This window comes from Tasmannia lanceolata, unplaced genomic scaffold (assembly GCF_043159265.1).
Source record: "Tasmannia lanceolata isolate RefF3 unplaced genomic scaffold, GAP_Taslan_0.1 ptg000178l, whole genome shotgun sequence".
NCBI lineage: Eukaryota > Viridiplantae > Streptophyta > Magnoliopsida > Canellales > Winteraceae > Tasmannia > Tasmannia lanceolata.
The window spans coordinates 36,209-108,297 of record NW_027518854.1 but is presented as its reverse complement, the minus strand read 5'-3'; the positions used below and the strand labels follow the sequence as shown (position 1 = coordinate 108,297).

The 72,089-nt window shown below is 37.7% G+C and overlaps 2 protein-coding genes and 1 long non-coding RNA gene across 17 annotated transcripts in view; all 3 read left to right on the top strand.

Annotated features, from left to right (window-relative positions):
- The window catches only part of LOC143866912 (uncharacterized), a 24,622-nt gene extending 17,329 nt beyond the window's left edge, over window positions 1-7,293 (top strand). Inside the window, exon 4 of the mRNA XM_077376048.1 lies at window positions 7,010-7,293. Coding sequence (XP_077232163.1) covers window positions 7,010-7,179 — 170 coding nt within the window. The 3' untranslated portion in view covers window positions 7,180-7,293. The remainder of the gene's footprint in view (window positions 1-7,009) is intronic.
- A 17,599-nt stretch (window positions 7,294-24,892) lies between these two features.
- LOC143866920 (uncharacterized) lies at window positions 24,893-32,595 on the top strand. Of its 15 annotated transcripts, none has more exons than XR_013243082.1 (10): window positions 24,893-24,947; window positions 25,332-25,395; window positions 25,478-25,590; window positions 26,099-26,526; window positions 26,633-26,715; window positions 27,348-27,400; window positions 27,750-27,845; window positions 28,177-28,216; window positions 30,516-30,614; window positions 32,224-32,595. It is a non-coding gene; the product is annotated as an uncharacterized LOC143866920 (long non-coding RNA). The 15 variants fall into 15 exon arrangements; XR_013243076.1 differs by having other exon boundaries at window positions 24,893-24,967; window positions 25,469-25,590; XR_013243083.1 differs by having other exon boundaries at window positions 24,913-25,145; window positions 25,504-25,590.
- Window positions 32,596-37,607: 5,012 nt separating this feature from the next.
- Window positions 37,608-55,803, top strand: LOC143866914 (uncharacterized). Its single transcript, XM_077376049.1, has 8 exons — window positions 37,608-38,193; window positions 39,237-39,377; window positions 46,107-46,259; window positions 48,790-48,942; window positions 49,428-49,583; window positions 50,529-50,681; window positions 53,220-53,375; window positions 53,867-55,803. Exons 1-8 carry the CDS (start codon window positions 37,608-37,610, stop codon window positions 55,720-55,722), a joined length of 3,354 nt encoding a protein of 1,117 aa, XP_077232164.1. The 3' UTR covers window positions 55,723-55,803.
- The last annotated feature ends 16,286 nt before the right edge of the window (window positions 55,804-72,089 follow it).

Here is a 72,089-nt window from a genome sequence, read left to right as displayed (position 1 = left end):
GCCAAATCGTCTCTATGTGGTTCAAGTGCATTGATCTACCATAGGCAATCATCCTCACAGTCAAGGTAGTAGATGTAACCCTTAAAAGGAGGCACGTATGGTGGATCTATTAGCATGATGCTATGCTTTTGGTTCAGCTGAAACACCAAGACAAGTCACTGTGACTTGGTACTGGACTGATCTATGAAATCTGTGACAACGAAATTGCGTTGTCTTTGGGTAGCAATAGTAGCTGAAATGTTCCTCCTGCAGGCTTTAATTCCTGTTAGAGAAAGATTGCTGCAATTTTGGTTGAATTCTAATTGATCGAGTATATCCTCTACAGTGCAAGACTTACGGCAAATCAGGCCCCAAAGATGTTAACCTTCTGTGATCAAGCCTTAGATTGTGAGAATAGTTCGCTTGTAGTTTAAGTCCAAAATGATACTTCCAAACTGTTTGCTGTATGGATTGTCGAAGAGTATGTAAGGTTAGTTTAGGTATTATGTGTATGATGAGGGGTATTGAAGTATTTGTACACATGTTTCCCTAATTGGGCCTATATATACATCATATCCTTGGGAGAGATCCTTAGTGGGACTCTCCATTCCTCATCTTCTTCCTCTCTTAACCCTAGCCTCATTTCTAACATGATATTAGAGCTAAGATCCTAAAGAAGAAGGAAAGAAGAAGTGTTCTGATGTAGGATGGTTTTGCTATTTCTTGAGCTTTCTATTTTGAGTTTTCTTTGGGAAGAAGTTAGAAGTTTCTAGACTAATCTTAATTTCTAGGCTATTCTTTAGTTTCTAGACTATTCCTGTCTTTCTATTTTGTAAGCCGTTAGGGCATATAAATATAGGGTAGGAGTATTAGATAATCTTGAATTGAATAAAATTATTTCAGTTTTCTCTTCCTTGTGGATTCAAAGATTCTTATCTTCTTCCTTGTGGATTCAAGGAATTTTATCTGGGTTTGGGGCCAGAGGATCCCCAAACCCTGTACCTATTCGCTACTGGTTTTGTAAAGGAAAGTACATAAAATTATAATTATAACTAGTATAATGGTTGGTGCCGCTTCGAATCCTTAGAAATTTGGCAAAACTCCGACGTCCAGTGGTATATCCGAGGCAATTTTGGCAGAAATCCGACGCTGGGTGATATATCAGAAGAGATTTCGACCGAAACTGGTTAGGATTAGTTTCTGGAAACCTCCCCAAGCTTCTCTCTCTTTCTCTCTTTTTTCTCTCTATCTCTCTCTACGGTTTTCTAAAAGCAAAATGGAAAAGGGGTGTGAGTATCAAAGAGGAAGGGGTGCTAAAGGCTAAAGGGGTGTGGTTATCAAAGAGGGGGTGCTAATATTCTAAAGGGGTGTGATTATCAAATAGGGGGGGTGACAAACCAGAGCAAAAGTGAAAATGAGGTGATAATGGATGGGAAAGGGATGATAAATGAGGAGGCGTAGATCCCATTTTATAGGTTTTCCAAGTAAAATTGTAGGGGGCCTCCCCCTATGATTTTGGAAGGCACAAAAATCATAGGAGCCTCCCCCAAAATTGCAGGGGAGGTGGGTCCCACCACCCAAAAGTGGTCTTGGGGCTTCGGTTTGGGTTTTGGGGCACCATAAATGGGTTTCGGGTTTCTGGGAGTGGTTTTATGGCTGTGGGATGCTAGCCAGTTCTGAAAAAGTTGTTTTGGTGTCCCAAAATGATCTCCAATTGTCGAAAAATGGTCCTGAGCAAGGAAAAAGTGACTTTTGGCAATTACTTTATGATTTTTGGCGACCGAAACGCTGTCAATTGCTCTGGGTTGCTGGTAAGTGGTTTCTGGTTTCCAGTGAAATGTCTTTGTTAGCCAAATATGATCTTTGGTTCCTAAGGAGTATTTCTTGGTAACCTAGGGTGGTTTCCGGTTTCCAGAAAGCAGTTTTTGGTGAGCGAAAGTGGTTTCTGGGTCCCAGGAATGGGTTTCGGGTCCCTAGAAGCTGGTCCCGAGTTCATGGTTTTTTGTGATGGTTTGAAGGTTGCCTTACAAGTAGTTTTTGATTCTAGGAAGGTTGTTCCTAGTAGCCAAAGTGATTTCTGATTCCCAAAAAGTGGTTTCTGGTGACCGAAAGGTGGTTATGGTTCCCAGAAATGGCTTCTTCTAGAACTTTTACTGAGTTTTGGTGTTTGGATCTTCAGAGTGTTGTGTTTGCTTTAAAAAGCGGGTGCCGAGCTATCGGGCTTTATCCTTGGGACCTTTGCTTGACCAATTCAGGGCTCTTTTGGAAGGTTTTGGTGAACTTGGATGGTTCTGGATGTAGGCTTGGTGGTTGGTTGTCTTGGGTATTGGGTGTCTGGGTTGTTTTGGGGTGTGTGGGTAACTTTGTGTCTTGGAAAAACGAGAGAAATACTGAGAGAGATATCAAAAGAAAGACCAGAGAAGCTTTGTGACTCATCATAGGATTCATCATCGTAACAACCTATCATTAGTTATGTCTTAACAAAATAGGGTGTCTACAATGGTTTACTTTGTTGGTTGTTCTTCCGTGGTTAGTGTGTTGTATCCTTCTTTTGTTTTTGTCTTATCGTTATCTTGTTGTCGTCTCCGCATGATGTAGCTTCGCCTTCCTCGTTGGTGGTTGTTCTTCCCTTTCTGTCTTGTCGTCGTCTCTTGGTTGATGGAGTATGACCCTCTTTGTTGGAGTGGTGTTGCTCCTTGTAGGAGTATTATTGGCGATTCCTTTTATGTTATTCACCCTTCTTCGTTGGTGATTGATTGGTCGGTTGGTCTCTTCTTTGTGTTGTTCGTTGTTTCCTTCCGCATGGTATCGTTAGTCCTTCGCTTAGTTGTCTTGAGTAGTTTCATGCATTCATCGTGGTTTATACTATAATCCACCTCTCAGTATTTTCAAAATTTTGGTGGAAATGTAAAAAAATTGATGAAAATTTCTGCAAATTTGGATGAGTTTTCGACAATTTTTGTGGAAATTTCAGTAGACATCTTTAAAATTTCGATGGGAATATTTAATATTTCGGTGGAAATCTTGTAAATAAGCATGAAAATGAAAGTTCGGAATTTCAGTGAAATCGTGTAAAACAAATGACTCATTGTGAATTTCGTTTCAGTCTTGGCCGAAATCTGAAATTTCAGCTAAAATTTAAAACCATGCCACCGGTCTAATGCCTTGGAAAGCAGCCCTCACTTCTATTTTGTTAGATTCCTTGATACCAAAAGGCCCAGAGAAGGCCCTCTTAGTATCACCAGTCTTGTCTCTAATAAGGCCTCCGATGCCGGTCGGGTCTGGGTTGCCAAATGTAGAACCATTGAAATTTAGCTTCACCCAACCGGGCTATGGGGACCATCTAGGAGCCGTTAACACCTGTCGATCCAAACTCATGAAAATTTCCCCCCAACATCGCCTGATATTTGTGCCTGGGTATAATTTAAAGCAAGGGAGAATTCTAGAACAATAGATCGTAAGCAACATAATCCTCTCAAATGAGTAGGACGCGCTTCTGACCATGATTTTGATTGCGTGAGCATTCCATTCCATCCATAATCCCCAGACTGCGGCTAAGAGAATTAACTTCCATAAAATTAGCCTTTCCTAGGCCAAGGCACAATAAACCAAGAACCGAGGAGATCAACAGTATGACTGGGAACATATAGATTCCAAACCTATCAAGAATTTTAGCCTAGACAAGAATAGAATACTTACAGTGGATGAGAAAGTGATCCACAGTTTTGCCTGCTCTATGCAAAGGGCAAAATGATCTATAATGAGCATATGGAAGCGTCAAAGTTGGTCAATAGTCTAGATTTAGTTCTGGAAGACTGGAAGGCTATCGATCTGAAAGCGCAGACTCTAGGGGATGGAACCCTCCAAAATCTAGATAACTACGATGAGGCCATGAGGCCAACCATGTGGTTCTAGTCCCCAGCCTAATGGACATCTCATCCATCATATTAAGGCCTACAAATTAAATATTAAAGCTTTAGCCTCTCTTAGCAGAACCTTTAACAAGAACTAATAAATCAAGGGCTAGGATCATCTGATCAAGGCTGAACAAACAACAATGGGTCATATTTTTTGTCCTTCGATTGGATCAAACGGAGTAGATCATGTCAACAGGGCATAAAGTAACCATTAAGGGAAAAAAAATTAAGGGTGACATTTTTAGCATTTTTCATAGATGTGATACAGAAATTTGTGTTAATATCTAAGTCAAATAAAAAACTGGAAAATTGATCGTACCTCTTGCCATGGTGATCATATTGACATTGCTTTATGATATGTGCTACCATTGAAAATGGTCTCTCGAAAGGATTTGTCCTAATGACCGGTGTCTGACCAGAAAACAAACAGCTTAGGTTGGTTCGCCTAAGAATGAGTAGTTGCGCGGTACTAATATAAAGGGCGGAGCTCTTCATAGAGCGTTAGAAAGCATCAGTTCAATAGAATCTTTGGCTTTACCTTGTTATATCAAAGAAAAATCAAAAGAAATTCTGAGATATGAATATCTCTTGCTCCCATCAATCAGAAATCCATATTAGTAAAAGAGATTAGGGTTAATCCTCCTAGTGAAACACACCTTCCTTCCTAAAGTTGAACTTCGAATAGATTTAATCTTTAATTTATCTAAAATCCATTTTAGCAAAAATCCTAAACACGAATTATAAAAAATCTAACTGGCAATGTCGGCTACCCTATTAGATCTCATGAGAGATTATTCCAGCATTCTCCCAGTGGTCCATATTGACACTTCTATGTTCTAGGGAAAAAAGACCGAGCTTTGGACACTTTAAATTTATGAAGTATGGGCATACATCATTTCCATTAACAGATAATCTCTTTAGTCTAGTCTTTTAGGGAAAATGTACATTCATGTTAAGAGAACTAAATATATAGATCATGGCAGCAAATACCCAAATAATGAGCATTGCATTCCATATAACACACAAATAATGATTTCCTTTTATGAGTACTTTATGTAGTGCACTCTTTATGATAAGACTAACTAATATGCATTCCATTCCAACTTTATTTTGTGCTTGTGTTTAATCTTCCTTTGACTATATCCAAATGTATATACTTTATATATGATCATGGTTTTAAATTCTGGCCAAACAAAATATTTTGGTTTCGGCACAAACCGAAACGAAATTCCCATGAAGTCGTTTCTTTACAAGATTTCATTTTTGGACTTTTTTACCAACTTTCCACCAAAATTTTAAAAATATACACCGAAATGTTATAATTTCCACCGAAATATATGAAATTTCCACCGAAATAGCCAAAATTTCAACCGCAATCGCTGAAATTGACACCAAAATTTTAGATATTTCGGTCGATATTAAAAAAATAAAAATAAAATCATAATGATATTTTTACAAGATTTCGGTCTGAAATCGAAATGTTTCGCCGAAAACGAAATTTAAAACCTTGCATATGATACGAATCACCAAAATTAGTGTCAACATTAAATTTAAAAGTGTCTCGTAATCGCAATCAAACACTAAGGCCCTGTTTGTTTTAGATTTTGAGAATGGATTGTGAGTTCAAAACTAATTACTGGACTAAAAATTAAGTGTAATTTTGAGTCCAATAATCAGTTCTGGACTCACAAATGATTCTTAAAATCCAAAACAAATAGGGCCTAAATGAACTAATCAATGATATATGCTCTACATGCCCCTAATGTGATATGTATGGAAGCCTTTTTTGTCACTTAGTATGCAACTATCATCACAGTGTATGTGTACTTAACAGCCAACTGATGATCCCTAATGTTCTCTCTAACAAGATGATACTTTATGTAATTATGCTTACTGTCATTGTCACTGTTCTTTCTTCTTAGAGAAGAAACCTACTGGAGAATTATCCCAATAAATAACATATAGCCTAGAGATATGAGTGCACGACTCCAAGCCTTGTGATAAAATCTGCAACCATAGTTCCTATATCGCAGTCTTGTAGACTTCATATAATCGAGGTATTGTATTATAAGAGAAAATTAGCAGGTTAGCCTTTTGAGACTAGTCCTTAAACAGAACATCGCTCAAACAAAACCTCAAACGAGTCTTACGATCAAGCCTAGGGTCAACATCATGTCATACATAGGGACAAGGGTATGGAATCAAGATCATTGATCTGGTGAAACATGATGAGGAAAACCCATATGGTTCTAGTCCTGTACGTAATGGTCATCACATTCACCCTATTAACTACTATAAATATCAAAGCTTTAGCTTATGATAGGTAAAACCTTAATGAAGCCTAATACTCAAGTGCTCGGATCATTCAATCAAGGTTTGGGCAAACAATAATAGGCCAGGTTTGTGTTCGCCAGTTAGTTAACAAAACAGATCACATCCACAGGGCACAAGTGCCGGGCACGGGAAGTGATATGTCTTCATGTAGGATATGAAAATATAATAATACAAAGTTAACTTTTTTTATTTTCAGAAACCTTAAAAACGAGGGCTGGTTAAAGACCCTCGGCAAAAGTAACAAATTTTTCTTCCTTCAATTGTCTATTCGGTTTTAGATAAAACAACATATTTTTGTTGTAAGGTGGGGTCCATTTTTTAATAGATCAATGCTATTAAAAATAATTTTTTTCTTGGACAAATTATGCAGAAAACGAAAAAAAAATAAAAGGGAATAAAAGGGGAAGAAATAGAACGTGGGTCCATTGGCCCACACATAATCAAAAACTACTATTGAGGCAACTTATGCTAAACTTCCCTGCAGGCATCATCGCAGGGAAGTTGGTGGTCATGAGTCCCACCTTTGATTGATCTAATCTGTTTATGTCGTCAGCATTGCTTTAGTTCTCCAAAAACCCAAGTGTCACTCCAAACGGACACTCCTAGCATCTCACAATGTGTCTATCCAAAAGAAAACAAGGCCTGAGAATCACTTTTTTAGCTTTTTTCTTTTAAGTAATATAGAAATCTGATTTTTTTCCTTTGCATCGAAAGGAATTTGTTTTTTGGTAATAAATTAAATGTGCTCATATGTTTTTGTCTTCATCATTTTCTTGTAGGTTTATGCAGCTTGAAGAGACTCAAGACTCTACATCTCTCGGGCAACCAACTTGATGATCGAAGTCTTCCATCATGTCTAGGAAACCTTTCATCCCTGGAAGATTTAGATTTATCAAATAATAATCTTAGAAACCCAATTGGTATCTCAACAGGTACGGAATGGCAATAGTATTTTTCTCATCCGAAATGATGATGCATATAATACGCTTTTGTTATAGGCCTTAGGGTATCTGGGGATCTTCAGCAGCTGCACCCTTTTTCAATTTTTGAAAAGCAAACTGATCACGGCCTATGAAAAATATAATAATAAAAAGTTAACCTGTTTTTTCTTTTTGGAGAAACCACAAAAGTTAACCTGGTTTGTGAGTGTGTGTTGCTGCTTTTACGGGGGCCAAGCATGTTTGGAGGAAGAGAGAAAAGCTCTCTTACAATTGAAAGACTCCATCAACGACTATCCAAATAATGCTACTTATTCTGTCTTCCAAGATTGGGTTGGAGAGGATTGCTGTCAATGGGATAGTGAGATATCATGCTCTACTTCTTCATCTCGCGTGATAGGAATCTACCTTTTCAATGCAAGGAATCCTTCATTAGGAGTGTGGTATCCTAATGCTACTCTGTTTGCCCAATTCAAAGAATTGGAGTCACTAGATTTGAGCATTAATCAGATCGGTGGATGGGTTATGCCAGAAGGTAATACTTGTTTCCTCCAATTTTATAAAATCCTTCCTCAAATTGCATAAAAACCCTCAATCTCTTTTCTTAGGCAATTCAAAGATATTGATGGATGCTTAGCAAATCAGGTTTTTCTTTTAGTTCGACAAAGACCTAAAATGGATTCACCGTCTATATATTTTCTGGAATTCTCCAAAAGGAAAAAAGAACAAAAACAACAATGGACAAATGGTAATTTGAAAGCAGTGGTATCCAACAATCATTCCTGCCATGAGGCCCATATATGTTTTAGTATTATTATAAAAAGGGAGGAAATATAGTCATCAGCACCTCACTCTCTCATCGTCTCTTCCTTTTGCTGGGTTCATTCAAATGAAAAACTTAAAGACGTTGAATCTTGGGGGAAATATGCTAAAACAAAGCAGCCAATCCTTGTCAGGTATAGAGTCTAGATCGAATCTTACAAACAGTCGATAGAATCATATTCTAACGACCTGCTTTGGATGGAAATTGAACTACGTTTATGATTTGTATGAAACATCTTCTACTCTTTTCTTCTTTGTTTTGTCATTTGTAAAATGCTTGTTTTCACTATAATTTGCTCATTTCTTGCATGATTATGTGGTTTGAAAAGCCTACTATATTTGGGTCTTAGCTACAACAATTTTGAAGCACTTCCACCGTGTCTGCTAAGCAAGCTCTCTCCATTGGAAGTGTTGTTCTTATATACGAATAACCTGAAAGGAGACTTACCTGGTATTCTGCATTTTGACATTTCATTTCTGTGTTAGTTGAAGCAGTGTCAAAAATCAAAGAGTAGATTTTTTTCCATTTAGAATTAGTGATGTGGAACAGGTGAGTAGGAAATGGGTCTTAAGTTGAAAAACTTTAATCTCTATAGACTGAGTTGTTTTAGGTCAAAATTCAAGTTTAATTTTTAGAGAAACAACACACTCTATCTTGGAACATTGTTATGAATGAGGATTTATCAATAACAACTCAAAACCGATCGGCCGGAAAGAAACACTTAAAACAGAACGTTAACTCCAACTCATGAAAGAACATGTTTCTATTTTTCTTGGCCCACTGACCGCTTAGAGAAATGATCGGATCTGATCACAATGGATGCAGAACTGATTTAGTAGGTGGAAGTTAAAGGAGATTCCTTAATTTCTCTTCACACTTGTCATCTGAGCATAGAGATGACATGAGATGGGAAAGACCCTTGCAGATTCAAAGTTGACATGAAAGATAAATTTTACAAGCGTGGGACTGATTACATTTAAAGCAATTCAAGATAAAGGAGATGAAATGGAGCACCTTACCTTTGAAAACTGCCAAAAATGAAACTCCTCTCCTTTATTTATAGAGGAAGAGAAGTCTACTAGAAGTTGCTGCCATCTTATGACAGCTCAAGCCAGCAGGCTTGCTGAAGTGGCATGCCACATGGCTTCTTGTAAGGCTCTCAATCATGTGGTCCCTTCTTGCTCAAAGGCCCCCCTTCTCGCCTTCTCTAAGCTCCTAATTGAGTGACACATGGTGTGTTATTGTGCTTTAACGCTTTTTAACAATCAGTCCTCCCAACCGACTATGCCCTACCATCCTTTCTACCCGATATTGCCTCTCATATGACAACATTGACATTACAACATTTAACCCCCTGTACACATAAAGGAAAGTAAAAATACGACTACTCTATGCTAAAAAGAAACCCACGCTCCTCGAACTCTCCCCCTTCAAAAGAACATTCCCTCAAGCTCACGTCTTTCTCCAGGCAGACTCGACACAGGTTCTAGGAGGCCCTTTGCCCGGGGCCGATCCATGTCAACACCTGGCCTCGTTGTCAATGGTGTATCGCACCACCTGCCCACTTCTGATGGTGCCTTGTCTTTATCTCCATCTTGAATTTCAAGTAAGTTTTATGTCCCAAGGCTATCCTCACGAATCAAATGTTTCTGCCATAATGTTCTATCATGATCCAGAAAAGGATCGTGAATGAAAAGCTCTATTAAGTCAAAATGGTCCCTTGTCATCTCAAGATCTAGGCCGTCCACTGCCCACACCCATGGGCACAATATGGTCATCCTCTGCAAATGCCATCCACTCTCCATCATCCTCTATGAAGTGTTCCTTGTATCTACGACGTCAGACTGACAATCCTCCCAAATCTTATTTTGTGTTCAAACTCCCCTTTCTCCACACAAGAATCTATCATCAACCAGCTCATGTACACACATCAATTGATGTAGATCGCCACGTTTAGATCAAATTGTCATGCTAGTTCCCAAAGGTTAGCGGAAAACTCTGAAGATCTGATCTTCAAGACTTGGATCTAAATGCAAAGCTTTCAACAACAGTGATGAAGTTCGATCTACTCACTCTTCAAAAATGAGTTTTAGAATTCTGGTCAGGTTGAGGCTTCGCTATCACTATATTCTTTGTTAAAGTAATGCTCGCGAATGTATACTGCTACTCAGATTGAAGATTCTTCTAACCAAGGACTTTTGATTCTTTGGGATTCAGTTGTGTTTCAGTGATGGAAGCTGCAAAGCAATCTCAGATTTGCAAGCTCCAGGTTGAAACAAACTCCTCCAATGATTGCTCCTTAGTAAACTCAATTTGGCCAGATCCTCTCACTTGTTGTTTGACAATAGCTCGTTGGATTGGAGTTCACCAAGGTTTCCTTCACTCACTGAACTGGTTCGAGTTTATTGTGAAGAGGAGAAGTAGATCCAGAGAAGATATTAAGAAGTATCAAATTGGTAACTGAATACCTTCAGCTCTGAATTCTCCTGTTCTAGTAAACTCAGATCTAGCACTTGAACCCAAGTATTGGAGGGGAAAAATACAAATCAGAGAGAAGGAGCAATAAGACCTAGAGCTTGTAGAATTCTAGAGTGGAGAGCCGGAACTTCTAGATCCGGAATGCCTTTGTATTCAGGTGGACCGAAGCTCAGCTTCAGAAAATTATCGCCTCAAGCCAGGATACGACAAGCAGGTGGCAGCTCAAGCTCCACATAGTTGATTTTCATGATAACATAGCACAATGTCTTTTCTCCTTCCAGCTCAAAATGGATCAAAGGTTCATCAATACCAATTCTCAAATACCTGTTTGGATCGAACAACCAGAAAGCATAGAATTTTCCCAAAAACAGAGTGTCGGTGGTACTCTGTTTCTGTGTTCTTCTAGAATATAAGAAACAAAAGTTGAATCCTTTAAGATCAAGTGGATTTGTTGTTTTGTAGAGATGTAAGAAGATAATAAGTATAGGATCCACAATACTTGTTGTTAACAGTTGACACTCTGTATTCCATTAAGACGAATGATTAGTTTTCCCAAAGACGAATTATCTGCCATGAAGTAGTGTAAAAACACAGTGGTTTTATTGCCTCCTAGATGACTCCTTTCCCAATTTCAATTCTGTTCAAGGAAGGCTTTCGAAATTTCATGAAAAATGTGAATAGATTCATGCATTTTCCATTTTGATCTATTAGATCTTTATGAGGAAAGATCTCAGAGATGAAGTCCAGCAATGAAGGCAGAGAGGACCGAATGGATTGCACGTCCAGAACAAAGCGAAAAAGAACACTCAAGGATATGGAATCGAACAACGAGGCTCTCCTCCAATTGCTAAATCTCTAAAACTCCAAGTCTCATGAAAACAAAGAGAATTCCTCAAGTATCCTAATAAGCTGCAGTTCGTGTGACGGGGATGGTTTTCCTGGTATGATCCAATGAAAAAAAACAATGGAGGCAGAGCAATGTGTGATGCTCTGTTTTTTTATTCTGTGAATAAATTCAATGGAAAACTGTAAAACTCTCAATGGAGGAAATATGAGCTACCAAAGAAGGACTTTGTCACTCCTTGATGTGCTTGTCATGAGGCTTTCCATTTGAGTTGCTTGTGGAGTAATCTCATATTGACCTGAACTTAATCCACAATACTAACAAGCGAATCATTAGATTATAAATTTCAATCAATTTGGGTTTGGGATCAATCAAAACAGGGGTGATCGTTGAACCACTGAGCTTACAAAATTTCCGCAAATTTGGTGTACTTTTCGACAATTTCCATGGAAATTTTGGTGGACATCTTTAAAATTTCGATGGGAATATTTAAAATCTGGGTGGAAATCTTATAAATAAGCATGAAAATGAAATTTTGGAATTTCAATGAAACCGTGTAAAACAAATGACTCATTGTGAATTTTGTTTCGGTCTTGGCCGAATTCTGAAATTTCGGCTGAAATTTAAAACCATGCCACCAGTCTGATGTCTTGGAAAGCAGCCCACACTTCCGCTTTGTTAGATTTCTTGATACCAAAAGGCCCAGGGAAGGCTCGCTTAGTATCACCAATCTTGTCTCTAATAAGGCCTCCGATGCCGGTCAAACCTGGGTTGCCAAAGCTAGAACCATCGAAATTTAGCTTCAAACAACTGGGGTGTGAGTGACATTTTTAGCATTTTTCATAGAAGTGATATAGAAATTTGTGTTAGTATCTAAGTCAAATAAAAAATGTGGAAAATTGATCGTACCTCTTGCCATGATGATCATATTGACATTGCTTTATGATATGTGCTACTATTGAAAATGCTCCTATCTTCGAGTATTGTTGATCACTGGAATGATTTTGCAATATAGCCAAGTTATGATGCTCAGATCAATAGAATCTTTGGCCTTACCTTTGGTATATCAAAGAAAAATCATAATAAAATCCTGAGATCTAAATATCTCTTGCTCCCATCAATCAAAAAGCCATATTAATAAAAGAGATTAGGGTTAACCCTCCTAGTGAAACACACCTTCCTTCTTAAAGTTGAACTTCTAATAGATTTAATCTTTAATTTATCTAAAATCCATTTTAGCAAAAATCCTAAACATGGATTAATAAAAAATCTAAGTGGCAATGTCGGCTACCCTATATCTCACGAGAGATTATTCCAGTATTCTCCCAGCGCTCCATATTGACACTGCTGTGTTCTGGGTAAAAAAAGACCGGGCTTTGGACACTTTAAATTTCTGAAGTATGGGCATACATCATTTCCTTTAACAAATAATCTCTTTAGTCTAGTCTTTCAGGGAAAATATACATTCATGTAAAGAGAACTAAATATATAGATCATGGCAGCAAATACCCAAATAATGAGCATTACATTCCATATATCACAGAAATAATGATTTCCTTTTATGAGTACTTAATGTGGTGCACTCTTTATGATAAGACTAACTAATATCCATTCCATTCCAACTTTATGTTGTGCTCGTGGTTAATCTTCCTTTGACTATATCCAAATGTATAAACTTTACCTATGATACGAATCATCAAATTTTGTTTCAACATTAAAGTTAAAAGTGTCTCGTAATCGCGATCAAACACTAAGGCCCTGTTTGTTTTAGATTTTGAGAAAGGATTGTGAGTTCAAAACTGATTCCTGGACTAAAAATTAAATGTAATTTTGATTCCAATAATCAGTTTGGGACTCACAAACGATTCTTAAAATCCAAAACAAACAGGGCCTAAATGAACTAATCAATCCCATATGCTCTACATGCCCCTTATGTGATATGTATGGAAGCCTTTCTTTGTCACTTGGTATGCGGCTATCATCACATTGTATATGTGCTTCACAGTAGGGGTGGACATGGTTCCGGTTCGAACCGAGGAACAGAACCGAACCAGCACATTTGGTTCTGTTCGGTTCGGTTCGGTTCGGTTCCATTTCTATATGGTTCGGTTCCGGATCAGAAATCTGGGAACCGGTGCAAATTCGGTTCGGTTCTGGGTTTGGGATCCCGGAACCGAGAACCAAACCGAGAACCGAACCGAGAGCCGAATTGGTTTAATGTGATTTTTGCTTTGGATATTAGGGACTGTTTGCTTTGAATATTAGGGCCTTATTATTTCCCAAATTTGTAGTTCGTGGTTTCATGCATTGCCAAAATTTGTGCATGATTATCCCACTTGTTTGTACTTCTTCATACTTCATATAAGTTTTGCATAGCCCAAATTTGTGCCTGTTACTGTTACTGTTAGTGCTTGTAATTCATATATAAACAGGGCCATTGGTGAAGGTTGGGTAAACCCAGAACCGAACCGAACCGAACCGATTATATATGGTTCTGGTTCGGTTCGGTTCCACACATATGGTTCGGTTCTGGTTCCAATTTCAAGGAACCGATTATATATGGTTCGGTCCTGGGTTTAGCCCAAAACCGAACCAAACCGGACCATGTCCACCCCTACTTAATACCCAAATGATGATCCCTAACGTTCTCCCTAACAATATGATACTTTAAGTAATTATGCTTATTGTCGTTGTCACTCTTCTTTCTCCTTAGAGAAGAAACCTACTGTAGCATTATCCCAATAAATAACATATAGGCTAGAGATATGAGTGCACGACTCCAAGCCTTGTGATAAAATTCTGCAACCATAGTGCCTGTATCGCAGTCTTGTAGCATGGAACGAACTCTGCCTCAATACTAGAAGAAAAGATCTGACACTAATGCTTCATGTTTTGTATGAGATGAGATTTCCCTCCTTCCACATAAGTAGGAGGACATCCCTAAGGTAGACTTCATATAATCGAGGTATTGTATTTATAAGAGAAAATTAGCATGTTAGCCTTTTGTGAATGATCCTTAAACAGAACATCGCTCAAACAAAACCTCAAATGAGTCTTACGATCAAGCCTAGCGTCAACATCATGTCATACATAGGGACAAGGGTGTGGAATCAAGATCATTGATATGGTGAAACATGATGAGGAAAACCCATATGGTTCTAGTCCCGTACCTAATGGACATCCCATTCACCCAATTAACTGCTATAAATAATCAAAGCTTTAGCTTCTGATAGAGAAAACCTTAACGAAGCCTAATACTCAAGTGCTAGGATCGTTCAATCAAGGTTGGGCAAACAATAATGTGCCAGGTTTAAGTTCGCCAGTTAGTTAACAAAACAGATCACGTCCACAGGGCACAAGTGGAGGGCCCAGGATGTGAGCCCAGGAAGTTATATGTCTTCAAGGATGCGAAGAATTGATAATGACTATTTATCTCGTAGACTATGAAAATATAATAAAACAAAGTTAACTTTTTTTTTTTTGGAAACCTTAAAACGAGGGTTGGTTAAAGAACCTAGTATCATGTCTCTTGGCAAAAGTAACAAATTTTCCTTCTTGCAATTGACTATTCGGTTTTAGCTAAAACAACATATTTTTGTTGTAAGGTGGGGTCCATTTTTTGGCTATCCATGTCATTCAACTCATGCTCATATGTTGGTAGATCAATGCTATTACAAAGAATTTTATTCTTGGACAAATTATGCAAAAAAAGAAAAAGAAAAAAGGGAATATAAGGGGAAGAAACGGAAATTGGGTCCATTTTATGCAGGCATCATCGCAGGGAAGTTGGTGGTCGATCATGAGAGTCACACCTTTGATTGATTTAATCCAAAAGAAAACAGGGCCTAAGAATCACCGTTTTTTCCATTATTCCTTTGCATTGAAAGGAATTTGTTTTTCGGTAATAAATGAAATGTGCTCATACTTTTTTGTCTTCATCATTTTCTTGTAGGTTTATGCAGCTTGAAGAGACTCAAGGAACTATATCTCTTGGATAACCAACTCGATGATCGAAGTCTTCCATCATGTCTAGGAAACCTTTCGTCCCTAGAAGATTTAGATATATCAAATAATAAGCTTAGAAACCCAATTGGCATGTCAACAGGTACGGAGTGGCAATAGTATTTTTCTCATCCGAAATGATGATGGTTGAAGTAGTTTTTCTCTTCACTTTCACTTATCTCATAATTTCAAAGATAAGATGATGCATATAATACGCTTTTGGTATAGGCCTTAGGGTATCTGGGGATCTTCAGTAGCTGCACCCTTTTTTAATTTTTGAAAGGCAACTGATCAAGGCACAAACTTGTTTTGACAATAGAGCAAATTAACTCATCTTGTCCACATGGATGGGAAGATCAGATAATGACTGTCGTTGGCGAAATTAACAAATAGGCTAGTATCATGTCTCATGGCGAAATTAACCAATAAAAGCTAAAGCTTTGATAGTTGTAGGCCTTAAATCTGACATATGTGATCTCTGATTGTACTATATGGGTTGCCTCATGATAGTCCATTAAATCAATGGTCTTAATTACACCCTTGACCATTAAATCATGATAGTCCATTAAATCCACCTTGTGGTCTACGCCATGAGGAAGAAAAGAAATTTTTTACAAAGTTTTATTTATTAGGACTTTCTTTTTATAATGGTACCCCTCTAAATAAACCGTAACCATATGATTCCCCTCTAAATTGTGAAATTAAAAAAAAATCAAAGAAAATATTTTATGCGAGAAATGTTTTTCTGCAACCCAAACATGAGCTGCCGGATCTATTCATTTTGTATTCAAAACTCAATTCCAAATCCAAATACACAATATCAACTATCCAAAGGGGCCCTAAGATTATTTGTTGAATACAAATATGAAAGCTTTAGCGGCTTTTGGTGTGAGACCTACTAAATCAAGGCTTAGGATCATCTGATCAAGAATGGGAAAATGATAAAGAGCCACTTTTGTGGCTGTCTTCTAAATCAACAGAATTGATCATCTCCACTTTTGTGCCCAGAAAGTGATCAATAAGGAAAAAAATTCTAAGGGTGATTTTTTTTAGCATTTTTCATATAAGTCATATAAAACTTTGAGATTTCTCCCTTGCATTGAGAGCAATTTATTGTTTAGTAATAAATGAAATGGTTTTGGGTTTTTACGTCTTGTTCGTTTTAGTTGGGGCAATAGCTTATCCTCGCCCAAAATGATGGTGTGTGGAGTATTTTTTGACAGGATTTTGTTAATTTTCTGTCATAATACCCCTTTAAGAAAAGTAAACTATAAATTTTATAAAGAAAATGGGAAATGATATTCGCACCCTCTCTTTTAAGATCTTTGGATCTCCACATGTTTACATAATGGAATGTTTTTTCATTTTCGGAACTTCTTTCACGATTTTCTCAAACTTAACGGAATGTTTTATCATTTTCCTAACAAGAGGGATATTTTTGTCTTAAAAAATAATTATGACCGTAACATTACCCACATGACAAAGCATCATAACCTCCCTACATATTTTTGTTATGTTATTCTACGTACTACACTGGCCTTTCTAGGACTTAGAAGTTGTCTTTTTTACCTTTTTTTTTTGTTGAACTAGTGAAAATTCATTACAAGCAGGCACAAAAAGATCTGCCACTAATGCTTCATGTTTTCTATGAGATGAGATATCCCACCTTCCACATAAGTAGGACATACCCTAAAGTAGACTTCATATACTCGAGGTACTGTATTTATAAGAGAAAATTAGCAGGTTAGCCTTTTGAGACTGGTCCTTAAACAGTACATCACTCAAACAAAACCTCAAACAAAACCTCAAATGAGTCTTACGATCAAGCCTAGGGTCAACATCATGTCATACATAGGGACAGGGGTGTGAAACATGATGAGGAAAACCCATATGGTTCTAGTTCTGTACGTAATGGACATCCCATTCACCCTATTAACTACTATAAATATCAAAGCTTTAGCTTCTGATAGGGAAATCCTTAATGAAGCATAATGCTCCACAGGGCAAACAATAATGGGCCGGGTTTGTGTTCGTCAATTAGTTAACAAAACAGATCACATCCACAGGGCACAAGTGGCGGGCACAGGAAGTGATATGCCTTCATGGATGCGAAGATTGGAGAACGACTATTTATCATGTAGGCTATGAAAATATAATAATACAAAGTTAACTTTTTCTTTTTCGGAAACCTTAAAAACGAGGGTTACAAGTCACACCTTTGATTGATCTAATCCGTTTATTTCGTCAGCATTGCTTTAGTTCTCCAAAAACCCAAGTCTCACTCCAAACGGACACTCCTAACATCTCACAATGTGTCTATCCAAAAGACAACAAGGCCTGAGAATCACTTTTTTAGCTTTTTTCTTTTAAGTAATATAGAAATCTGATTTTTTTCCTTTGCATTGAAAGGAATTTGTTTTTTGGTAATAAATTAAATGTGCTCATATGTTTTTGTCTTCATCATTTTCTTGTAGGTTTATGCAGCGTGAAGAGACTCAAGCAACTAGATCTCTCGGATAACCAACTTGATGATCGAAGTCTTCCATCATGTTTAGGAAACCTTTCGTCCCTGGAAGATTTATATTTATCAGATAATAATCTTAGAAACCCAATTGGCATGTCAACAGGTAAGGAGTGGCAATAGTATTTTTCAATGATAAGATGAAGCATAAAATACGCTTTTGGTATAGTCCTTACGGTATCTTGGGATCTTCAGCAGCTGCATCCATTTTCAATTTTCGAAAGGCAAACTGATCACGGCATATAATGACTGTCATAGGCCTATGAAAAATATAATAATAAAAAGTTAATCTGTTTTTTCTTTTTGGAGAAACCATAAAAATGAGGATTGATTGATCAATAGCGTAGTATCATGTCTCTTGGGGAAAGTAACAAATTTTCCTTCCTTCAATTTTTAAAATAACACAAATACCCATTTGATTAATTGCCTATTCGTTTTTTTTAGCAAAAACAACATATTTTTGTTGTAAGGTGGGGTCCATTGTTTGGTTATCCAAGCCATTCAACTCAAGCTCATGTGTTGGTGGATCAATTCCATACAAAAAAGATTTGTTTTTCTTGGACATTTTAGACAAAAAAGAAAAAGAAATGAAAAGGGAATAAAAGGGGAAGAAATGGAAAGTGATTGGTGCGGCGATCAGAGGGTTAGGACAAAACCGAAAGATCTTGGGTTCGATGGAGATCCAAGAACAAGGTGAACAGCAAGGAATCTGAGATCAATCACGGAGACCTCTCAAACGCAATTATATGTCCAAAACGACATTATTCCAAATCAACAGAACTTAAATCTTAGTGTTTTTAAAGATCAAAACCATTTTTTGGATGGATCGTAGCTTGGATCACGATTTCGGCCTCCAAGATGGTCTCTCCACTTTCTCCCACACGAACACGCTCCTTTAGGGCTGTTGCACGATTAGATTAGGTTAAACTCTAGAAAAACCACCCAAAAGTTGTATTTTTAGGTGTTTAATATGAAGCCCTAACCCAGGTTTTGCAAATAGACAAAAACACCCTCTTAAAGCTTTAGCTTCTATTAGAGAAGCGAATGCCGAGTCAAGGGGCGAACTTATCACCTCCCTTTCTAGTGGGATCAGAACCTTATCGGCTACCCCATGAGGGTCAATGCTTATAATCACATTCATGGTCATGGCCATTTTGGATTGCAGGAATTCTCTTAAAAAGTTTGAAAAAGAAAATTTTTACAAAATTTCTTCCTTTTCCATTGATTGATTACAAAGTTTTATTTATTAGGACTTTCATTTTATAATGGTACCCGTCTAAACAAACTGTAACCATATGATTTCAGTCTAAATTGTGAAGTAAACAAAATCAACGAAAATATTTTGTGCGAGAAATGTGTTTCTGCAATACAAAGAAGGCCTAAACAAATCTCATAGGATGAATACTAGGCCAAGATCAGATGCATCACAAATAGGCACAAGGGTGTGTGTAACCAAGGCCCTTGATCTGGCAAAACATCATGAGGCAACGTATATGGCCACCTAACGGCCATCCCATCAGTAAGATTAATTATTGAAACCATCTTGATCATTTTTCTTGTAGGATTATGTGGCTTGAAGAGACTCGAGCATCTAGAACTCAGCCTTAACAATCTTCACGATCAACGTCTTCTATCATGTCTAGGCAACCTCTCCTCCCTGGAAGATTTGGATTTATCAGAGAATAATCTGACATTCACATTTGGCGCCATCTCAACAGGTACGGGGCAATAGCTTTTCCTCGCCCAAAATGATGATGTGTGGAGTATTTTTTGACAGGATTTTGTTATTTTCTGTCATAGTACCCGCTTTAAGAAAAGTAAACTATACATTTAATAAAGAAAATGGGAAATGATATTCCCACCCCCTCTTTTAAGATCTTTGGATCTCACAGTCACAGGTCACAACCCAGAGACAACCAATACAATGATTGGGCCATATCTTATAGTTATATCATCTCCACATGTTTACAGGACTAATTACGTTATTACTTTGAGTGGTCATGGTTGGCTCCAGATTTGTCTGGAGGAACTTCCTCCCGCCCCTCTAATAGCAAGGGGTGTGTAAATATCAAATCCATGAACATGGATTTGATATTTACACAAACTTCCTCCAGCTCCACATATGGTCAGGGGTCTAATTTTGGGAATATCAAATCCATGAACATGGATTTGATATTTACACAAACTTCCTCCAGCTCCACATATGGTCAGGGGTCTAATTTTGGGACCATTTTCTTTGTCTTATTCTTACAGGGATTTGCAAACTAAGGAATTTAAGTTACTTGAATCTCGGGAGCAATTCAATTGAGGGTGGTATTCATCCATGTATGGAAGGCATGCATAACCTGCAAGAGCTTAATCTCTCCGACAATCGCTTTACAGGGAAGATTCCTTCTTTCATTTTCAACAATCTAACGAAGATAGAGTCTATTGGGCTTTCAAATAATCAGTTCATGGGTATGTTCTCATTTTCTATTTTTGCCAACCTCTCATGGCTTTCATTTGTTGACCTTTCAAACAATGTCCAATTAGAGGTTGAAACCCAACACCCACACTGGGTTCCTACTTTTCAACTCTGGTTTTTGTCCTTAGAAAATTGCAACCTCAAGCAACGTAGCACTCGCAGGATTCCCAGCTTTCTTTCTAGTCAGCTTCGTTTAATTGATTTAAATTTGGGTCATAACTCTCTTAGAGGGCACATCCCATCTTGGCTATTGTACAATATGTCAAGTGATTACATGTCGTTGACGGATAACTTCTTCGAAGGCTCAATTCCTCAGTCTACCCACAACACTATATCAACTCTCACTGTTCTAGATATCTCTGAGAATAATCTAAGCGGGTCACTTCCTACAAACATGGGCACTCTCTTCCCTCGGTTGGTTTACTTCAACCTATCCAAAAATATTTTGCAAGGTAGGATCCCCTCATCGATGGGTGAAATAGAACGCTTATATATATTGGACCAATCTTCCAACAACTTTTCAGGAGAAATGCCAAATCAACTCACCAAAAATTGCACTCAGCTGGTTTACCTAAACTTATCAAGTAATAGTTTGCAAGGAGACATTCTCCCAGTTGATGCTAACTTGACACGATTGCAATATTTATTTGCCAGCCACAATAACTTCACTGGAAAAATTCCATCTGGCCTGTTAAATAGCCCTGACTTGATGATTCTTGATATGCAAAAAAATTCCCTATCCGATACTATTCCTAGCTGGTTATTCTTCCTCTCAAAATTGGTATCAATTCTTTTAGGCCATAATTTCTTTCGAGGACACATTCCAATACAATTGTGTCAACTAAGTAACCTCCATACCTTGGATCTCTCTAACAATTCTTTTTCTGGAAATATACCTTCTTGTCTCAACAACATAAGTTCATGGAAGAAAACTGATCAAATCCAAATTTCCGATTTCGTTCTTTATAATAGATTGTTTCATCCTAGGACTTCAATTTCTTTCACCACAAAGAGTGTAACTTACATTTACGACGGCCTTCCTTTTAGCTTGATGATTGGAATTGATTTGTCCACGAATCAATTGGGGGGTGATATTCCATTCCAAATAGGAGACTTGGGAGAGCTTCACTCATTAAATTTTTCCAACAACCTGCTAACTGGCTATCTTCCACAATCCTTTCAGAACCTAAAAAGCTTGGAAAGTTTGGATCTTTCTCACAACAAGTTAGTTGGGAGAATCCCTTATGAATTAACTCAACTGGATTCACTTGGTGCTTTCTCGGTCGCCTACAATAACCTATCAGGTAATATCCCTTTTGAGAAACACCTTACCACATTTCCTGAGGAAAGCTTTGAGGGAAATCCATATCTATGTGGACCACCACTAGAAAAAAATTGTTCCGTGGACATCCCTCCACAACCTGATAGAGATGAGGGGAAAAGTTTTAGGGTTCTTGATAATCCTGTGTTTTTCTACTCATTCGTGGCAATGTCATATGCTTTGGGATTTTGGGGAGTCATCGGCTTTCTCATCCTCAACAAACATTGGAGGCATAAATACTTTAGAGCTATGGATGCATATATTGACTGGTCGACCGAGAAGCTCTTAGAATTCCATAGTTACTTGAAAATTTGTTGTTTCAAGTAATGGTGCAATTTTCCTTTAGTTGTAATGCAAAATGATTGTTGAAACTATAATAAGCTTTATCTTGAGTTTTAAGGCAATATTTTGCTATTTTTGCAATGAATGGCTTATGACCACAAAGATCAAACCAGCTTACCCAAAGCAATGGTGTTGATCACTCCAAATCAACAATTATAAGGTTGGGATGGCACAAAAAAATAACTGCTTGAACTTTTAAAACCGAATTTACTTTTTTCAACCGATTTGGACGGTTACCGAAAATGATGTGATGCAATCAAGGGCCATTTTCCAGCTCTTTATGCAAGAGCGCCCTTGCATCTATTATTCCTCATAAATCTGTAAACAAACTTCGGCTCAACTATTTGTTTTTAAAATAAAAATAAAAATAAATAAGGCACAGCTACTCCTAAGCATTATATAAATACTCATTCCAATCTGATAATGTCCTACTTACATGTGTGCATAATCCACACATAAATATTGTCCATGGGTTATCAATTATGGATTATAAAATTGAGTGTACGATTGGAGGGAAAACCCAATTAATTTGGATCCGCTTTGAAACAGATCCGAGTGGACAGTGGGCTTGTTGACTCCCCAAAAATTAGGTTGCCAGTTTTGAGCCAAGGGCAAATGGAAGAAATTTTGGGTGTGAATTTATCAGGAAGTATCCATGAAAAAAATCCAATCATCATATATATTTTTTTGAGGGTCAATTTGTTTTGCCATAAAATGGGCGTAAAAGTTTACAGCTGTGAATTATTTACTTTAAAATTTTGCACCTTATTTGTTTTTAGCTGTGCATAACTCGTAATCTCCTTTAGAAAAATGACCAAAGCAACTCCCACATAAAAATGACCAGAGTACAGCTTGTTAAAAAAATGTAAAACCAGGTGGGTTTTCCTCATTATCAAAACATTATCGTGGAGATATATATGAGGTGGATGCTCCCTCATGCAACAGACTCTCCGCAAAATGCCTTCTGCGATGAGCGCTGGCAAATCGCTTTTTGGAAATTGTAATAACCATTGACAGCTGGTTAAATAGTACAAGACAAGGCGAGTTAGTGAAATTGTGTACCCCCCCCCCCCCCCCCCCCCCCCCCAATGACTTGCAAAATCTCTTTTATGATGCATGGCTCTACATGTTTGCTTAGCTAGTTTAGTGGCCATGGTCCCCCAATGACCAATGCAGCCAAGTGTAAAGTAGTCCACCCCCCACCCCCTGCGCCCCAAAGTGTAAATTCCTGTCCAAACAGCCCTATCTTATACATTAATGGATCATATGAAAATTAATGTTTTAATTTTCTCCACCCAACTCTCGACATCACCAGGCCCATTTGAGACGACAAGAAGGGGCCCACCCTATTACATGGTTTAGATTAATCAAAAGTGAAACTCACCACCGTACACGTCTCCCAACCAAAATTTTTCTTGCACGCATGTTTTACAAAACTCACCACCTTGTTCATTCTCGACCAAATCAGCATGGTGATAGAACACCGTTCTATCAGAAAAGAAAATAGGGAAGAAGAAGATAGAAAAAAGCGAAATAATGAGTTAATTCGAGAAAACTTAGGCCTCCAATGAGTTAATTCGAGGAAACTCGACCTCCAAGATGCAAACTGCACTTAATTTGATTATTCCATAGCCATACGGCATCTACATTATATAGAAATTAGGGAAAGCAAAATAAAGAAACATAAATCAGCAGAATGTGAAGGAAAATAAGGAAACCCTAAATATGGCAATAACCTAAATAAAGAAGACAATCTAAATTAGCAGAATAGGAAAAAGGAAAACTGATTCTAACATTCCCCTGCACTTAATTTTAACCTTGTCCCCAAGGTTGGAGATTGATCTTGTGTAAGACTTTCCAAAAAAGGAGAAGAGAGAAGAAATTTGGAAAGTCTTGCACAAGATCAATCTTCAACCTTGGGGTCAAGGTTGAAATTAAGGGCGGGGGAATGTTAGGAATAGATTTTCTTATTTAGAAGCTTTCCTTATTTATGTTATTGCTATCTTATATTAGGTTTCCTTATTTTCTTTTTCCTATTATGCTGATTTATATTTTCTTATTTTTCTTTTCCTAATTTCTATATAATGTAGATGCCGAATGGCCTTTGAGCAGGGAATAATCAAATTAAGTGCAGTTTGCATCTTGGAGGTCGAGTTTCCTCTAATTAACTCATTGGAGGCCTGAGTTTCCTCAAATTAGCTCATTATTTCGCTTTTTTCTATCTTCTTCGTCCCTATTTTCTTTTCTAATAGAACGGTGTTCTATCACATGGCCTCGTTTTGATTGCAGGAATTTTATAAAAATGTTTGGAAAGGACAAACTTTTCCAATTTTTCCTTCTTTTCTTTTGTTTGATTTATATGAAAAATTAAAATAACTTGAACCAACCCGTTCAAGTTTTAGTGAAAATGGAACTTTCAATTTATGATGGTATTCAGCTAAATAAGCCATATAATTTTCCTCTTTATTCCAGAGAATTCCTGCAATCCGAACAGAGCCTATATTCAAACAAATCCTAACTGTCTGTTGTGGACAATCCATTGGTAGGGTTTGATCTAATTCTCATTTTGTAATCCTTTCCTTACTATTCTAAAAGCCTAGACCTTGAAATTTCATACCCCTGTCGTTTAAATCTTCCTCCTACGTCCCCATTTTCCAGGCATTTTCGCTATTTCCTTGTTGCTTCCCCTGAAATTTCGTCAGCCATCTTTCACCAAAATTCCCTACCCTTCTTTCATTACTTATTCCCGCCATGTCTAATCCTGCCGGGGCATTTTTACCATTTCCTTGGCTCCTTGCTGCCTAGCCCTTGAAGATACGTGTCATAAACACGTCACCTTAAGCCTTATCCTTCCTTTCCTTCCCAGGCCACGTGTGTTTTTTCCCGCGACAACGAAAAAGTTACAGAACACCTCTTAACAAAACCTCAACTTTCTTCTCTCTACTTGCGCTTCTTCTTCCTATGCCTGGAAACCCTAGCCTCAGGTCTGTTCGGCGAGAAGAATGTAGATGTCTATACTTTCTTTTTCTATGTTTCCCTTTCCTCTGCAGAACGATTCTCTTCTTCTTTATGGTTTGGGGGAATGAGTGAACTCGGAAACCCTAGCCTCTCCTTTTAACAGTGTTGTTGGTAGCCAGGAGGAAAACAAAAAAGGGCTGTGGGGATTTTATCCGAATTCCGTTGTGGGTTTCTTCATTTTTTTTTTCCAATTTTTTCTCAACAACTTAAAAAAATAAAATTCTATGGGTTTCTTCTTTTTTTTCCTCAAGTTTATTTGGGTATTTATAAAAAAATTTCTCCTCTTTTTCGTGAATGTTTTTTCCATTGTTCGCAGTTACTGACATTGGAATAACTTCTCTCCAATGCAGGTGGATTCGGCACAAGTGCTCAGTATTGCTTTGTTTTTGCCCATTTTCTACAACTTTCTCTCAGGTGCTTGTAAAATCATTTTCATGTTGTTTCCTTTTTTTCCTGTTTCACTCAGTAACAAATATTTTTCAACCAGAGATTTTAGGATTAGATTCGAGAAATTTGTTTCAGAGCATTTGACAGAGCAGCCATCAAGTTTTGGGTCGCCATGCAGGTATCAATTTCAATCTTGATGATTATGAGGATGATTTGACGCAGGTGAGATAGAGATAGTTTTGGGTTTTTTTATTTTCTTTTTTAATCTCTGATTTCATTGATTTTTTAGTTTTTCTTATCTTTGAGCTCTGTTAGAAGCAGGGAGTTAATCTTCTTTTTTAACCATAGGTAGTTTTGGTTGTTAAATTAGATGTGACCCATTTTCTCCTTTATCCTTTAATAGGACCTGCTTATATTTTTGACAGCAGAAACTCATTAATGTGAACATATGTTAGTAGGAGAGAGTTTTATTATGTCTTCTTTGGTTAATCGGAGAACTTATCAGATGGTACATGGTTTTCTAATATTGAACATTAGCAGTTCCTGTGTCCACAGAACCTATGGTATTATTAATGAATGCTTCCATACCTTGTTTTAACTCAGTTTCAGAAGATATTGACTTCAATTTATGCATAGAAATTCTTGTGTCCACAGCACGTGGGGGTATTGGATGCTTCTATACCTTGTGTTAACTTAGTTTATGAAGATATTGACTTCAATTCATATGTAGATGCACAGGAACTCGAGCAATTGCAGGTTAAGATTGAGCAGGGCACTTATTACATAGGAATGACTGGTATCGTAATGTCTCAAGATGATGCCGACATTACATTGGTTACTATGACAGACGGTTAGGTGTTAGAGCTTGGAAGATCCTTTGATGAAACACTACGCATTCAAGATGATGTTCAGGGAGGTGCACTTTACCATGTTGTAACTTCGGATAGGGATGAGATAGGTCCTTCAGAGGGCATGATGTACTCAGAGTTGAAAGTCAAGTAGAGTAGCGCTTTAGATGCAAATACTCAGAAAAGCTTTAGCAAGACTGCTACATTTCCTTCTTCAGAGGAGATGCTATCATAGTTTATGTCTATGGATCATAGTAACAGGAAAACCGATGCTTGCTCCATGGACATAGTGAGAGGAAAACTGAATCATGTATGTGCTTCCTCCATGCCTCTGCTTGTATTTCTCAAATCCATGTTTTATATGATTTTCATGGATGTAAGAAATCAGAAAGGCTGATATCTCATATTTTTTGTAGGATTTCTTGATGGATTTTTCTCTAATTCATTATATGCTCCCCTCTAAAGTGGCTGTGGTCATTAACAGCTACTACGAAAACAGGTAAAAGTTGTATTCGATCATGATTTCTTATTTTTCGTTCGCATTCTCTTTGAGATCTTACTATCTTCAACCAACTTTCAAATCCTGATTAGATTTCTCTCTCTCTCTCTCTCTCTCTCTCTCTCTTGTTAATTTGATCAATGGATTCAAACAAATTCGTGTATTTGATGGATAGACACCAATGAAGAGAGACCAAGAGAAACTCACCCTACATTTACAGGCTAATGATATTTGCACTGCCATGTTTTGTTAATGAGACAAGCTGAGTTTGTCTCATTATTTTAACATGGTAGTGGGAATATCAGTGGCCTGTTTAATTTCCAGGAGTTCAATGGTAGCTCTTCTTGTGGGATTGTCATTTGTAATGGGTCCTGTCCAGCTGTTTAAACTCTGTGGCGTGCCATATTCAATAGCTCCATTTTGTAAGATATTGATTCTTCAATGATTATTATTCTTCAAATAAAACTTCATTGTCTATGATTCTTCTAAATTATTGGGTTCTAACTATTAAATTGTTTTCTTATTTTTTTTCATTATAGAAATGAAGGTATGTGTAAAAAATGTGCTTCACCTCTGTATCTGTATCTGTTGCTATTTTTCTTACATTGTTTTTTCTCCCTTCTCTTATTTAGGTTCCTTTCAATACATGGAAAACACTGAATCGACTAATACTCTAGAAATCAAGGTTTGCATTGTTTTTTCTCATCCGCCGTGTATCAACCACACATCTAATAGCTCTCTCGAGCCTGTGCCCTCTTATCTATTTTTGTGATATAGAAGCAAAGAAGTTCTGCAGTTTATGTGATAAATTGTGTTCTTTAGGCTGTAATGATTTAGTGATCTGGTTCTCTTAATGTTCTGCTTTCTCTATTTTGTTAATTACCACAGACGAATGGCATGGAATGTTGTAAGCTAAAGAAATTTGGTAGCTTGGTTGGAACTATGCAGGCTGTTCTTTATCCGTATTGATTTGTTCTTTTAGATGATTTTCTTCTTGGATTTTGATATTTTGGTGAATGGGTTTGATTGAACAGGGCAACAGACTAGTGTCTCATTTTTGACATGCACAAATTGCACATTGAAGTTCGGGTTCTTCAGGATGTTGGGAGTTCTATATTTTACCATGGCAGGTATATAATCCAATAGCATGCAAATTTATAGCTTGGTTGGTATAGTGATAGAATCATGATTACACTATATTCATCTTTAGAATGAGCTAAAAATCATTGTAGACAATTTCACACCTGCCATTTCTAAGCCAAGTTACAATTACTTTGGTCTGTAATTTATGTTTAGTTTTGGGAAAAAACTTATGGAGTTTTCACACATTTTATTTCTTCAAGTTCAAAGATTTAACCATGGTTGAAAATATTTCGGTCATCAGTAGATATGAGGGAAAATTTCCTATAGAATATCACTCACTCAAGCTTCTTTCATACTTTAAATCTTTTCCATGTATAGGAAACCGAGATAGAAGAACATGAGGAGTATCTTACTTAAGGTTAGGCTTCTGTTACACTGATTGGTCTTTTAATGAACTTGATGTAGCTGTTCTGATTTACTCTTGCTATCTTAATAGGAAGAACAAATTTGTTTACACACTTGTGTCTTCTTAGATTGACTCATTTTTTCCTTTTCCCCTTCATTTCTCAGGGTTAACAATAAAAGAGTAAGGTTAGGGTTTTGAATTTTACCTCATTTATCACTACGTGACATTTATTTTTGTTTCCTTGTTTTAATTTTCAATTTGTAGCATAATTAGTTGCATTGGAATGTAGATTGCGTAAAGAAATTTCAACAGCCGATATCGACATTTCATTTTATGCAGATTGAAATGGAAGGATCCTATATAGAAGCTTGCTAGGTTCATTTGGATGGATTAGGGATTTATGGTAGAGGAGCGTCTTCAAGCCCTTCGTCTGGCATTAGTTGTTTTTTGTGAAGGCCAAAATAGATTTTCAGCAAAAAGCCAGGCTTCAAGACCGAATGTTTGGGGGGGGGGGGGGGGGGGCGCTCAGTGAGGTACTGGAGAAACTTTCATTCATGAGTAGCTGAAATTTTATTTAATGGCAAAAGAAACCATTCTCATATGTTTAATGTTACTATAAGGATAGTCTTCAACTCTTTTGTCATTCACAGGCAAGCCCACGTCATTGCTAGTCTGGCAGATTATGCCTTCCTAGATCGATTGGGGATTTGGATGTGGGAGAGTTCGTTTTTTTTTTTTAATGGATGTGGGAGAGTTTGTTGTTCCTATACCACATGTTAATCAAGTGAAGGTGAGTTTTCTGGGTTGATCTTTCCTGTTGGGTCGAAGTTTCTCATTTATCTTTCTTATGGATTTGCTTATTATTTTATTTACATGGTTTTGATTATGTTATGAAGTTTTGACATGTTAGGCTGCGTAGCTTTCGAATGCCGGAGGAGGAATGCTACCTTTAAATGTCATGCTCTGAAATATAGAAAAGCGGGTTTACAGTGACACTCCTAAACGAGTAAAATAGAAACAGATCTGATGTTTCCACTATTGTTTGGTTGGTACCTTTGAGTGGCATGCGCTGAAATATATACAGAAAACAGGTTCAATTAGACTCCCAAATGAGTTAAAATGGAAGTAAGCATTGATTAAAGCCATAGCTTTCTACCTTGGTATTTATCACAGGCTATGTGATATTTTTTAAATTGCATTACATTATTAGAATTGATAAAATGCAAAGACAATTTTATTTTTGATGAGTAGGCTGGGGTTTGGCAGGGACCCCTATCGGTTTTATCAGATAAAGATAATGTAAAGACAATTGTGGTATTCTAAAAGAAGTATATAAGCTTCTAACCAGATCATTCAAAAAAGAAGGAAAAAGCTTCTAACTCAAAAAAGAAGGAAAAGGCTTCTAACCAATCTGGCAACGATCTCCAGAAATTGTTACTTGTTTCTACTCAAAATATAACTCAAGAATTCAAGATCTGTTAATTCCGGATCATGTTCCAGAACAAATATGATATAAATTGTAAAGCTATTAAATCTTTGGATCCATGTTCACTTTAATTTCAGAGATCTTTAGATTTTGATTGAAATCACATGATAAATCTCTAGAATCATGTCTTCTGCTTATTATAAACATGAATTGATGCATTTATAGGCAGTGGCCATTGGTACATTATTTTAAATTAATTTACATTTAAATATCCTTACTAGCTTGCATTTTACTTTCTCTTCCATTTTTTTGAATGCTTATGTTTTAGATTTTTGCTTTAATAATACTGTCTTGGGTTTGTTTTGTTTGTTCCTACAACATATTTATTCTGATGATTTAGCGCCAAATTCTACCGTTTTTTTGTTGTCTTTTCAGCTTTTTAAAATAAAGGCGAGAAAGTATTTCTGCTCTTATAGTTCGATCAGTTCCCACAATTGTTCATTTTTTCCCTCTCTTTCATAACTATACCGTAAAAGAAAACGAAATTGAATTTGAGTTTTTTTGAGAACTCAAACCATGTTAACCTGAATTGGCAATCATTAATAATTCTCCAGTTCATTTCCTTCCATTTTCTATGTTGGGTTTTTTGTTGAATGGAAATTTTTTTTGTGTGTTGGATTTTCTAGATTACTTTTCCATCTACATCAAAGAACCACCTTCTGTTTAGGTTATATCTACTGATGGAGGCAAGAAAGGGTTTCCGTTGAGCTATGTTGTTTTGGGTTTCTACTTGAATTTTTTGGTTGAGGATTTCCATGTTTCATTTCTTCTTTATTGAGTTTCATGGAGAAATGTAATTGACATCAAACCACCATGAAATTTCAGAGGGTGTTCAGGACTTGTTTTTTCTTTATCAATGAGGGAACTGCTCTTGGTCTTCCTTCTCATGGAAGTTCTTATGATTTAGGACATATTTATTAAGAGGTAATTTTTCTCTCATTTTCTCTGCTTTTTCTCTAATTTGCTTCTACAGATGTTCAACCCACTTGCTTTCTGAAGTTTTGTTTTTTCTTGATGCAATTTTCATTTTTTGGAGTTCGAGTGATATGGGTTTTAATTTTTACTTGGTTGAATTATCGCAGACCCATATTTGGATTTTGATTTGTTTTTTTAATTTCTATCCTCTTTTGTTGGATGTTGTCAGATATGTGATTTTTGAGGCATGATATACTTTTAATGTTCCATAAACTTCAAAGAAAATTGTAGCTTCTCTCTGTTTATGTATTGGCACTGTCTTTAGATAGTGATTATTATTAAAAGCTTAATTCCTTGGTTAATACATATCTGTTATGATTAACTTTGGTATTTATCATGGACTATGTGATATTTTTTAAGTAGCATTACATTATTAGAAATGGATAAAATGCAAAGACAATTGTTTTTTTTTTTTTTTTTTAGCAAAGACAATTGTTTTATTTATGAGTAAGCTGGGGTTTGGCGGGGACCCCTGCTGGTTTTATTAGATAAAGATAATGCAAAGACAATTGTGGTATTCTAAAAGGAGTATATAAGCTTCTAACCAGATCATTCAGAAAAGAAAAAAAAGATGCTTCTAACCAATTGTGACTTGTTGCTACTCAAAATATAGCTCAAGAACTTGGCTGGTATCTACGACCCCACCTCCTTGGTACTTCTCTTTGCACGCTAATACATTTGGCACTATGGCAAGCACTAAGCTTCTTGTAAATGTCATGCAATTCGTCCTGCAAAGTTATGGCGATTTGAAAGTTTTCTTCAATGGTGAATTAGTCAGAGACCTTTTCTTTTGCCTTCTCTTTCAAATCTTTATGAGTGTTCTGACATTAATCATCAAGTACGTAGCATTAGGTCCTGACATTTAATCAAAATATTTGCCTTCTGTTTTTGGTTTGGTAGGTTTATTTGATTAAATTTTAATTAAAGTAAGATTATTGTAGCAGAAAAGAAAGTATAGTCTGGTTTACTTTGAGTGTTTGGTATTCAGTGCATTCTTTTGTACCATTTTATCTGTGTTCCTCAAACATTGTTCCTCAAACATTGATCAAGATATTTTGATTCTTCTATTCGAGTTGCTCTGTATAATTTATTTCTTTAAAGTTTGTGGCTAAAGTGTCTTTGTGGTCTAGTCTGCTGATGAACGTGAGATGTGTGTTAGAATTATTTACTGTGCAAATATTGACAAAAGGGACAATATTTACCTATATATATATATATATATATATATATATATATATATATATATATATATATATATATTGCTTTGAATTGGTCTTAGGAAGTGGATGCCAAACCCATTTCTAATTTATTTGTTCATTTGGTGTAAGTTTTCCAGAGCAGATGTTACTCTTCTTTGGAACAGTACGTTGATTTGTTGGTTGCTGTTAGTTAACAAACTTCAAATTTGTTTTCTCATGATCTATTTATGCTGCCTTAAAAAAGGATAGCCTGATGAAGCACACACCTTATATGACTTAGAGACTATAAACGTTCCACGTGTGTTGCTTCTGTCAATTTTGTAAATGTAAGTGTTTCTTATTTTTCTTTATTCATGCAGAAGTTCTACTACCTCTTTATGTTATTTTCTCACGGAAATTGCTATTTGTACACAAAATGAAGTCCAAATGGACGTTGAAGAGATCTCAATACATGTTTTTGCGGAGCATCTTATTCATTTAATTCATCTGAGCTGGCTGCTCCCTCATGCAAAAGACTCTCCGCGAAATCCCGTCTACGATGGACGCCAGCAACTCCCTATTTTGAAATTGTGATACCATTGACAGCTGGTAAAATAGTACATGACAATGTGAGATAGTGAAATTATCAGAACATGGTGTGCAAATTTCAGGAGCCTATCAAAATTATTGAATGTGCTACAACAAAGTCTGTGTATCATATCACATACTTAAGAGACGTTATTTGGATTGGATATGACGGTAAACTTTTAATACAATTTGGTCGAATTTAATTTGAACAGTGAACTTTTGGGTCTTGCACACATAGCATGAGGGGTGCCATGGCCCCCACTGACTGGCAAAATCTCTTTTATGATGCATGGTTAGCTAGTTTAGTGATCATGTCCCCCAACGACCAATGCAGCCAAGGGTAAATTAGTCCGGCCCCCAAGTGTAAATTCCTGTCCAAATCGTTGTATCTTATAGATTAATGGATATGAAAATTAATGTTTTAATTTTTCTCCACCCAACTCTGAACAAGGATACATGGATCACCAAGCCAATTTGAGACGAAAAGATGGGGCCGACCCTAATGGATGATCCAGATTAATCAAAGGTGAAACTCACAACGGTGCACGTCTCCTAACCTACCGATGGATAATCCATCGGTAGGTTTGACGGGATTAGTATCATGGACAGCTCTGCAGTTTTTTTACGGTCTAGATTCACCGAAAGTATCTTTGATCTAATTCTCATTTTGTAATATATAAACCTGCATCTTCTTTAAATAAATAGAAAATAAATAAATAAAGGTTACACAAAATGATAATGAGTGTGAGACCTACCATCCTTTAATTATTGATGAGTGATTTAGAGTGTGAGGCACGCAGTGGAAGTATTCTCTTGACTCTCATGTAAGACGGATAGAAAAAGAGACCACCTTTCCTGTCACAGTTGTGGGTCTCACTCTTTATGAGATGTCACTATTACTATGCGTTTTTCCCTTATATGACACGACATTGACTATTAAATTTTAATTGTTTAAATCTCTATCAACAAGACTGCTTTTTCACTAGAAGACATTAAATACAGTCCGACCCGCACTCCACACTAGACACAACCGTCTCAATTACTCATAATCTTCCATCCAAGATAGGTCCCACAAATTAAGATTTTTCGATCTTTTGGGAGATGATAAATTCACACCTCCTAGTAGAATATAACACTTTTTTACGTGTATTAGGGGTGTGAATCATCCTACAAGGGGTGCGAATTTAGCATCGCCCTTCTCTTATCCTTTTCATAGGAGTGAGAGTCGTCCACAGGGATGTCCTGTCATTTTCAGTTGGGTCCCATATGCTTTTACTAGTCATAAGCCATCAACGAGGGAATACCTGGCTAAATATTTTATAAAATAGTACTTATTGAATTTTATTAAGTTAAAATTTAACCATAAGGAATTAAAAAACCTAAAATACCTTTCCCTTTAAATACATCTGCTAGCTGGCACTTGTTTTTGTTCTGCCCCATACAAATTTTGTATAACTCAACAAATAGGAAATTTATTATGAAAACATAGTTCTAAATTTTAAATATGATGTATGTGCTTAGATATGAGTATTTTTTTTAAAAAGTCGGTCCCGCTTTGTTCAAAGATCCAAACCCTTCATATGGATTACCATAACATATATATGTTGTGCCTCAATAATCCTAACCCCGGATCAACAGAACGACGACATTACAGAAAATGATACAGATCGGAGGGTTAGGATCAACCTAAGGGGATGAATTTTCGGGCACAGCCTGCTTACATTAAGGTGACCCAAACGAATTATTTAAATCTGGAGGAATGATAGATGCAAGGAAGCCCTTGCATAAAGAGCTGGAAAGGTCCCTTGATTTGACCCAAATCATTAAGTAGAACCGAATTTACTTTTTTCAACCGATTTGATTTGGACGGTAATAAAAAATGATGTGATGCAATCAAGGGCCCTTTTTCCAGCTCTTTATGCAAGGTCGCCCTTGCATCTATCATTCCTCATAAATCTGTAGACAAACTTCGGCTCAACTATATGTTTGAACGATTCGAGGGAAAACCCAATTAATTTGGATCCGCTTTGAAACAGATCCAAGGGCGAATGGAAGAAATTTTGAGCCATTGGTAGGGTTTGACGGGATTAGTATCATGGACACCTCTGTAGTTTTTTTGACCAAAAGTGTCTTTGATCTAATTCTCATTTTGTAGTATATAAACCTGCATCTTCTTTAAATAAATAGAAAATAAATAAATAAAGGGTGACAACGAAAGTAGGAGGTCCAGTAGTTGGGTCCACTCAGGGATCCGCGTGCCGGCCACCACGGGTGACAAATTCGTGGGCTGAGGTGGTGCGAACTCACGATATTTCCTCAGTGCTTCCGAGTCTCCAGGTCAGGTCGGGTCAACACTCAAAAAGACCCAAACCGATTTTATGGGAGATTATTTTTTTCGCCCCCCTGTAGGATAATGCGCCCCATGTTAATTGGAACTGGGGGCAGACTTTAACCCTTTTTTACCTCAAATCACGTGACGTGCAGGGCGCATTATCCTACAGTGGGGCGATAAAATCATCATCGCTTTCTTTGTTTTCTTATTTTTCTTATTATTTATATTATGGGAAATGATATCAGCACAACCATGTTTGAACAATTGCTCCTACTTAACTTGTCTTTTTATTTATTTTTTATTGGTTTGTCTTTTTTCTTTTTTAATAGACTTAAAAAAAAAATTTAATAGCTCTGCAGTTTTTTGACGGTCTAGATTGACCAAAAGTGTCTTTGATCTAATTCTCATTTGTAATATATATACCTGCATCTTCTTTAAATAAATAGAAAATATATAAATAAATAAAGAAAATGATAATGAGTGTGAGACCTACCATCATTTAATTATTGATGAGTGATTTAGAGTGTGAGGCACGCAGTGGAAGTATTCTCTCGACTCTCGAGTTAGACGGATAGAGAAAGAGACGACCTTTCCTGTCACGGTTGTGGGTCTCACTCTTTATGAGATGTCACTATTAGTACTCGTTTTTCCCTTAGTTGTGAGCTCAGCTTCTACTTTAGACGTTTGGACGGTTTGGATTTATGAACGGTGAGGTGGCGAAGACTGGGAAGACTTTGGATCCACCTTCCACTTTTCCAAGCCAAATTTCTCGAAAAATGTGGATTTTGGCTTGCAGAATAATGCCTTTTCTCTTTCTTCTCTCTCTTTCCTTTTTATACTAGTAATGACACCCCGCCCCATTACTCTACAAGGTTCGCAACCATGCACTACTTATCACTATTCTAAGAGGTAAATTCTAGGTAAATCAAATGTTTGTCTCCACAATACAATGAAGCTCGGTGTTATCTATATCTAATGTTTGTTGACGCTTTGCACTAAGCAGAAACAAACTCTAAATCACCTCTGGATAAACAAGTATTTGAGACACCGGTTACTGTTTCTGCAGAAAACAGTACACTAGAATAGATTTGTGAAAAGAAAGCAAAGAACAAAGTTGTTAAACTTCCAAGAGAGTAATTTTGGCTATGGATTTACTCAAACTCAAGTCCCACAAGTGTAATTTTTGTATTTTATTTCAAAGGCTGTTATCTACTCTTTTAATGGAGTATTTGGCAACCTTTCTATTTAATTTGCACCCCTACAAGGGTACCTTTTAAAAGCAGGTTGAAATCTGGCCGTTAGATCGCTCCAATCCACGATTCTATAGTCCAGAGCAATCTTGGAGTGATTATTGGTTTGTGTAAAACCTCCGTCCTCCCCTGTAACTGCCAGGTCAATGATCCACAGTGCGGATTGCACCCTTTTGGCTTTTGATCATTAGGACGCGATGGGACATAATCCAACAATCCTCATCACACCTTATCACCCACTAGTTGTTATACCATGATATGACGCTTTGGATCGCACCCGCTCAAGCACTAGCCGTTGGAGCGTGTTGGACCAAAAGATCGACCACCCATATGACCAAAATCATGGCCCAACCCGACCGAGTGGGACCTTGACCGATCCAACGGTTCATTCGGTCACCTACGCGACTGATCCATGGTCAATCCGACCGATCAACTGATCTTAATCAGACAGCTCATATCAAATTTGAAAAATGCCCAAAGCAACTCTCTCATGACAAAAATACTCATATCTCATATATTTTTTAGTATTATTTTGGGTGTGAATTTATCCATTGGTAGGGCGATGTAGTTTTTTGACCAAAAGTGTATTTGAACTAATTCTCATTTTGTAATATATATAAACCTGCATCTTCTTTAAATAAATAAAAAATAAATAAATAAAGGGTGACAACGAAAGTAGGAAATGGAATCTCAAGAGTGCAAGTCATGATCGAGCAATCAAGACCATCGTTTTTTCTTTGTGGGATCCACCTATTCATCATATTCAATAGTTTAATTCAGGAAAAAACGAAAAAAAGTAGGCTTGTGGGCCCCCCTGCTACTCTTTTCCAGCCTATTCCGATGGCTCTCGCAATTTTCCACGGACATGGAAAAAGCAAGAGGTTTCGTAGTTTCTCTGACGACGAGGTCCGGTAGTTGGGCCCACTCAGGGATCCGCGTGCCGGCCACCACGCGTGACAAATTCGTGGTCGGGTCGGGTCAACACTCGAAAAGACCCAAACCGATTTTATGGGAGATTATTGTTTTCGCCCCCCCCCTTAGGATAATGCGCCCCATGTTAATTGGAACTGGGGGCAGACTTTAACGCTTTTTGACGTAGAATCACATGACCAGCGGGGCGCATTATCCTACAGTGGGGCGATAAAATCTTCATCGCTTTCTTTGTTTTCTTATTTTTCTTATTATTTATATTATGGGAAATGATATCAGCACAACTATGTTTGAACAATTGCTCCTACTTAACTTGTCTTTTTATTTATTTTTTAGTGGTTTGTCTTTTTCTTTTTTAATAGACTTGAAAATCTTTTTTAATAGCTCTGCAGTTTTTTGACGGTCTAGATTGACCAAAAGTGTCTTTGATCTAAATTCTCATTTGTAATATATATATACCTTCATCTTCTTTAAATAAATAGAAAATAAATAAATAAAGGTTACACAAAATGATAATGAGTGTGAGACCTACCATCCTTTAATTATTGATGAGTGATTTAGAGTGTGAAGCACGCAGTGGAAGTATTCTCTTGACTCTCATGTTAGATGGATAGAAAAAGAGACCACCTTTCCTGTCACACTTGTGGGTCTCACTCTTTATGATATGTCACTATTAGTACGTGTTTTCTCCCTTATTTGGACATTTGGACCGTCTAGATTTACGAACAGTGAGGTGGCAAAGACGGGGAAGACTTTGGATCCACCTTCCACCTTTCCTTCTCTACATATATCTATGTTTAAGCTTAGAGTGAAACTACAACCGAGCTTTTTGTTTGGAGTTTGGAGTTTGGAGTTCGGAGATAAACTTGTTAAAAATATGAGGGGTTTACATGCGTATAGTATTGTTGGGGTGTTGTTGTTTGTGAGTGTGTATTGCTGCTTTTATGGGGGCGAAGCATGTTTGGAGGAAGAGAGAAAAGCTCTCTTACAATTGAAAGACTCCGTCAACGACTATCCAAATAATGCTACTTATTCGGTCTTAAAAGACTGGGTTGGAGAGGATTGCTGTCAATGGGTGGGTGTATCATGCTCTAATTCTTCATCTCACGTGATAGGAATCGACCTTATAGGTGCAAGGGATCCTTCATTAGGAGTGTGGTATCCTAATGCTACTCTGTTTGCCCAATTCAAAGAATTGGAGTCACTATATTTGGGGTTTAATCAGATCGGTGGATGGGTTATGCCAGAAGGTAATGCTCGTTTCCTCCAATTTTATAAAAGACTTCCTCAAATTGCATAAAAACCCTCAATCTCTTTTCTTAGGCAATTCAAAGATATTGATGGATGCTTAGCAAATCAGGTTTTTCTTTTAGTTCAACAATGACCTAAAATGGATTCACCGTCTATATATTTTTCTGGAATTCTCCAAAAGGACAAAAGAACAAAAACAACAACAGACAAATGAAAACAGTGATATCTAACAATCATTACCGGCATGAGGCCCATATATTTTTTACTATTATTATAAAGGGGGAGGAAATATAGTCATCAGCACCTCACTCTCCCATCGTCTCTTCCTTTTTGCAGGGTTCATTAGTTGCCGGGTTTTTTTTGTTCCTGGGAGTTATGTGGGAGAGTTAGTTAAATTTTGGTCTCATCCCATGTTTGGTTGCCTTTTAGCACTAGGTTTATTTTAATCCCACTCTTGTAATGATTACTTGTGGGGTGAATTTTTTAATCCCACTTTTGTAATGATTGCCTTTTCATCCCATCACAAGATAACCCCAGGAACAAAAATAAACTCAGGAACCAAAAATAAGCTTGAGAAGAATTTTTTTCTACCCAACAGTTCAAGCAACCAAACAAAGGTTTTTTATTTTCCCACCATAATCCGGTCAACTAAACATGGGATTTTTATTTTACCAGGATACTTCTAGGACTTTTTTTTCCCACCTATCTCCCAGGGTATTTTTTTCTCCCACATAACTCCCAGGAACAAAAAAAACCCGGCAACCAAACAGAAGGGGTTGTCTCTTGGGGGCAATATGCTCAACCAAAGCAGCCAATCCTTGTCAGGTATCGAGTCTAGATCGAATTTTACAAACTCACACACATACAAAAATTCCAATAAATATTTAGTGGAGTAATAGTCGATAGAATCATATTCTAACGACATGCCTTGGATGGAAATTGATTCACGTTTATGATTTGTATGAAACATCTTCTCTTCTTTTCTTCTTAGTTTTCTCATTTGTAAAAAGCTTTTTCACTATAATTTGCCCATTTCTTGCAGGATTATGTGGTTTGAAAAACCTACAATATTTGGATCTTAGCCGCAACAATCTTGAAGCACTTCCACCGTGTCTGCTGAGCAATCTCTCTGCATTGGAACGCTTGTTCTTACATTCGAATAACCTGAAAGGAGACTTACCTGGTATTCTACATTTTGCCATTTCATTTCTGTGTTTGTTGAAGCAGGGTGAAAAACCAAAGAGTAAATTTTCCATTTAGAATTAGTGATGTGGAACAGGTGAGTAGGAAATGGGTCTTAAGCTGAACAACTTTGATCTTTATCTTGGAACATTGTTAACAACTCAAAACCGATCGGCTGAAACGAAAGACTTAAAACAGAACGTTAACTCCAACTCATTAAAGAACATGTTTCTAATTTTCTTAGCCCATAGATCGCTTAGGAAAAATGATCAGATCTGATCACTATGGATGCAGAACTGATTTAGTAGGTGAAAGCTATGGAGATTCCTTAATTTCTCTTCACACTCGTCATTTGAATATAGAGATAACATGAGATGGGAAAGACCCTTGCAGATTCAAAGCTGACTTGAAAGAGAAATTTTACAAGATTGGGACTGATTGCATTCAAAAAAATTCAAGATCAAGGAGATGAAATGGAGCAACTTACTTGGAAGGAATCTCTCACTACTTTTCCTCGGTGGGATTCGTCCACTCCTTAGAGGTTGACGCTCTACCCAACTCTTACCAAAACTTCCAATCTTACCTTATAAAACTACGACAAATGAAACTCCTCTCCTCTATTTATAGAGGGAGAGAAGTCTACTAGAAGCTGCTGCCATCTTGTGACAGCTCAAGCCAGCTGGCTTGCTAAGGTGGCATGCCACATGGCTTCTTGTAAGGCTCCCAATCATGTGGTCCCTTCTTGCCCAAATGACCCCCCCTTCTCTAAGCTCCCACGCATGGTGTGTTCTTGTGCTTTCAAAGCAGTCCCACTTCTTCATGGCATCCTCTAGTTGCCACATGGCTGGTAATGTGGCAAATTTGTGGCCTCCAAAGCCTTTCAACAATCAGTCCCCCTCCCAACCGATTATGCCCTACCATCCTTTCTACCCTATATTGACTCTCATATTACAACATTGACATTACTACATCTAACCACCTGTACACAAAGGAAAGTAAAAATCTGACAATTGTATGTTAAAAAGAAACCTGCGCTCCTCGTACTCTCCCCCTTCAAAAGAGCATTTCCTCAAGCTCGCATCTTTCTCCAGGCAGACTCGACACAGGTTCTAGGGGTTTAGGGATTCCGTCCCCTTTGTTCGGCCAAGGAGGCAATGAAGCCAATTCCTAGGTCAAAGACAAAGCTTTCTTTAGCAAGGCCCTTCGCTCTGGGCCGATCCGTGTCATCACCTTGCCTCGTTGTCAATGGTGTATCGCACCACCAGGCTACTTCTGATGGTGCCTTGTTTTTATCTCCATCTTGAATTTCAAGTAAGTTTTATGCCCCAAGGCTATCCTCATGACTCAAATGTTTCTGCCATAATGTTCTATCATGATCTACAAAAGGATCGTGAAAGAAAAGCTCTATTAAGTCAAAATGGTCCCTTGTCATCTCAAGATCTAGGCCATCCACTGCCCACACCCCTAGGCACAATATGGTCGTCCTCTGCAAATGCCATCGACTCTTCATCATCCTCTATGAAGTGCTCCTTTGTATCTACGACATCAGACTGACAATCCTCCCAAATCTCAACTTGTGTACCACAATCCTCACAAATCTCACTTTGTGTGTCATACTCCCCTGTCTCCACACAAGAATCTATCATCAACCTGCTCATGTACACACATTAATTGATGTAGATCGCCACTTTTAGATCAAATTGTCATGCTAGTTCCAAAAGGTTAGCGAAAACTCTGAAGATCTGATCTTCAAGACTTGGATCTAAATGCAGAGCTTTCAACAACAGTGATGAAGTTCGATCAACTCACTCTCCAGAAATGAGTTTTAGAATTCTGGTCAGGCTGAGGCTTCGCTATCACTATATTCTTTGTGAAATTAATGCTCGCAAATCTCTATACTGCTGCTCAAATTGAACTCTCAGATTGAAGATTCTTCCAACCAAGGACTTTTGATTCTTTAGGATTCAGTTGTGTTTCAGTGATGGAAGCTGCAAAGCAATCTGAGTTTCGCAAGCTCCAGGTTAAAAGAAACTCCTCCAATGATTGCTCCTTAGTAAACTCGATTTGGCCAGATCATCTCGCTTGTTATTTGACAATAGCTAACTGGATTGGAGTTTAGCGAGGTTTGCTTCACTCTCTGAACTGGTTCGAGTTTATTGTGAAGAGGAGAAGTAGATCCAGAAAAGATATTAAGAAGTATCAAATTGGTAACTGAATACCTTTAGCTCTAAGTTCTCCTGTTCTAGGAAACTCAGATCTGGCACTGGAACCCAAGTATTGGAGGGAAAAAAATATAAACGAGAGAGAAGGAGCAACAGGACCGCAGAATTCTAGAGTGGAGAGCCGGAACTTGTAGATCCGGAATGCCATTGTATTCAGGTGGACCAGTTCAGAAAACTATCGCCTCAAGCCAGGATATAATGTTGATGAGTAACAACAAGCAGATGGCAACTCAAACTCCCCATTGTTGATTTCCACGATAACAGAGCACGATGTCTTTTCTCCTTCCAGCTCAAAACGGATCAAAGGTTCAGCACTACCAATTCTCATATACCAGTGTTTGGATCGAACAACCAGAAGGCATTGAATTTCCTCAAAAATAGAGTGTCGCCTGGTACTCTGTTTCTGTGTTCTTGTAGAATATAAGAAACAAAAGTTGAATCCTTTAAGATCAAGTGGATTTGTTGTTTTGTAGAGATGTAAGAAGATAATAAGTATAGGATCCACAATACTTGTTGTTAACAGTTAGCACTCTGTATTCCATTAAGACGAATGATCAATTTTCCCAAAGACGAATTATCTGCCATGAAGTAGTGTAAAAACACAGTGGTTTTATTGCCTCCTAGATGACTCATTTCCCCATTTCAATTCTATTCAAGGAAGGCTTTCGAAATTGCATGAAAAACATGAATAGATTCCTTCATTTTCTATTTTGATCTATTAGATCTTTATAAGGAAAGATCTCAGAGACAAAGTCCAGCAATGAAGGCAGAGAGGACCGAATGGATTGCAAGTCCAGAACAAAGCGAAAAAGAACACTCAAGGATATGGAATCGAACAATGAGGCTCTCCTCCAATTGCTAAATCTCTAAAACTCTAAGTCCCATGAAAACAAAGAGAATTCCTCAAGTATCCTAATAAGCTGCAGTTCGTGTGATGGGGATAGTTTTCCTAGTATGATCCAAGGAAAAAAAAGCAATGGAGGCAGAGCAATGTGTGATGCTCTGTTTTTTTATTCTGTGAATAAATTCAATGGAAAACTGTAAAACTCTCAATGGAGGAAATATGATCGACCAAAGAGAAGGACTTTTTCACTCCTTGATGTGCTTGTCATGAGGCTTTCCATTTGAGTTGCTAGTGGAGTAATCTCATATTGACCTGAACTTAATCCACAATACTAACAAGTGAATCATTAGATTATAAATTACAATCAATTTGGGTTTGGGATCAATCAAAACAGGGGTGATCGTTGAACCATTGGGCTTACAAAATTTCCGCAAATTTGGTGGACTTTTCGATAATTTCTGTGGAAATTTTGGTGGACATCTTTAAAATTTCGATGGGAATATTTAAAATTTGGGTGGAAATCTTGTAAATAAGCACGAAAGTGAAAATTTGGAATTTCAATGAAACCGTATAAAACAAATGATCCATTGTGAATTTTGTTTCGGTCTTGGCCGAATTCCGAAATTTCAGCTAAAATTTAAAACCATGCCACCAGTCTGATGTCTTGGAAAGCAGCCCTCACTTCCGCTTTGTTAGATTCCTTGATACCAAAAGGCCCAGGGAAGGCTCGCTTAGTATCACCAGTCTTGTCTCTAATAAGGCCTCCGATGCCGGTCAAACCTGGGTTGCCAAAGCTAGAACCATCGAAATTTAGCTTCGAACAACCGAGGTGTGAGTGACATTTTTAGCATTTTTCATAGAAGTGATATAGAAATTTGTGTTAGTATCTAAGTCAAATAAAAGATGTGGAAAATTGATCGTACCTCTTGCCATGATGATCATATTGACAGTGCTTTATGATATGTGCTACTATTGAAAATGCTCCTATCTTTGAGTAATGTTGATCATTGGAATGATTTTGCAATATAGCCAAGTCGTGATGCTCAGATCAATAGAATCTTTGGCCTTACCTTTGGTATATCAAAGAAAAATCATAAGAAATCCCGAGATATGAATATCTCTTGCTCCCATCAATTAGAAAGCCATATTAATAAAAGAGATTGGGGTTAATCCTCCTAGTGAAACACACCTTCCTTCTTAAAGTTGAACTTCTAATAGATTTAATCTTTAATTTATCTAAAATCCATTTTAGCAAAAATCCTAAACACGGATTAATAAAAAATCTAAGTGGCAATGTCGGCTACCCTATTAGATCTCACGAGAGATTATTCCAGCATTCTCCCAGTGGTCGATATTGACACTGCTATGTTCTGGGTAAAAAAAGACCGGGCTTTGGACACTTTAAATTTCTGAAGTATGGGCATACATCATTTCCTTAACAAATAATCTCTTTAGTCTAGTCTTTCAGGGAAAATATACATTCATGTAAAGACAACTAAATAGATAGGTCATGGCAGCAAATACCCAAATAATGAGCATTACATTCCATATATCACAGAAATAATGATTTCCTTTTATGAGTACTTAATGTGGTGCACTCTTTATGATAAGACTAACTAATATGCATTCGTGGTTAATCTTCCTTTGACTATATCCAAATGTATACACTTTACATATGATCATGGTTTTAAATTTCGGCCGAACAAAATGTTTTGGTTTCGGCATAAAACCGAAACGAAATTCACATGAAGTCGTTTCTTTACAAGATTTAGCTGAAATTTTACAGAAATTCGGAAATTTTTCGGTGTCAATTTCGGTTGAAATTTTTGCTATTTTGGTGGAAATTTTGTAAAAAAGTCCAAAAATGAAATTTCAACCGAAATTTCGGCAACATTTTGGCCGAAATTTCGGCCTAAAACTGAAACATTTCGGTTTCGGTGGTGGCCGAAACCGACACCGAAACCGAAATTTAAAACTTTGCATATGATACGAATCACCAAAATTAGTGTCAAAATTAAATTTAAAAGTGTCTCGTAATCTCGATCAAACACTAAGGCCCTGTTTGTTTTAGATTTTTAGAATGGATTGTGAGTTCAAATCTAATTACTGGAGTAAAAATTAAATGTAATTTTGAGTTCAATAATAGTTTGAGACTCATAAATGATTCTTAAAATCCAAACACAAACAGGGCCTAAATGAACTGATCAATCATATATGCTCTACATGCCCCTAATGTGATATGTATGGAAGCCTCTTTTTGTCACTTAGTATGCAACTATCATCACAGTGTATATGTACTTAGCAGCCAACTGATGATCCCTAATGTTCTCTCTAACAATATGATATTATATGTAATTATGTCTACTTTCATTGTCACCCTTCTTACTTCTTAGAGAAGAAACCTACTGTAGAATTATCCCAATAAATAACATATAGCCTAGAGATATGAGTAAACAACTCCAAGCCTTGTGACGAAATTCTGCAACCATAGTGCTCCTATCGCAGTCTTGTAGCACGAAACAAAGTTTGCCTCCATACTAGAAGAAAAGACCTGATACTAATGCTTCATGTTTTCTATGAGATGAGATTTCCCTCCTTGCACATAACTAGGAGGACATACCCTAAAGTAGACTTCATTTGATCGAGGTATTGTATTTATAAGAGAAAATTAGCAGGTTAGCCTTTTGTGACTGACCCTTAAACAGAACATCACTCAAGGAAAACCTCAAATGAGTCTTACGATCAAGCCTAGCGTCAACATCATGTCATACATAGGGACAAGGATGTGGAATCAAGATCATTGATCTAGTGAAACATGATGAGGAAAACCCATATGGTTCTAGTCCTGTACCTAATGGACATCCCATTCACCCAATTAACTGCTATAAATAATCAAAAGCTTTAGCTTCTGATAGAGAAAACCTTAACGAAGCCTAATTCTCAAGTGCTAGGATCATTCAATTAAGGTTGGGCAAACAATAATGTGCCAGGTTTATGTTCGCCAGTTAGTTAACGAAACAGATCACGTCCACAGGGCACAAGTGGAGGGCCCAGGATGTGAGCCCAGGAAGTTATATGTCTTCAAGGATGCGGAGAATTGATAATGACTATTTATCTCGTAGACTATGAAAATATAATAAAACAAAGTTAACCTTTTTTTTTTTTGGAAACCTTAAAACGAGGGTTGGTTAAAGAACCTAGTATCATGTCTCTTGGCAAAAGTAACAAATTTTCCTTCTTGCAATTGACTATTCGGTTTTAGCTAAAACAACATATTTTTGTTGTAAGGTGGCGTCCATTTTTTGGCTATCCATGTCATTCAACTCATGCTCATATGTTGGTAGATCAATGCTATTAAAATGAATTTTATTCTTGGACAAATTATGCAAAAAAAGAAAAAGAAAAAAGGGAATATAAGGGGAAGAAACGGAAATTGGGTCCATTTTATGCGGGCATCATCGCAGGGAAGTTGGTGGTCATGAGAGTCACACCTTTGATTGATTTAATCCAAAAGAAAACAGGGCCTAAGAATCACTGTTTTTTGCATTATTCTTATAAGTAATATAGAAATTTGATTTTTTTTTCCTTTTTATTGAAAGGAATTTGTTTTCTGGTAATAAATGAAATTTGCTCATATTTTCTTGTCTTCATCATTTTCTTGTAGGTTTATGCAGCTTGAAGAGACTCAAGACTCTACATCTCTGGGGAAACCAACTTGATGATCGAAGTCTTCCATCATGTCTAGGAAACCTTTCGTCCCTGGAAGATTTATATTTATCATCTAATAATCTTAGAAATCCACTTGGCATCTCAACAGGTATGGAGTGGCAATAGTATTTTTCTCATCCGAAATGATGATGGTTAAAGTAGTTTTTCTCTTCACTTTCACTTATCTCATAATTTCAATGATAAGATGATGCATATAATATGCTTTTGGTATAGGCCTTAGGGTATATGGGGATCTTTAGTAGCTGCACCCTTTTTCAATTTTCGAAAGGCAACTGATCAAGGCACAAACTTGTTTTGACAATAGAGCAAATTAACTCATCTTGTCCACATGGATGGGGAGATCAGATAATGACTGTCGTTGGCGAAATTAACAAATAGGCTAGTATCATGTCTCATGGCGAAATGAACAAATTTTCCTTCCTTCAATTTTTAAAATAACAAAAATACCCACCTGTTGAGATGCCAAGTGGATTTCTAAGATTATTGATCAATTGTCTATTCGGTTTGAGCAAGAACAACATATTTTTGTTGTAAGGTGGGATCCATTGTTTGGTTATCCGAGCCATTCAATTCATGCTCATATGCTGGTGGATCAATGCCATCCAAAAAAGATTTGTTTTTCTTGGACAAATTAGGCAAAAAAAAAAAAGGGAATTAAAGGGGAAGAAAGGGAAAGTGGGTCCATTGGTGTGGCGATCAGAGGAGAATCTAAGATATAGGTCAAAATCCATTAGCCCAGAGAAAGATCTTGGGTTCGTTGGAGATCCAAGAACAAGATGAATCCCAAGGAATCCGAGATCAATCACGGAGATCGTCTCAAACGACATTATTCCAAATCAACAGAACTTAAATCTTACTTGGATCACGATTTCTGGACTCCAAGATGGCCTTTCCACTCTAGAAAAACCACCCAAAAGTTGCATTTATTGGTGTTTAAGGAAGCCCTAACCCAGGTTTTGCAAACAGACAAAAACACCCACTTTGTCTAAAGAGGAGAACGAATTTGGTTAGGGTACTTTCGGGCTTTCGGTTAGGATAAGACTAGGCTCAACTTCTAATCCCATTAAAAAGGGCGGTGATAAATTCATCTACATCAACAGAATTTGATCATCTCCACATGGCACAACACAGAGACAACCAATAAATGGCTGGGCCAAATCTTATAGTTATATCATCTCCACATGTTTACAGGACTAATTATGTTATTACTTTGAGTGGTCATGGTTAGGATGAAGCCTAGGGTCAACATTAAGTTCCACATATGGTCAGGGGTGTAATCAAGACCGTTGATCAAGTTGACCATCATAAGTCAACCCATATTGTCCAAGTCTTATGCCTAACTGATCGAGATCTCATTTGTCAGATTAAGGCCTCTAAATATCAAAGCTTTAGCTTCTTTTAGTAGGATCCTTAAAGCAAGGCTTGATTGGTTAGCATCTCCATATTTTTTTAGCATATTCTTTCACGATTGTCTCAAACATAACAGAATCCCATATGCTCTACATGCCCCTTATGTGATATGTATGGAAGCCTTTTTTTGTCACTTGGTATGCAACTATCATCACAGTGTATATGTACTTAATACCCAAATGATGATCCCTAACGTTCTCCCTAACAATATGATACTTTAAGTAATTATGCTTATTGTCATTGTCACTCTTCTTTCTCCTTAGAGAAGAAACCTACTGTAGCATTATCCCAATAAATAAGATATAGCCTAGAGATATGAGTGTACGACTCCAAGCCTTGTAATAAAATTCTACAACCATAGTGCCTGTATCGCAGTCTTGTAGCATGGAACAAACTTTGCCTCAATACTATAAGAAAAGATCTGACACTAATGCTTCATGTTTTGTATGAGAAGAGATTTCCCTCCTTCCACATAAGTAGGAGGACATCCTTAAATATTTTTGTGTGTTATTCTACGTACCACATACGCCATTCTAGGACTTAGAAGCTGTCTTTTACCTTTTTTTTTCTTGAACTAGTGAAAATTGTCTATTCGGTTTTAGCTAAAACAACATATTTTTGTTGTAAGGTGGGGTCCATTTTTTGGCTATCAAAGTCATTCAACTGATGCTCATATGTTGATCAATGCTATTAAAAAAATAAATTTCTTGGACAAATTATGCAAAAAAAGAAATGGAACGCGGGTCCATTGGCCCACACATAATATAAAACTACTATGGAGGCAAGTTGGGGCTTTGAGGCATGCCGGAAGTTGGTGGTCATGAGAGTCACACCTTTGATTGATCTAATCCGTTTATTTCGTTAGCATTGCTTTGGATCTCTAACATCTCACAATGTGTCTATCCAAAAGAAAACAAGGCCGAGAATCACTTTTTTAGCTTTTTTCTTTTAAGTAATATAGAAATCTGATTTTTGTCCTTTGCATTGAAAGGAATTTGTTTTTTGGTAATAAATTAAGGGCAGTGATAAATCGACTCCCAAATATCTTAAATCGACTCCCATGTGTCTATCTCCCTCCTCTTTCTCTCTCTAACCCAGAGGAGAGAGAAAGACACATGGGGAGTCGATTTAAGATATATGGGAGTCGATTTATCACTCTCCTATATTAAATGTGCTCATATGTTTTTGTCTTCATCATTTTCCTGTAGGTTTATGCAGCTGGAAGAGACTCAAGACTCTATCTCTCTCGCGAAACCAACTTGATGATCGAAGTCTTCCATCATGTCTAGGAAACCTTTCGTCCCTGAAATATTTAGATTTATCGTTTAATAATCTTAGAAACCCAATTGGCATCTCAACAGGTACGGAGTGGCAATAATATTTTTCTCATCTGAAATGATGATGGTTGAAGTAGTTTTTCTCTTCACTTTCACTTATCTCATAATTTCAATGATATGATGATGCATACAATACGCTTTTGGTATAGTCCTTATGGTATCTGGGGATCTTCAGAAGCTGCACCCTTTTTCAATTTTCGAAAGGCCAACTGATCACGGCATATAATGACTGTCATAGGCCTATGAAAAATATAATAATAAAAAGTTAACATGTTTTTTCTTTTTGGAGAAACCATAAAAACGAGGATTGATTGATCATGTCCACATGACACAAGTGGGTCTAAAAAGTAATCATAGGAAAAATAATAATCTAAGGGTGATTTTTCTAGCAATTTTCATATAAGTAATATAAAACTTCGAGATATTTCCCTTGCAGCGAGAGCAATTTATTGTTTAGTAATAAATGAAATGGGTTTTGGGTTTTTATGTCTTGTTCATTTTTCTTGTAGGTTTATGTGGCTTGAAGAGACTCACGCAACTAGATCTCAGCGATAACAATCTTCACGATCAAAGTCTTGCATCATGTCTGGGCAACCTCTACTCCCTTCAAAACCTGGAATTATCAGAGAATAATCTGACATTCACATTTGGCGCCATCTCAACAGGTACGGGGCTATTAGCATTTCCTCGCCCAAAATGATGATGTGTGGAGTATTTCTTGACAGGATTTTATTGTTTACTTTAAGAAAAGTAAACTATACATTTAAGAAAGAAAATAGCATCTGATCAAGATTGGGAAAATGATAAAGAGCCCATTTTTGTGGCTGTCAGCTAAATCAACAGAATTGATCAACTTCCACATGGCACCAGTGGGCCCAGAAAGTGATCAATAGGAAAAAAATCTAAGGGTGATTTTTTTAGCATTTTTCATATAAGTAATATAAAACTTTTCTGCACATCCACACATGCTTTAAAAGATGATATAAGTACAGTGACATGTGATATAGTATAACTAAGGCAGACCGGCAGACCATATTTGGATAATGCCATGACTCACTTTGTTTTGCACCTTTTATGAGTGACATGTTTATACCATCTTGAATATTGTAGTGTCATTATCAAAACACGGTAGTGCAGATATCAGTCCCCCTAAAATAATCTTCCAACCTTGTGACAATAGAATTTGGCACTACTCTGTTTTCATAATTGCAGAATCTCAGCTTGTCTTTTCTTCCTTAATTGCTTTGAGTGCTTTTGGGGAACTATAATAACCTTTGACAGCTATTTAAATGATAAAAGACAAGATGAGTTAGTGCAATTATCAAATAATGGGAGTGTCAACATTAGTAGCCTAGAATATACACTAATACAATACCTAAGATGGGAACACAAAAAAATGAAAACACAAAAAAAATGCATTAAAAATTTTGTCATTTACAAAAATATAGTGGGGGTAATAAAGTTGGAAAGTTGGGGTAACAACAACTTTGAGATGATTTTTTAGCATTTTTTTAGCATTTTTAGTTTTATATTCCATTGAGAGCAATTTATTGTTTAGTAATAAATGAAATGGATTTTGGGTGTTTATGTCTTCATCATTTTTCTTGTAGGTTTATGTGGCTTGAAGAGACTCACGTATCTAGGTCTCAGAGATAACAATCTTCACAATCAAGGTCTTCCATCATGTCTAGGCAACCTCTCCTCCCTGGAAATTCTGGAATTAGCAGAGAATAATCTGACATCCACATTTGGCATCTCAACAGGTATTTTTTGGCAGTAGCATTTCCTCACCTAAAATGATGATGTGTGAAGTATTTTTTGACAGGATTTTGTTATTTTTCTGACATAATACTACCCGCTTTAAGAAAAGTAAACTATAGATTTAATAAAGAAAATGGGAAATGATATTCCCACCCCCTCTTTTAAGATCTTTGGATCTCAAAACCCAGAGACAACCAATACAATGACTGGGCCATATCTTATACGTATATCAAAACCAATAGTGAAGTCCTCCACATGTTTAGAGGACTAATTATGTTATTACTTTGAGTGGTCATGGTTAGGGTCAAGCCTAGGGTCAACATTAAGTTCTACATATGGTCAGGGTGTAATCAAAACCGTTGATCAAGTGGACCATCATGAGGCAATCCATATTGTCCAAGTCTTATGCCTAACTGAGATCCCATTTGTCAGATTAAGGCCTACAAATAATTTAGCATCTTTCTTGTTATGTTATTCTACGTACTACACAGGCCTTTCTAGAAGTTGTTTTTTACCTTTTTTTTTTTGAACTACTGAAAATTTATTCCAAGCAGCCACAAAAAACACAAAGAAAACACAACACAAGAAATCTTATGAAACTATGAGGGGAGAAAATAAAAAAACTCTAAAGTTGCATGATCTCCTTACAAGATGGAACGGGACATGGTGACCCTTCACGCGATCAAGTATCTCAAGTTCTCAACAATCAACTCTGAAATTCTCCATGGAGAGGGAGATCTCCCATCCAGCCCATCGAGCAACCTGATAACAATTAGGGAGTCAAAAGTTATCTTTTACCCTTTTTTGGCATGCTAATTGGATCCAAAATTTATAATTTTTTACAAAACCCGTCGTATCACATGTGCAACCTGAATAGGTTTAAAGGGAACACAGTAAAAGACAGTCTTACCGGATTGTGTCGATCTATCCCAACTAGTGCAAGAGTCCTTTTGTTCCCAACAGGCTAGCCTACATAGTTGTAAACAGTTTCTAAACAGCCACTAGTCACCGAGAGACCAACCCTTGCCATCATCAATAGTAGTCATCGTAGGAAGATGGGCACCCACTGCACACATGGGATGATCGTCGGACCCCAACCTCTCCTTGTACTTTCTATTGATGCCCGAATCCAGACTCGAGACTAGTGTCACGGGGAAACAGTTCAGGACACAACCGGTATTAAAATCCATCCCGTCTCGTCTCGTTGTGTCTTGGAAATGCGTTGTTTATAGCACCTTTGGTCGCCACTCGCCGCTAAGCTGGTTGGTTGGCCAAACTCTATAAGAGGAGTTGACCCCGTGACTTGCTGACTCCTCCCCCGTTAGGCCCAGCAGGTGTGGGCAGGAGCCTTGGTGGCTTGCTCATGGGTTGCAAGAGGACTTGCTTGTGCATCTGTTGCACACAGTAGGAAATCATACTTCAACTCGTAGGCGTGCCCTAAGGGAGCTTTGGGTGCGGACTGCGAGCTATCCATAGGGATGCTCCAGTTTCTTTGGTCGAGGATGGGGGCCAAAGACAGTGTATGTTGGGTTGGGTTCCCACATGCATTGCGCGTACGGACCGGTGCTGGGGGCTACGTATACTGTTTGCACTTCAGCACCGCGGTACGTCTGGTGGATAGGCCATTCTCTAGGTCTTCCATCGGTTCGTGCCGGGGCGACTTCGGTTGCCCTCGCAAGGTGTACACCTTGCGGATCAGTCCATGGGGCATCTTGCTCCTTGGATGACCAAGCCCCAGCGCTTGGCGGATTGGTGCGTGGCATCGTCATGTCTCGTACTCGATGGACTTTGCATTAGGCCCCAAGGCCTTATGTTCGATGTACTCGTGATGCAGGCTGATCATGAGTGTGGGTATCTAGAAGCGCATGTCAAGATCTGAGCCAAGTAGCCTGTTGAACAGCTTAGAGTTTGTGTGCACATTCGAAGCATCAAGGGGTGTTGGCGTGTAGGGCCTTTAAAGCCTTGCACGATTGAAGGCTTGCCCTAGCATTTGTGCATGTTGGGGCGCCGCACGGGTTATTGTGTTGCTCAAATATTTGGCCCGTGACACTAGGGTGTTACTTCGAAATGAACGAGGTTACGAACACCGTTTCTTGGCTCAAGTATCAATTTTCCTTCCATTAGTCAAATAACACACAATTTTACAGACGGAGGTCCGCAAACTCCATAGCGGATGCTTTGGCAAAGACCGGAGTAAACCGTAACGATACCATTATTTAATACCATCTTAAACGTGCTTAAAACATTTTCCACAGAAAATGGGGGTTTTTACTATAAAAGTTTTAAACAAAGTACTAACTCGATGCCAATAAAAAGAGATTTTTTTCAAAAAAAAAAAACTCTCCTTAAACAGTGTTTCGTTCACTACGGTTAAAAGATACTGTGTATATGTAATGTAACAACAACCACCCGATAACAACAACTTTGAGATGATTTTTTAGCATTTTTTTAGCATTTTTAGTTTTATATTCCATTGAGAGCAATTTATTGTTTAGTAATAAATGAAATGGGTTTTGGGTTTCTGATCATTTTTTTAGTAGGTTTATGTGGCTTGAAGAGACTCACGGATCTACGTCTCAGAGATAATAATCTTCACGATCAAAGTCTTCCATCATGTCTAGGCAACCTCACCTCCCTTCAATCCCTGGATTTAGCAGAGAATAATCTGACATTCACATCTGGCGCCATCTCAATAGGTACGGGGCAGTAGCATTTCCTCACCCAAAATGATGATGTGTGAAGTATTTTTTGACAGGATTTTGTTATTTTTCTGACATAATACTACCCGCTTTAAGAAAAGTAAACTATAGATTTAATAAAGAAAATGGGAAATGATATTCCCACCCCATCTTTTAAGATCTTTGGATCTCACAAGTCAAGTCACAACACAGAGACAACCAATGGAGGAAGTTGGTGGTCTTGAGGGTCCCACCTTTGATTGATCTTATCCTTACATTTGATAGGCCTTACATTGAGTCAAGGTGTGAGAATATTATTTCCCAAAATATGACTAATTACATTTACACTAATAAATTGGAAAAAAAAGAAAAATAAAATTTTATTAGAAACTTGTTTTTTAGCGAAGAATTTTATCTTGCCTCATAATCATACAATGGGGCTTCCTCGTTATCATTTTGCAACATCAATCTAATTTTGTTACCATTTTCTCTCTGTCTTATTCTTACAGGGATTTGCAAACTAAGGAACCTAAGTTACTTGTATCTCATGAGCAATTCAATTGAGGGCATTCATCCATGTATGGAAGGCATGCATAACCTGCGACTGCTTTATCTCTCCAACAATCGCTTTACAGGGAAGATTCCTTCATTCATTTTCAACAACCTAACGAAGATAGAGTCTATTGATCTTTCAAATACTCAGTTCATGGGTGTGTTCTCATTTTCTAGTTTTGCCAACCTCTCGCAACTTTCAGATGTTGACCTTTCAAACAATGTCCAATTAGAAGTCGAAACCCAATACCCATATTGGGTTCCTACTTTTCAACTCCAGTGGTTGTCCTTAGAAAATTGCAACCTCAACAAACATAGCACTCGTAGCATTCCCAGCTTTCTTTCTAGCCAGGTTAAGTTACCTGAATTAAATTTGGGTCATAACTCTCTTAAAGGGATCATCCCATCTTGGCTATTGTACAATATGTCAAGTGATTCCTTGTCGTTGACGGGTAACTTGTTCGAAGGCTCAATTCCTCAGTCTACCCACAACACTATATCATTTCTCACTGTTCTAGATATCTCTGACAATAATCTAAGCGGGTCACTTCCTACAAACATCGGCACACTCTTCCCTCAATTGAATTACTTCAACCTATCCAAAAATATTTTGCAAGGTAGGATCCCCTCATCCATGGGTGAAATAGAAAGCTTATCTATATTGGACCTATCTTCCAACAACTTTTCAGGAGAAATGCCACATCAACTCACCAAAAATTGCAATCAGCTGGTTTACCTCAACATATCAAGTAATAGATTGCAAGGAGACATTCTCCCAGTTGATGCTAACTTGATACGATTGCAATATTTATTTGCCAGCCACAATAACTTCACTGGAAAAATTCCATCTAGCTTGTTAAATAGCCCTGACTTGATGATTCTTGATATGCGAAAAAATACCCTATCCGACACTATTCCTAGTTGGTTATTCTCCCTCTCAAAATTGGTATCAATTCTTTTAGGGAATAATTTCTTTCGAGGAAACATTCCAATACAACTGTGTCAACTAAGTAACCTCCATACCTTGGATCTCTCCAACAATTCTTTTTCTGGAAATATACCTTCTTGTCTCAACAACATAAGTTCATGGAAGGAAATATATGAAATCCAAATTTCCTATGTTTCTTTAAATGATACAGACTTTATTTTTAGGCCTTCAACTTCTTTCACCACAAAGGGTGTAACTTACAATTACGAGGGCCTTCCTTTTGACTTGATGACTGGAATTGATTTGTCCATGAATCAATTGCAGGGTGATATTCCATTCCAAACAGGAGACTTGGAAGCGCTTCACTCATTAAATTTTTCCAACAACCTGCTAACTGGCTATCTTCCACAATCCTTTCAAAACCTAAAAAGCTTGGAGAGTTTGGATCTTTCCCACAACAAGTTAGTTGGGAGAATCCCTTATGAATTATCTCAACTGGATTCACTTGGTGTTTTCTCTGTCGCCTACAATAACCTATCAGGAAAGATCCCTTTTGATAAACACCTTACCACATTTAGTAAGGATAGCTATGAGGGAAATCCAAATCTTTGTGGACCACCACTAGAAAGAAATTGCTCCTTGGAAAGCCCTTCACAACCTCATGTAGATGAGGGAAAAAATTCTAGGGTTCTTGATAATCCTGTGATTTTCTACTCATTCATGGCAATGTCATATGCTTTGGGATTTTGGGGATTCATCGGCTTTCTCATCCTCAACAAAAATGGGAGGCATAAATACTTCAGAGCTATGGATGCATATATTGACCGGTCGATTGAGAAGCTCTCAGAATTCCGTACTTACTTGAAAAATTGTTGTTTCAAATAATGGTACAATTTTCCTTTAGTTGTAATGCAAAATGATTGTTGGAACTAATAATAAGCTTTATCTTGAGTTTTAAGTTAATAATTTGATATTTTTGCAATGAATGGCTTATGACCACAAAGATCAAACCGCCTACCCAAAGCAATGGTGTTGTGATATATCAACAATTATATGGTTGGAATGGCACCAAAAAAATAACTGCTTGAACTTTTAATAAATTATTGTTAGATAATCATCACCTGCATTGTGAGGATGTTCCAGATTGTGTTGGTTGTTCCTAGCAATCTCTTTAGACTATAACATCCTCTTAGAGTGATAGCTGAGATATCTTCACTATATATATAGACATTTTACTAAGTAATTACTCAAAGTTTTTGAATTTCTGGATGAATGGTAGTTTAAAAACTATTGACCTAGGAGGCATGTCTCACGGTTCGAAAGACCATTTTGTCATCTTCTTCTCATATAATATTTCCTATCTTTTCATCTCCTGCAATGTGTTCGTTGCACCACCGACTACCAATGAAACCCGGAAGTGGAAGAAGAGGAGGAAATAGTAATATGTAGCCAATGGGTGCATATATCTAGTCCTAGACAATAAACAATTGACATTTAGTTTTTTTTGTTTTAAAGTAGAAATTTTGAAAAAAAAAATTTTGATACTTTCTTTTCATAGGGCTTTATAAACCTTGTAAACATTTCTTTTGATAGAGTTCAATTTCCTCATATAAAAAGTTTCCAAGTACGAAGAAAAGATCACTGTGAAAAATAGGGCTTTATAACCCTTGTTCTCGTCATGGTCCACAAATTGCCACATCCAATGTGGATGTCGTGTGTCAGATATATCGACTGATTATATATGGCACATCATACACACTAAAGAGAGATAATATATGGTGAAAACAAGGCCCCATGTATGATCTATCATCACACTCAAAAGTAGCTTCATGTCACATAATACATATCTATAACAAACAATATGGAATACCTTGCTCAAAACATTCTACTATATAGTTAATCCATATAACACAAACTCATCAAGATATATATCATTTACCTTAGTCATTGGAATATAGAAAATGGAGATGATAAATTCACAAACCCTATAGGATGATTCGCACCCATTTAAGGTGAATTGACGTCAAAAAGTGTCAAAAAGCATAAACAAGCATCAGCCTTTAACACTTTTTTTACGTCAATTCACGTTAAAGGGTTTGAATAATCCTACAGGGGGTGCGAATTTATCATCACCCCATAGTAAATCCAAAATGGTTGAGGTCAAACTGTTAACTATCTATAGCCATCAGAATATAGTATATCCACAACTGCACAAGATAACCTAGAGGTCGGCAGTTCAATCCCAGCTTACCTACCGAAAAAAGGAAAGTAATAAGCTTTGCTTGCTTATGAAACTTTCTAAAACTTACAGAAGACTTCAAGCTCTTGCTAGCAGACTTGAAATCATTTAGGCCCTATTTAGATGGCAAGAATTTTAAGGAAAAGTTTGGAAAGGAAAAATATTTCAAAGATTTCGTACTTGTTTTACACATGAAAAAGCTAATTGGAACCACCACTATTCAAATTTTATTAAGAGGAACTTACAATTTATAATAATATCCTTCCCAATTAACCATAATCATATCATTTCCATCTAAATTGTGGAAAGAAGGAAGTTTTCCAAGAAAGTTTTTTCCATCTAAATTTTTTTTCTTGCAATGCAAACAAGGCCTTAAGGTAGACCTGAAAAGGAATCTTAATGACTAGCTTAATACATTCCAAAGGAGAACTTCAAGGCACCTAAAAACTACAACACTTGTTAAAGACTGGCATAAGTCTGCTAACTAATGCTGGTTGTTGAAGGGTCAGAAATGCTACACGCTCTAACACCAGACAGTATTACTGAAAGGATATTCGAAATCAAACCATATGAAACGAAGAATCCTGATCCTGGAGAGCTCAAGATTAATATCGAAGGAGCTGGAATTGGTGGAATTCTTCAACACGACGAAAGAATGATTCTTGGTTTATTCTCCATTGAAGTCATGAAAGAACAGTTTGTGGGACTAGAGCTCTCATCCATTTTCATGGGAGTGAAAACGGTGCAAAAATGGGGAACCCCAAATCTATAGATTAGAGCCAATTAATTATTTGCAGTAGATGTAATTATGGGGAAAGTCCAAGCCCCCATGGAAAATATCCCAATGATAACCCACATTCGAAAAATCCTCAACACTTTCAAAACCTGGTGCATAACTCACGTGTCAACGGAAGCAAACTCGGCAGCAGAATTCCTCTCAAAGTGAGGTTGCCCATGCAAGGGAGAAGATATCCCTCTTCTCCTCATCCCTCCAATGCTCATGGAAATAATCCAGTTTGATAGGGAAAGAAAATTTCACTCTTGTTTGTAATTTGTTCTCTAGTTTCATCTGTTCTTCTTGTATTCTTTCCTTCTATTCAATGCACTGGTAGGGGTTCCGCCAAACCCCAGCTCACCCATAAAAAAAATCTAGTTACAATTCACTGGGCTATCCATACCTTATCCAATATGGTTTTCTTAGTGTGGAGATCCACACCTAAGACATACTTTCATTGTAGTTATCCACACTAGCACATATGATAGCCATCCTCACTAGCTTAGCTTTTCTCACTGAATCCATCCGCACTTTATAAATACTCAGTGGAGGTGTCCACACTATCGTAAGTTTTCGGTGTGATTATCCATACTAATAAAATTTTAAGTATAACTATTCACTATATTACATATTTTCAGTATGATTATTCACATTTATGGGGTTTTCTTTTTTAAATGTAGTTTTCTACACCTATAGTGAAAATTTTACTACCTATAAGGTCCTACTTGTGATTGAAAATGAGCATGGGCTTTAGGATAATACTAATAAACGACGGAAATGAAGTAATTGATAGCAAGAAAGTAATGTAAGAATCAAATGGTAAAGAAGTGACTTATCGACTGAGTTGATGCATGAATATGAATCTGCTATCCATAAGGCAAATATGTCCTCATAAACGACTAATCGATGGTACATATGGGATCTCCAATGAATGCCTCCAGGATACAACAACTCCGCTCCAGGATTGTGCATTCACACAACCTGGACGCCTTGAGAAAATGATTATGTTTGCCATGATAAAAAAAAATAGAACAGAAAAGGGACCAAACTTTACAGGGGAAGAAGGGAGAGAACAAATATATTCTAAAATAACTTTTACGTATTCTCGATCGAATATTTCAAAAAGTTAAAGAGGCGTGATTAATGAGAAGTTATGTTGAAAACTGTTTTGAAATGTTTTCATAACGATAGCTTATGCTAAACTAACCCTACCCGGCTCGGAAAACTCGCTAATCAAGCCCTGGAATGATATTCCAAATCAAAGTAATTGAAAACACGCTACCCAAGCACCGTAAAATGCGCTACCCTAGGAGACAATGTGCCCCCTTATGCACTGGGTTGATCGGCGTTCGGCTCCCAAGATACAACGATCCATTGGGTCTCTTCCGAATTCGATCTGTAGGGACGCGGGTAGAACTCACGCTTAAAAGCTAGCAGGTTATGGGGAGGGTGCTCATTCCCCTATAAAGTCCATCCACATCCATTACACTTCCGATGTGGGATCTTTGCTTTCACGTGGATCCCCTAACAATCTCCCCCTCCATGTGGAGACAACGTGGGAACTACGAGATCTTCCCCGAGGGATATTTTACCATTCTCGGAGGCATACCGGGGTTACTGAGATCTTCCCTGAGGTATTTTTCGTCCTTTGTCAAGTCTAAGGTAGAGCCCATTGAGGCGCGTCGAAAAAAAAAAGAAAAGAAAGGAAAAAAAGAGTGTTACCATTGTACATCCAATTTTCAATTCAATAAAGTTGTTGATTTCATATCTTTGTTATTCTATGATTCACTCTTAGATCTAATGCTTAAAATAACTAAAGGCACCCTTCTCGGATGAGAATGCAGACGAAATTCCCCTCGAGATCTGAAATATGATCAAACGAGAGGAAGAGCGTCGAGCATAGCCACTCAAAGAAGAAATCAAAGCTGTTGATAGTGGTATTGAAATCCGAAACTCAGGAAAGATGGATTGGCAAAACTTTATCTCCCGAGGAGCGCAAAGAATTGATAAACCTGTTTATAGGGGTTTGAGGTAGTCTTGCTTGATCCTATAAGGATAAACCAGGTGAACGCCCTATTGTTGTGAAAAGCAAGACTCCATCAGCTTTAGATATCAGTCAAAAGTAAGATTCGAGAGAGATATGAACGTCAGACATCCAGTAGAGCTGATGAGAAGTCTAGAGAAGACTTTCAGAAAATGAAGTCATGGAATGAGCCTCAAAAGAACACTTGGGTTGCACATTTTGACAAGATTCCAAGTTGGAATATTTCATGATTACGGACAATTCTTATGTCCAAAAGAAACAAGAGCATGAAAAGATAAGAAGGAGAAGGGAATGTGTTCCTAAGACAACTCCTTAGAAAAATAAAAGATCCAAATGACGGAGTCGATGAGATAGATTGAATATGAGAATTGTCTTCGGCATTTGGAGACTCGTAAGAGTTATAAAATCTTGAGTACCAATTCAAAATCTTCAAGATTCGAAAGTGGAGCATTGTGATAGAAGTCTTGCCTGCAAATACAGCCAGACTAAAAAAAAAAAAATTTCAAAGTCTTGAACCTTAAACATTCAAAAGCTTGTACATCAAAACACCAGGAGGCCATCCTTGGACGTTTGAGCCTTTATAGCCAAAATCCCAATGTTTAAAAACATCCTTTTGTGAGCCCTTTGAGCCAACATTTTAAAACCAAACATTTCTTTCAAACACATTATAAACCAGGGGCATTTTATGCACCCGAACTACGCGGACCTGATCCCCACCTCTTCGGGGACACGTAGGCAACCTAATCAACTCAGGTTCGGTCAAATCCTTGAGGATAAAAGCCAAATCATCCCCCTTTCAAAATTTTGAAGCTAAAAAGCTAAACCATTCTTTGTTAAACCCAAAGCGAACTACGCGGATCCGATCCTCCATTTTTGGGGTACGTAGGTAGTCTGGCAAGACCAGATTCGATCCAAATCATTTGAACTTCCGATATCCAACCCTTTTGAACCCGAGCCTACCTATAAAGTTCTTCTGGTGAAACAAGCAAAGGTTCAAGGCAATTGAAAACAAAAACAGAAAAAAATGAAAGGAATGAGAGTCTGAAGACCCACTAGGTTGAAAACCCGAAAGGGCGGCCTAGATAAAGTCATGTATTTGCTAAGTCGATAACCAAAGAAGCCGGCTTATGCAAAATGAGGGTAGCGGTCCACTGGATTGAAAACTTGAAGAGGCAATCCAGTCACGGGCAAAGACTTTCCAAAAAGTGGGCTGATAAGCATGGAAGGAGTTTCCTCGGTTATGGAGAACTCTGAAGTTTGAGTAATATGGGAATTCCAGGCAAAAGCTGAAGCAAATGGTTTGCTAGACCAGAAACCTGGAATGCAATAATCATGAGTTCCCACCAGAGAAAATTCGAAGAAATGAAGAAACAATCACTACATAGGGCGGGATCTTAGAATCCAAGTAGTGTCAGTGAGATTTACTTTGACACCTTTCTAAACTAGGGGTATTGAAACTGAGCAATCCGAAGGGGGTAATAACCATGACAAAAATCCTGATGGAGGAAATTAGTGCCTCTTGACATGGTTTTCGAAATTATTCTGAAAGCGGCTAGCCTTACCATTTAAAAATACTCATTAGGTCTAAGGGTGAATCAAAAGTGAGTCAAGTCCCTTGAATAATGTACATCTTTTTTGATAGAGTCTTGGAAGTCTGTTCCTCATTCTTATCCATTTTCCTTTCAAGGTCCAAAGTTGTCTGGCACTGGGAGAATGGGTGTATACCTTCCAAAGTGAAAAAAATAATACAAACTCTCAGAATAGACCCTGGTCTATAGGTACCAGAGAAAAGTGAGAAATATCCTGTTCAGACATAGCAAAGATGTCAAGTTTCAAGCAGTGAGTGGTGGAAAGAACCTCAAATAATAGTCAATGAAAAAAGAAAATTCCTGGCCCAGCCATTATCTCATCTTTATTCCAAAGAAAGAACCTATGTAAACCCAAATTTTCCTACGTATCCTGGTTCTATTTTTCTTGGGACTCTTGTCATGGAAGTACAATACACTAGGGGCATCTTTTATGACTTGCGTCATAAAAGATATCAAGGAGAAAAGGCAATCAGTGCCAATGTTTATAACAAGTTGAGATAAGAGAGATATGAGCACGTCTTAAGCCAAATCTCTGAACTTTTCAAATGAACCTTCTTTCTAAAAGAGTCAACTTCCCCAGAAATCAATTTCCTCAGTGGAGTCTAGAATTTGCTCCCACAATTTTCAAACCCCAGCATAACGCTTTTCACCTGTCAAAGAAGGGCTAATATCCAAATCCCTGCAAGTTATCTGAGTCCAATTCTCAGCAAGGAACTCGTACTCCCAATTTCCTCGGCAAAAGGTGATCAGTCTAAAAAAAAAAACTCATCATTCAAAATCATTCAATTCTCAGCAATATCCTTGTCCTTCCAAGGCTCTTCGTGGTCTACATTCAGGTATACCATGGACCCTTGCTTCCTGAGTGGCTCTTTGTGATATATCCTTTCAGATATATTATGGACCCACTATTCATGGTCATTTTATTCATATCTTTTACATGTCATTGTTTCTGTATGCTGGGCTCTTAGTGGCTTATTGTCATGGACCCCAGATTCAATGCTTGGCTCTTCACGGAGTATTGCCGTAGACCCTTGATTCTTTTCTGCTGGGCTCTTCATGGTTTATTACCATGGACCCTAGATTCATTGTGTGGCTCTTTACGGTTTGTCACCGTGGACCCTCGATTACTTCTTGGTTCTTCATAGCTTATGGCTATGGACCCTTGATTCCTAGTTTTCTAACCTACGAACCACCTCAATATCTTTCTCGTGAGGCTCTTCGTGGTTTATTACCATGGACCCTCGATTCCCGTTTACCATATTCTCCCTGAGAGCATCCACCCTGAGTGAAGAAGCATTTTCTCCCTGAGAGCATCCACCCCGAGTGAAAATACCAAATATTCTCCCTGAGAGCATCCACCCCGAGTGAAAATACCAAATTTTCTCCCTGAGAGCATCCACCCCGAGTGAAGAAACCATATTCTCCCTGAGAGCATCCACCCTGAGTGAAGAACCATATTCTCCCTGAGAGCATCCACCCTGAGTGAAGAACCATATTCTCCCTGAGAGCATCCACCCTGAGTGAAGAACCATTTTCTCCCTGAGAGCATCCACCCTGAGTGAAGAAACCGAATTATTCCCGAAAGCTTTCGCTCCATGCGTCGGACCCAAATTTCTCTTTGAAAAGCATTCGCTCCAAGCGTAAAACCAATTTCTCCCCGAGAGCATTCGCTCCAAGCGTAGTACCGATCCTTTGAAAGCATTCGCTCCAAGCGTAGTACCGATCCTTTGAAAGCATTCGCTCCAAGCGTAGTACCGATCCTTTGAAAGCATTCGCTCCAAGCGTAGTACCAATTCTTCTTGAAAGCATTCGCTCCAAGCGTAAAATCAATTTGTCTTTTTGAAAAGCATTCGCTCTAAGCGTAGAACCAAAATTCTTTCTGAAAGCATTCGCTCCAAGCGTAGAACTCAATTTCTCCTGAGAGTTTTCATCCTGAACGTAAAATCTAAATTCTCCTTAATAGTGTTCGCCCCGAGCGTAGAAGTCTGAAAAATACAAAAATCATTCCATTTCAAGACCTCTGAGGCAACCTTTCCATTCAAGACCCCTGAGGCATCTCTTCCATTTTAAGACCCCTAAGGCATCCATTCCATTTGAAGACCCCTGAGGCATCTCTTCCATTTAAAACCCCTGAAACATCCATTCCATATCACAACCCCTGTGGTATCTGATCCTTCCAAAAGTTCAATATTCACAAAATCATCTTCTTCATTCTTCTTTCTCTCCAATCGAGTTTGGGCCAGTCAAAATGTGTTGTCTGTTCAGCTTTGACATTCGCGCGACAAGCACGCTCTGCCAAAGAGGGGCATCTGTAGACACCCCATTTTGATCGTGCCCTAATCCTTCCAATTTTGAGCAAAACCCCATCAAGTGAATGAGATAGAACCCCAAACTTCACCTTTAGCTAGGTTAGGGACTCACCAAGGTCCCTGTAAAATTTCGTCGAAATCCGAGTGCGTTTGCCTAACGAACGAACCAAAGAGGTGTTCGTAGTGTAAATCAGAAAGGGGGGTGAGTTTATCCTGAGAGGGGGGCGATTTTATTTCAGAAAGGACATAATTTCTTCGCACGCCTTATCAAAATCCGCGTGAACCGCGCGCTCATCAAGTTAGTAGTGCCAATATCAACACCTCATTTTTACTTATAAAAATCGAAAAAATCCATTTTTACAAAAAAAAAAAAGGGGTTTCTCATCTTCGTCAAAATTTTTTGGGGAAAAACCAGATCTGAGAAAAGAGGGAGAGAGAGAGAAATCGGGTTAAACCCTAACCCAAACCCTAGTTCGTTGGCATCTTCTCCGGCTAGATCTGGTAGAAGAATAGCAAAGAAATGAAATCAGAGAGAGAGGGATCGACAGAGAGAGATCTCATTTTCCAGAAAGAGAGAGAGAGCTTGTTCCGATCATCTGTCTCCGGTAAAGCTCCGATCATCTTCTCCGGCGAGCTTGCAGAAGTTCCAGCCGGATTCGGACCATTATTTTGCTGGTAGCAAACCCCTCTGGTTAGCCTAATACTTGATTCAATCTTTTTCTTCATCTTTTGCTATACCTAACCCTAGATCCATCCTTTAAAACCGAGATCCAATCACCTGAGTGTTGCTATGGTTACTTGCTGTCAATGAACCTTAAGGTCTTCGATCCACTTCACAAAACCTCATCCAGACCCTAATTCGAATCTTAGAAACCCTAGATCTAGCCCATTTTCTATCAAATCTGACCTTAACTCCATCGATTCCTGCCTCCTTCTCCGGCAGATCTCCATTTTCTGGCGAATCTGAGCTCCGACGAGCTTCTTTTTCTCCGGTCGCACATCATTTTTTTCACTTTGGAGCGATGCTCACCATTGCAGATCTAGAGAGATCGATTGGGAAGAGTAGAGAGGGTTTGAGAGAATTTTCTTTGAAATTTTCATTTTTCCTTACGAGAATCGCTGGAATCCATCAAAACCGAATTACTCGCTCGATGAGTAAATTTAAGGTGAAGAGAAAGCGCATGGAGAAGGTAATTTTTTTTTTTCTTATCTTATCCTTTTGAAATTGTGATACCTCAAAAACTTAGCAGATTTTTTAAGATGGATAAATTGTCCCAATGGCCATTCGAACTCTACATTTTGAAGTTTCCAAAGGAATTAGGGGTGTGAATTATAGGATGGTGTTTGCTTATATATGCATATAGAAAATATTTATCAATTAAGCATTAGGATAAAACTATTGTCTGTTGATCAGTAGATGAAAATTGTAATTTCTTAGGATGACAATTCTCTGAGCAAGCGATCAAGAGTTGATTTAATTTGGGCCAAGTCTTTATAGTAGTACTTCATTTGGCAAAAGCTTGTTAATTTCAAGATTTATCATCATTGAATCTGTCATAAAAATTGAAATCAGTCTTATTGATAATTGATTGTTTGTTTGCGTTTGTCGTTGAATGATTCATTATTGTTGATTCATACATTGGGTCCTTGAATTTTGTCTGACTTTGAATCGGTGAAAGAAGAGGTCCTGTTATTAGCCAATTAGCGTTTGATATTTCTTCTTCCTAACTGTCAGCACCTTAGCAAAGCTTGGCCTTGGATAGCACTATAAAGATATCAGGTCGATTCATAGGTTTTCAATCTTGGGCATTTTAGTGTTATTCATCCCTGGTCGCTTCATCATGCGTAAATAATATGCCCATTCTGTTCTATCAAGTCATTATCAGTACTATTGTATTGGTTTTCCCTTAAGTATCTTTGAAAAATCGTGATGAGCATTGATAGAGGTTTAGTTGTAAAGGACAAGATGAGATAATGAAATTTTGGAGACAAGGGATTATCAAAGTATATCTAATGGGAGTATCAAAATATAGCAGTGTTAAAGGTAACTCCTTGTTTTGATCAGAGGCTCATTTAGGAATTATAGTGTTGTTGTTTGAAGGAAAGACAAGATGATCATGGCAAAATCAGCAAAGTAATACTTGAATGTACATCCTTAGTAACTGGTTTTACATCCTTAGTGAGTCAACCTTTTAGGAGGCTACCTCAAGTCTCATAAGTTGCACCCTTCTTACTTGAAGACCAACTTGGTCTGTTAGTTGCCTTTATCTTGATATATCATTGCCAGGGAGATGATGGAGTTATCCTAAGCCCATTATTAAAGGACTTACATAGTCTGAATAGCGCTCCCCTTTTCATTTTTAGGCTTATCCAGCCTTTAGTAAGTCTTAGAATTTTCCCTCTCACACCTTAATAGTGGTAGCCATTTCCATTTTGATATTAACAGCCTTATTTCACCCTGACAATAGCAAATATCATTTTTTTTTTTAGATTTAGTTATACTTCGCTGTTTACATATATTAAATAAATGCCTCTTTTAATTTATACTTTGTATAGATTAGAAATATCATTGGAAAAATTTGTATAAAATATTGAGAATTTATTACTTTTCTTTTATCTTAAGTTTTGAGTTAGATTCTGAAGATAAATGGATTGTTCAGGTGAGATTATCTCAAAGCTTATTATACTCATTCCTTTTTATTTAAATAAATTGTTTAATAGGAAGAAGGAGATCAGATGACAACTCTATTCGATATTATCGACATGAGTACTGCCTGATTTCAAGGCGGGATATAGAAATATTATCATGTGTATTTGATATCAGATGATTACTTTAGCATCATCTGATTTCATCCCCATATTGGGGTGGTGTTTGTGGTTGGGCATAGAAGTGTTTGATATTGTTTTCTTTTACTTTATTAGGCTATCCAGCGGCTGGTCTGGACTAATTAATGTTGTTTATCATTTTATGATTGCCATAGATTTTTTTTTTATTGAAAATTCTTCTTTGCTTAGCACTTGATTTATTTTTTAGAATGGAATTTGTGATTATCTGGTAGCCTTTTCTTCTCTCTTTGATAGACTAACACAGTCTTATAGATTTCTGTTAAATTTCTTTAGATACTAGAATCCCCTCTCATTGCAAGGGCGGTGAAGGTGATAGCCCAAGCCCATCCTAGGAGACTTGCCTAGTCTCGTTAGCATTTTTTTCTATCCTACCTCTGTGTCTAAGAGACTTACCCAGTCTCATTCTCTTACTAAACCTCCTCTTTGTGCGTCGTTTAGTTTTGGGAGAACACCTTACTCGGCTTGGCAACATACCCCTACCCTTATGGGTATTGGGTTGCACATTTGTTGCACCCTAGGGCTAGGTAGTTGTCCGGTCCGGCTGGGTGTTTTACCTTTGCCAAATATGCACAAGGTCTCTTTTTCCTTATTACTTGTGAGCTTTATCTTAGTTTGATAGTCCACTAGCATAGGAATCCGTCCTTAGTCTAGAGAGTCAGTCCTCTTGTTCAGGAATCAAATTCTATCATCATAGGGGTTAGGATTTTATCCAACCTTTCATCAGATCATGTTCTTCTATCCGTTCTTGCAAGGTATAGGATGCTGTCCAACCCTTGCAGAGTCGTGTTTCTGTCTTTTTCCCCCGCAAAGCATAGGATGCTGTCCAACCTTTGCGGGATATCGGGAGCCTGTCCTCCCCTTATGATGATAGGATTTTGTCCTCTTGAGTCAAAAAACATCAAAAACATCTAAAAAACCAAAAATCTCAAAAATCTTGAGTCTCTAGGAGTAGTTAAGAAATCTTTTTTCCGAACTACGTTGGCTTGATCCCTTCCCATAGGATGCGTAGTGCAGCTTGGGATCCACATCCCAAGTCCAGCCAAACCTTTAAAAAAAAATAAACATTTCAAACCTTTCCAAAAATACAAAAATTCTTCAAAACCTTTTTGAAAAAGATCTTCCCCTAGAGTTAGGAGTCTGTCTTAGCTATTTAGGGTGTTTTAGAGTTAGGAGTCTGTCCTGATTTGTTGATATGGTGTGTCCTGTCGTGTGAGTGTCCCTAGAGTTAGGAGGCCTCAAGTTGATCGGTTAGACACTTAGTCCAACCGATGGCTAGACTAGGAAGCATATAGTCAGCCCATGGTTTTCCTTAGGTTGCACAGCCTAGATACACGTAGGATGTAAGGCTCACCTGCATTAGCTTAAGGCTAATCAACTTGCATTAGTTATGGCATATAGAGAGTCCTAAAAATTACAATTCACATGAACTTAAGCAATTGTACAAAAAAGCTTTAAAAATCAGTCGAGTCTAGTGGATCGAGTCTAGGATATCGGTTCTAGATGGTTAGGCATAATAGTTTAGAATAGGGCATCGAACTATGTTGACTCCGATTCTTCCCGAGGCCGGGATACGTAGAGCAGCTGGGATGGACGGCCATCTTGGTCCGAGTCAGGTCGCATTAGAGTTAGGACTCATTTTGTCCAGTCATGTATAGAATTGAAGTGTGTGTTTTGCTGTGTTTTCTTACTTTCATGTACAGATCATATACCTTTAGCTGTAGCATGCATGTGTTTGCACACCAGAACTCATAAACCAATTAGGTATGACACTCATAACCTAGTTATTCTTAGGCGACACTTATTTCATTTCTTTTAGGTGTGCTTATTATTCATCTCCGAGACATGCATGATTAGATAGACGTCTTCTCGGAGATATTCGTTCCCATTTCATATGACTTTCGCCCAAAACTCTTCAAAATTATTAAGTAAATGGCATAAGAGACCAGGTGTTTCCACTTGGGCGGATGAGGTGCTCTTTAGACCTTCCGAATTCGTAACCAGGCACGAACCCTCTTTTTATAATCTCTGGTTATCCGTTGCAACAGAGCATAGTATGGGATCCTTGGCCCACTTCCTTGGATGGCGACTCTTCTTTGTTTAAGGTACGCCTCGAATCTGGGCTAGTCCCCGAATCGAGAGATATCTCACCTTTTATATCGCCACTCATGCTGTGAGAGGCACTTCTTTCGAGAGTTCCTTGGTAGAGCTCTCCATTCACGTGGATGATCCATAGAGACCCAGCGCGTGGGGCACGTCCCCCGCCGCTCTCTCGGATCGGGGTCCACAATGTCGGATGCGGATGAAAATGGTGGATTGGAAATGACCTTTCGTGTCCTTATATGGGAAAGTGATATATTTGCCCCCTTTTCTTCCTCGGGCCACCCCTCTAGAATATTTATGACTACTCTTTTCAACAGGGGTGGCCAGTGAAGAAAAAGGGGCTAGATATCATTTCCCTTCAAAAAGAGAATGTGGAATACACAATTGCTAATTAGTTGGACCACCACCACGAATGTAAGGTGGGAAACTTGGTAGGTAGTGTGAGTCAGATGGTCGTCTGAAGTGTATAACGCGGCATAGATATGGATAATTGAAATGGAGATTAAGAGACCTTTCATTGTAATTGTTGGTAATCTTTTGGAGTATATGCGGGAAATGATACTTTTTCCATTCTTTTCTAATATTTTCACCCATTTTCGTTTATCTTTTCCTAGAAAAGATGGCATTTCCAAACTTTGTTTGATTTTTAAAGGAAACAAAAGGAAGGAAAAAAAATGGAAGAAAACCGAGTAAGAAATATGCCACCAAACCAATACTCAATTCGCGGTAGAGTAGAGTAATTGTATTGTCAATATGTTTCATTTGGGCACACCTCATTGTGTGACAATGGGGCATGCCCCACTAGGAGATAGTGGGTGTCGACTTAGGCTGATCTAAATCGCACATTTCATGTTGTGACAAATTGTAACGGTGGATGAACAAAGTGACTCTTTAGAACAAAGAATCATAATAGGAGAGAAAGAGAGGTAGGCAAGGCACAACGAAGCTTTCTCTTACAGTTTCTTTTTCTCCACTTATGAAGGTGGCTACACAGAAATAAGTCCGACGAAAATTGTTGGGGTTCCACGCAAAAGCAAAATAGTCCCACATCGGTTAAGTAAGATGGATGGGGATGGATTATAAGGGAATGGGCACCCTCCTTCTAACAGCTAGCTTTTAGGAGCGAGTTCTACCAGGTTAAATTCCCTACAGATGGTTTGCTTCCAAGGGCGGGAATGTCCCTCGGAGAAGATCTCGGAGACCCCGGTTTGCCTCCGAGGGCGGGAATGTCCCTCGGGGAAGATCTCAGAATCCCCAGTGTAGTATCTTGTGGTTCCCACGTTGCCACCACGTGGAGGGGCGAGATTGTCCACCTTGCTTCCGCGTGGAGGGGGAGATTGTTGGGGTTCCACGCAAAAGCAAAATTGTCCCACATCGGTTGAGTAAGATGGATGGGGATGGGTTATAAGGGAATGGGCACCCTCCTTCTAACAACTAGCCTTTAGGGGCGAGTTCTACCCGGTTAAATTCCCTACAAAAATAATGCATATGCCAAGAACAAGGCCTACACCCCGAATTCCGGACAAGTATGCCCTTACATATAGGAAAAGAGCAGAGTTAAAGGGGAGAAAGCTATCTTAAAATTGAGACTGCAAGCCTTTTTTATTTGTTAATAGAAAATAAAAAGGATATGAAGGCACCACGTCAAATGAAAAGTACCCTTTCATTTTAAAACAATACTTTTTCACAACCTAAAGTGTCTTCTAGTTGGAAACATCATTTCACACAGAGAAATGTCTCTTTCAAATTTCTCATTGACAAATCTCATTTTTCTATTTTAAAAAATAAAATATTTTAAAAATATCCAACATTTCAAAGGCACACCAATCATGCATTATATCTTAATAATATGTGTTTATGTCTTTGACCCCTTGATCATGAGATGAATATCACAAGATATTGTGTTTTATTTTGGATTTAAAACCACTCTCTCATCTCTTGTGTCTTGATTTGGCTAAAACCTTTGAGAGATTGGATTATGCTCAACTTGTATTATATTGTGAGAGATTTCTTCTTCATTCTTCATCGTGCAATCAGCCCCTAAAATGAGGCAAAGGAAGATCTTTCTCTTCTTCATTCATTTTCATTGTAAAGGGGGAACGGCACCAATATTAAACCCCTTGAATCTTCAAGCTTATATAGGCTCACATACGGCCTACTAGGGAGAATAGCAATAGTAGATTTCCTCAAGGAGCAAAACTTGAGAAGAGTGGAGTATGCCATGGTTTCAAGGCCGAACCACTATAAATTATTGGTGTACATTTCTCTTTCCCTTATCTTCTTTTCTTCTCTTAGTTATGCTTATCGAGTTTATATTTTCATTCTACTTGGCTAACCACTGAACTAAAGATTAATAAGCAAAAGGATTAGGATTAAAGATCAAAGTTTAAAGAGCTTAAAATTTTAATAGCCAACCAATTTCCTCCCCCCTGTTTCGTGGTTGCCCTACTTGGGATTCACATTGATTTAAGCATAAGGCTTTGGATAGATCTAAAGGCCACATCAAAACTAAGTTCTTCAAGGAGAGTATTCAACGTTCAGAAATGTGCATCATCTGCACCTTCAATTTGATCATCGTAGCAGAGGTAACGATCTATTTCCGCTTAAGGTTGATTAATTTTCTAACAAATATCATCAGTAGGCTAAATAAAAATGTATAATTTAAGAAAAAAGTATAAAATAAAAAATATGATTAAATTATCATGTTATTTTCACAGTGAATTATAAAAATGAAAATATCGTGATATTTCTTAAAATCTCGGGATTATTTCGGGATTTTCTCATTTTATAAGACATCTTATTCCCCCTCCTCGATGGCCACAAATAAATCTAAGGACTGATTCAGTATTACCTCGGCATTTTTTGAGAGTGAATAGAGTAAAGATGCATCAGGGAGTCCCTAATTAGACCAATGGAATTCTGTCTGCTATAATAACAAATTCAAAGTGCCACAGAAAGATTATTGCTAATTGCCCGAAGTGAGAAGCAAAAATGTTCTGATAAAGACGTTCTTCAGTAATATCATCATGACTCTCGAAATCATGTGCGCTCAGAGACTCTCGTGAGTCTGGATACAAAGTATCTTCAGTCCTTTCCCCAACCCCTACTTTGATTCTCCATGAGCCTGCCCAATCTAATTCAAGATTCAGTCAGTAGACACTAGTGTAGGAAGTATTGATAGTCCTTCCTATCATCCTTGAATACTAGAAGAAAAGCACCTATACCTAACAAGATTAAGTGAATACCCAAAATTGTGGTCATTTTATTTCTATCTTTCCATACATAACCGAAGAATGGAAAGGATTCTTCAAGAGTCTCAGTTTTCATTAAGAAGATACTTCTTGTGTCG

What these genes read in the sequence shown, in the direction of transcription:
- LOC143866914 (XM_077376049.1), top strand. Translation starts at nt 37,608, where the DNA reads ATGTCACTATTAGTACGTGTTTTCTCCCTTATTTGGACATTTGGACCG. An exon ending in TCCACTTGGCATCTCAACAG is followed by an intron (nt 46,260 to 48,789) that starts GTATGGAGTGGC and finishes ATTTTCCTGTAG; the next exon opens with GTTTATGCAGCTGGAAGAGA. An exon ending in ATCTGGCGCCATCTCAATAG is followed by an intron (nt 53,376 to 53,866) that starts GTACGGGGCAGT and finishes TTATTCTTACAG; the next exon opens with GGATTTGCAAACTAAGGAAC.